Source organism: Ranitomeya variabilis, chromosome 1 (assembly GCF_051348905.1).
Source record: "Ranitomeya variabilis isolate aRanVar5 chromosome 1, aRanVar5.hap1, whole genome shotgun sequence".
Taxonomy (NCBI): domain Eukaryota; kingdom Metazoa; phylum Chordata; class Amphibia; order Anura; family Dendrobatidae; genus Ranitomeya; species Ranitomeya variabilis.
This window is the reverse complement of record NC_135232.1, coordinates 464,879,892-464,951,980: the sequence shown is the minus strand read 5'-3', so window position 1 is coordinate 464,951,980 and position 72,089 is coordinate 464,879,892.

Genomic DNA, 72,089 nt, shown 5'->3' with positions numbered 1-72,089 from the left:
TGAGACTACCTGCACTTTAGACACTTTTCTAATAAGTTAATGTGCAAGGGAGTGAGTTTTACACTTTCACTTTCCCTTTCAGCTTTGAAGGTATTTAACATCTATATGATCCTTGGTGAATCAATTATCTCTATGTGTATCTTTATTTTAACCTCTTAACAACCACCAATACGCCTTTTAACAGCGGTAGTTAAGGGTACCTAAACCACTGCTGTTAATTAACGGCGCTGTGGAAAAAGAGTATAGCGCCCCCAGAGTTAGATTTTCTCCCGTGGTAGCGAAGACCCCAGAGAACATGATTTGGCGACCGAAAAAAAAATCACAATTTGCCATTTAATTTCTTTGTCCTCTTATGTGATTGCACATCAGAAGACAGAAAAATAGGGTCCCCGATCCCCCTGATACTTACCAGTGCCTCCCAGTGTCCCTGGGTCCTCCTGATTCCCTCCACAGCTACTGGCATCTTCTTACGGTAAGAAAATAGTGGGCGCATGCGTAGTGCGCTGGCCGAGATCTGCTGGCTGGCACCCAGCAACAATGAGCCTATTGGCTCATTTTGGTCAATGTGATAGACCCTACCACAGTGATCAAAATAAAAAAAATAGTAAATAATAGTAAATAAACCCCTCCTTTATCACCCCCATAGTTAGGGAAAAATAATAAAATAATGAAAATATTTATTTCCATTTTCCAATTAGGGTTAGAGTTGGGCTAAAGTGAGTTGGGCTAAAGTTAGGGTTAGGGTTGGGGCTAAAGTTAGGGTTAGTATTGTGGCTAAAGGTAGGGTTAGAGTTGGGATTTGGGTTAGGATTGGGACTAGGGTTAGGATTGGGATTATGGTTTGGATTATATATAAATAAAGATTATTATTATTATTATTAAGGTTAGGGTTGAGATTAGAGTTAGGGTTGAGATTAGGGTTAGAGTTGGGATTAGAGTTAGGTTTGTGGTTACGGTTATGGTTAGGGATGGGATAAGGTTTACAGGTGTGTTGGGGTTAGGGTTGTGATTAGGGTTATGATTCGGGTTGGGATTAAGGTTAGGGATGTGTTGGGGTTATGGTTGTGATTAAGGTTATGATTAGAGTTGGGATTAGGGTTAAGGGGAGTTGGGGTTAGGATTGGAGTTAGAATTGGGGGGTTTCCACTCTTTAGGTACATCAGGGGGTCTCCAAACGCGACATGGCTCCACCATTAATTCCAGCCTATTTTGCATTCAAAGAGTCAAATGGTTCTCCCTCCCATCAGAGCTCTGCCAAACAATGACTTACCCCCACATATGGGGCATCAGCATACTCAAGACAAATTAAATAACAATTTTTGGGGTCCAAGTTCTCTGATATCTCATGGGGAAAAAAATTTGGGGCTAAAAATTTATTTTTGTGGAAAATAATGATTTTTTTTACTTTCACGGCTCTGCGTTATAAACTCCTGTGAAGCACTTGGGCATTCAAAGTGCTCACCACACATCTAAATAAGCTCCTTGGGGGTCTGGTTTCCAAAATTGGGTCATGTTTCTACTGTTTAGGCACATCAAGGCACTGCAAACGTAACATGACGCCCACAGACCATTCCATCAAAGTCTGCATTCCAAAACATTACTACTTCCCTTCCGAGCCCCGACGTGTGCTCAAACAGTAGTTTTCTCCCACATATGGGGTATCAGCATACTCAGGACAAATTGGAAAACAACTTTTGGGGTCCAATTTCTCCTGATACCCTTGGGAAAATAAAAAATTACGGGCTAAAATATAAATTTTGTGGAAAAAAATGATTTTTTATTTTCACGGCTCTGCGTTATAAACTTTAGTGAAATACTTGGGGTTTAAAGTTCATGCATCACAACTAGATAAGTTCCTTGGGGGGTCTAGTTTCCAAAATGGGGTCACTTGTGGGGGGTTTCAACTGTTTAGGCACATCAAGGGCTCTGCATACACAACATGACACCCACAGACCATTCTATCAAAGTCTGCATTCCAGAATGGAGGTCCTTCCCTTCTGAGCTATGCCATGTGCCCATTTAGTGCCCCCCACATATGGGGTATTAGCATATCTCCTTTTACCCTTGTTAAAGTAAAAATTTGCAGGTGAAAATATCATTTTTGTGGAAAAAATATGATGTTTTATTTTCACGGCTCTATGTCATAAACTTTTGTGAAGCACTTGGGGTTCATAGTGCTCACCACACATCTAAATATGCTCTTTGGGGGTTTAGTTTCCAAAATAGAGTCACTTGTGGGGGATTTTTACTGTTTAGTTACATCAGGAGCTCTGCAAACGCACCATGGCGCCTGCAGATCATTCCATCAAAGTCTGCATTTTAAAAGGTCACTACTTCCCTTCCGAGCCCCGATGTGTGCCCAAACGGTGGTCCCCCCACATATGGGGTATCCTTGTACTCAGGACAAACTGGACAACAACCTTTGGGGTCAAATTTCTATTGTTACCTGTGCAAATAAAAAAGTTCTGGCTAAAAATCATTTTTGAGGAAAAAAAATATTTTTTTTAATTTCATGGCTCTGCGTTATAAACTTCTGTGAAGCACTTAGGGGTTCAAAGTGCTCATCACACATCTAGATAAGTTCCAAGGGGTCTAGTTTCCAAAATGGTGTCACTTGTAGGGGGTTTCCACTGTTTAGGCACATCAGGGGCTCTCCAAACGCGACATGGCGTCCAATCTCAATTCCAGCCAATTCTGCACTGAAAAAGTCAAACGGCACTCCTTCCATTCCAAGCTCTGCAATGCACCGAAACAGTTGTTTACCTCCACATATGAGGTATCAGCGTATTCAGGAGAAATTGTGAAACAAATTTTATCATTCATTTTCTCTTTTTACATTTGTGAAAATAAAAAAAAATGGTTCTGTTAAACTGTAAAAAAAGTTAAATGTTAATTTTTTTCCTTCCACATTGCTTCAGTTCCTGTGAAGCACATAAAGGGTTAATAAACTTTTTGATTGTGGTTTTGAAAACCATGAAGGGTGCAGATTTTAGATTGGTGTTAATTTTGGGTACTTTCTGTCATGTACACCCCTCAAAGTGACTTCAAATGTGAGATGGTCACTAAAAAAATGTTTTTGTAAATTATGCTGTAAAAATGAGAAATCACTGGTCAAATTTTAACCTTTATAACTTCCTAACAAAAAAAATTGTTTCCTAAATTGTGCTGATGTAAAGTAGACACGTGGGAAATGTTATTTATTAAGTATTTTGTGTGACATATTTGACACTCCAGGTTCCTGGTTGTCACAGTGGCATTGCTTTCCTCATGCGGAGATGTCATGCTTGGAAGCGAAGGAAGATCTCCTCTATCGGGTACACACAAGCATGCAACATGTACACACTCCAGGCCAGAAAGGGGAGCTCTGATCCAGCTTGTGGGTGGCTCCTCTATATATATATTCTGGTCTGGAGGTAAAGTTGTTCAGTCTTTCAGGGAGACAGAGAAGAGAGCAGTCAGAAGGACTGAAGGGGCTGTGTAGCCACGAGGGTGCTGCAGCTCCTTGAGAAAGAGAAAGCTGAACAGATTTGCAGAGAGCGTGTTGGAGAAGTGAAGTGCAGGAGAGTGAGACCTGGGGCGAGTAGCTGCGATTGAGCTACCTCCCTGCAGAGCACAGACAACGGTAGCCGGAAGACCAAGGTTGTGAGGGACTCCAAGACTTAAAGCAGAACCCGGCAGGACAGCTGGACTACACATCACCTGTCTGCCCTAACACCTGGAGACACAGTGGTGCATAGAGCCCGGGTCATGATAGAGACTCTGTAAAAAGGCTTGAGCCACCTGTCATACGGGTTAGTGTCCCACCTTTAAGGAGGACAGAGAGAACAGTGAGGACCTTGACAGAAGCCACAGGCAGCAAGGGACTACACCATAGCGCTAGTAGGAAGGCTTCTAACTCCACCTGGTAAAGGGGATTCTGCCGGCCGGACCCTGCCTGTACCTGTGATCTGTTTTGCCCGGACTGTGGCTGCCTGAAGTCTTCAGTAAACCAGGTAAAGAGACTGCAAACCTGCGTCCTCCGTTTCTTTCTACACTACCCACCATCTCCATCTACCCACTGGGATCCCTGGGGTCCCAGCTTCACTTGTAGGATGTTATACCATCTTAGCTGCTCTAACATCACTCCATTTGACCCCTTTTGAAGTAACATCGGTCACCTCTGACCGAGAACCACAGGAGGCGTCACGAACACAAACTTTATTCCACAAACCCCTTTAAAGACTATTCCCTTAACATGGGTGACCAGGGCCATGAACTGGGTTGCCGCCACCATGACATCCCCCTTTAGGTATCAGACCCAGTACCGAGTACCCCTAGGCCCTGGCGGGCAACTCGCATGTCTCTCTGATTTAAGGGCATAACATTTTGAAAAAAAAGTTTGAAAATTGCAAATTTTAAACATTTTCGCCATATTTCCATTTTTTTTCATAAATAAACGCAAGTAATATCGAATAAATTTTACCACTAAAATGAAGTACAGTGTGTCATGATAAAACATTCTCAGAATCAGCGGGATTCGTTAAAGCTTTCCAGAGTTATAACCTCATAAATTGACAGTGGTCAGAATTAGGGTTGAGCGAAATGGATCGGTCATTTTCATAAGTCGCCGACTTTTGGCAAAGTCGGGTTTCATGAAACCCGACCCGATCCCAGCGTGGGATCGGTCATGCGGTACACGATCTTTGCGCCAAAGTCGCGTTTCCTATGATGCTTAAAGCGCCATTTCTCAGCCAATGAAGGTGCAGGGAGACTGTGGGCAGTGTGATGACATAGGTCCTGGTCCCCACCATCTTAGAGAAGGGCATGGCAGTGATTGGTTTGCTTTCTGCGGCGTCACGGGGGCTATAAAGGGGCGTTTCTGCCGACCGCCATGTTACTGCTGCTGATCTGAGCATAGGGAGAGGTTGCTGCCGCTTCGTCAGAAGCAGGGATAGCGTTAGGCAGGGTAAATTAAGCCCCAAACCGCTTGTGCTGTAGCGATTTCCACTGTCCAACACCACCTTTTCTTTTTGGGACAGTGGAGGCTCGATTTCTGTGCAACAGCTCTGTAGGTTATAAGGCTCCCTGATAGCTACGTTGCTGTGTGTACGCCGCTGTGCAAACCAACTGCTTTTTTCAAAGCACAAATACTGTTGCTCCTTCCTTTCTGCACAGCTATCTTGTTTGTTTGTCCACACTTTTGACTTTTGTGTGCAGTAGTCCTTTTTATTGCTGCCTGACATACTTTTCTGATATAACTGTAGGGAGATATAGTAATTGTAGCACAGTCCCTTTTTTTTTTTTTTGTTATATCTCTTCAAGCCACTTTTTGCCACAGAAAATATACTCTAATACAGTGGCCCAGATTTATTCACACTTCTCCCAGAAAAAAAAAATAAAAGTGGGAGATTAAGATTGGCAAATCTGCATTAGTGCCAGTCCTGTGTGGCATCTGTCTTTGTTTTTCTGCCACAGAAAACCTACTTTTTTAACAGTGGGCCTGATTTCTTCACAATTCTCCCAGAAAAAAAAAATAAAAGTGGGAGATTAAGATTGGCAAATCTGCATTAGTGCCAGTCCTGTGTGTGGCATCTTTTTTTTTTTCTGCCACAGAAAACCTACTGTGTAGCAGTGGGCCTGATTTCTTCACAATTCTCCTAGAAAAAAAATAAAAGTGGGAGATTAAGATTGGCAAATCTGCATTAGTGCCAGTCCTGTGTGTGGCATCTTTTTTTTTTCTGCCACAGAAAACCTACTGTGTAGCAGTGTGTCACGGGCAGACTAAGTGAGCGAGAGCTAATAACCCGGGCCCCTGCAATCTCCCTCAGACTAGGGAAATACTGACTGACCCTCTACCTGAAGTTTACACTGATGGTGTGCATGTCCAGGCCTCGAACCTCACCCTGCCTCCTGTTTCAGCCCTAAGCTGAAAACCTCCACCCTCCACCCAGTGAATGCAATACACCAATACCCACAGTTAGCACAGACAAGGATAAAGGAAAATATACACCACGCCGCAGTCACTCAGGAATTCACTATAAATGTGCAGGGCAAAATAAATACAAATATAGGAAGGAGTAAATAAGACAAAGGAAAATACACCACCAGCAACGACTCTCCAGTAACGAGCTCTCCACTCCAGACCGAGATAACAACACACAAGACAGAAGCTATAATCGGCGACGCCCAATGATCAGGAGAACTATTTAAAGGCAATGGGCATGGCCCAGCCTCCAATCCAAGGATCAGGAAAATTAACCCCGGAACAGCTAGACAAAATCTAGCCGACGCCAATGAGCAAATAGTGGTCAAAAGCGGAACTACCGCTGTCTGTCGGACGACCTGGTCTGAACAGCATCCGACATGACAGTACCCCGCCTTCTACGAGGGACCCCAGGGCCCTCACGGCTTATAGGACCCAGCTTGTCAGGATGGCGACGATGAAAAAACCTGACCAGCCGATCCGCATGAATGTCCGAGGCTAGTACCCAGGACCTCTCCTCAGGCCCATAACCACGCCAGTGTACCAAGTACTGTAAAGTGCGGCACACTACATGAGAGTCAACCACCTTGGAGACTTCAAATTCCAGGTTACCATCCACCAAGACTGGAGGTGGCATAGGCGCCGCATCCACAGAACCCACCACCTTCTTCAGAAGAGACCTGTGGAACACATTGTGTATCTTATACACCGTAGGGAGCTCCAGTCGGTACGCTACTGGGTTAACGACGGCGGTGACCCTAAATGGACCAATAAACCGTGGACCCAATTTAAGGGATGGTATTTTGAGTCTTATGTTTTTTGTGGATAACCACACCCAGTCATCCACACTCAGGTCCGGACCTGGCACACGCCTACTGTCAGCCACACATTTCTACCTAGCACCCACACTCAAGAGGCGCTGTTTAACTCTCCTCCAGACTGACGACAATTGTGCTCCTAACTGGTCCTCCTCCGGAACGCCGGAAGAGCCCCTCTGACTCAAAGCACAAAATTGAGGATGTAGCCCGTAAACACTAAAAAACGGAGACTCCCCAGATGACTCCTGGCAGTGATTATTGATGGCAAACTCAGCCAAAGGAAGAAAGGTAGACCACTCCTCCTGGTTATCAGAGACAAAGCAGCGTAGGTACTGTTCCAAATTTTGGTTCATACGCTCAGTCTGACCATTTGACTGAGGATGAAACGCCGAAGAATGGGACAACTTGATCCCCAGCTGCGAGCAAAATGCTTTCCAAAATTTTGCCACAAACTGAGACCCCCTATCAGACACGATGTCAGATGGAACCCCATGAAGTCTGACCACCTCCTGCACAAATACCTGAGCCAGAGTCTTAGCGTTAGGCAACGAAGGCAAAGACACAAAGTGCGACATTTTTGAAAACCGATCAACAATCACCAAGATGACCGTGTTCCCAGCTGATGAGGGCAAATCAGTGATGAAACCCATGGAGATTTCCGTCCATGGCTTACTAGGTACCTCAAGAGGAAGTAGTGTGCCAACAGGACGGGAGCGGGGCGTCTTAGCCCTAGCGCACGTGGTACAAGCTGACACGTATGAGACCACGTCCTGTCGGATCTTGGGCCACCAAAACCGACGTGACACCAACTCCAAGGTACCTCTAACCCCTGGGTGGCCAGCCAGGACAGCATCATGATGCTCCGCCAAAACCTTTAAGCGGAGATGAAGTGGTACAAAAGATTTGCTGATGGGAAGATCAGATGGTACCTCCTCCTGAGCGTCGGCAATCTCAGCCTCAACCTCGGTAGTGAGAGCCGAAACCACAACACCCTTTTGGAGGATGGGTACTGGATCCTCCCGAGGTTCTCCCCCCGGAAAACACCTGGACAGAGCATCCACCTTAGTGTTTTTAGACCCCGGTCTGTACGTGACAACAAAATTGAACCGCGTGAAAAACAATGCCCAGCGAGCCTGCCTGGGGGACAGACGCTTGGCTGACTCCAAATACAGCAGATTCTTATGATCGGTAATAACCGTAACCTGATGTACCGACCCCTCCAAGAAGTGTCGCCATTCCTCAAAGGCCAACTTAATAGCCAACAACTCCCTGTTGCCGATATCATAGTTACGTTCGGCGGACAACAGTTTCTTGGAGAAATAGGCGCACGGACGCAAACCACTCAAAGATGAGCCTTGAGATAGAACCGCCCCCACACCAACCTCAGACGCATGGACTTCCACAACAAAGGGTTTTGATATGTCTGGCTGCACAAGAATGGGGGCTGAAACAAAACTGTTCTTAAGAAACTCAAATGCACGCACAGCAGCCTCAGGCCAAACGGAGAAATTGGTACCCTTTTTAGTCATGTCAGTTAGCGGTTTAGCAATGATGGAAAAATCCTTGATAAATTACCTATAGTAGTTAGAAAACCCAAGGAACCGCTGAAGTGCTTTCAGGTTATCAGGACGTTCCCAATGCAGCACCGCTTGCATCTTAGCGGCGTCCATTTTAAAACCAGAAGCAGACACAATATAGCCCAAGAACGGCAACTCTTGAACAAAAAATACACATTTCTCAAGTTTAGCAGCTTATACTCTCTGAGAAGCTGTAACACCTGCCTGACATGATCTAAATGAGCATCACAATCGCAAGAATATATGAGAATGTCATCTTTCTTCTTCACGAAGAAGAACCCTGCTGCCACCGGCGAGGATGACGGCCTGATGTGCCCTTTGCTCAAGCTTTCAGCATTATAATCTTTTAATGCTTGTCTCTCCGGACCAGAGATGTTAAACATCCTTGCTTTAGGCAATTTGGCCCCTGGTTTAAACCTGATAGAACAGTCATAGGGACGATGTGGCGGCAACTCTGAACAACCCTTCTCAGAGAACACATCCACAAAATCCAGAAGTGACTCCGGAACGCTTGAAGTCACCGCAGCCACACATGTGGCCAGGCAATTCTCCTGGCAGAACTCACTCCACTGAATTATGTCCTGAGTTTTCCAGTCAATTACTGGGTTGTGCATAGACAACCAAGGAAAACCCAAAACCACCTGTGCAGGAAGATTCCTGAGCACCTTACATGTAACCCGCTCGGAATGTAGAACCCCAATGTGGAGTTTCACCTCAGCCACAAATTCAGTAATCTTCCCCTGATAGAGAGGAGCTGCATTGATGGTGACCACGCGGATAGGATGAGGCAGTTTTTCAATCCTAAAACCTGCTGTGCGCGCAAACTCCTCATCAATGAGATTTGTGGCTGAACCACTATCCACAAAAAGAGTAATTGGCAGCTCACTGCCAGCAATAAAAGCCTTAGCAGGGAGCATGCATTGAGAAACCATCACGGAGGATATACATAAGCTCAGATTGGTCTCCTCCACACCCTCTGAGCTTAGAAGTTTTCCGCCGTTGCGTTTTTCTTAGTCAGCAGAGGACAGATGTTCATACAATGACCAATTTTACCACAGTAAAAACAGGCTCCCTGCTTCCTGAGCTCAGGGGCTCGACGCTTTACATGTGACACCCCTGCGATTTGCATAGGCTCCGTGGGCTCACCTGCAGCAACCTCACATTAACCTACCTCTCCCATAGGCGGTGTCTCATGCTCCCCCTGATGCAAACGGCGATCAATGCGGACAACCAGACTCATAGCGGAATCTAGAGAAGCAGGAGTCTCGTACATCAGAAGGGCTTTTTTAACCCTTCCAGAAACCCCATGAATAAACTGACTCCGCAATGCTGGATCATTCCATTGGGTATCGATCACCCAGCGGCGGAATTCAGAACAGTAATCCTCTGCTACTCGCTCCCCCTGGTGAATAGAGCATCTCTTAGATTCTGCAAGAGCCATTATGTCAGGTTCATCGTAGATTTTCCCAAGAGAAGAAAAAAAAACTCTCCACAGAGTCAAATGCAGCAGAATCAGATGGCAAAGAAAACGCCCATGCTTGGGGATCCCCACTTAACAATGACAACACCAGGCCCACACGCTGAGCCTCATTACCCGAGATCGGGCGCATACGGAAATATAGTTTGCAAGCTTCACGAAAAGAAACAAATTTACTGCGTTCCCCAGCAAATTTTTCAGGCAAAGGAAATTTAGGTTCAGCAACTCCTCCTGTAGCTCTAGCTTGCACATTAGATACTGATAATCCCTGTTGCTGTACTGCCCCCCTCAACTCAGTGACCTGTAGGGACAGCGCCTCCAACTGGCGGGTTATGGAAGTCATGGGAGCCATGACAAAACACACACAAAAAAAGGAACCCCTTTTTTTTGGGGGGGCCGATTATAATGTCACGGGGAGACTAGGTGAGCGAGAGCTAATAACCCAGGCCCCTGCATTTTCCCTCAGACTAGGGAAATACTGACCGACCCTCTACCTGAAGTTTACACTGATGATGTGCATGTCCAGGCCTCGAACCTCACCCTGCCTCCTTTTTCAGCCCTAAGCTGAAAACCTCTGCCCTCCGCCCAGTGAATGCAATACACCAATACCCACAGTTAGCACAGACAAGGATAAAGGAAAATATACACCACGCCGCAGTCACTCAGGAATTCACTATAAATGTGCAGGGCAAAATAAATACAAATATAGGAAGGAGTAAATAAGACAAAGGAAAATACACCACCAGCAATGACTCTCCAGCAACCAGCTCTCCACTCCAGACCGAGATAACAACGCACAAGACAGAAGCTATAATCGGCGACGCCCAATGATCAGGAGAACTATTTAAAGGCAATGGGCATGGCCCAGCCTCCAATCCGAGGATCATGAAAATTAACCCCAGAACAGCTAGACAAAATCTACATGACACAGTCCGACATGAAACAGTGGACCTGATTTCTTCACAATTCTCCCAGAAAAAAAATAAAAGTGGGAGGTTAAGATTGGCAAATCTGCATTAGTGCCAGTCCTGTGTGTGGCATCTGTCTTTGTTTTTCTGCCACAGAAAACCTACTGTGTAACAGTGTGCCTGATTTCTTCACAATTCTCCCAGAAAAAAAAAATAAAAGTGGGAGATTAAGATTGGCAAATCTGCATTAGTGCCAGTCCTGTGTGTGGCATCTTTTTTATTTCTGCCACAGAAAACCTACTGTGTAGCAGTGGGCCTGATTTCTTCACAATTCTCCCAGAAAAAAAAAATAAAAGTGGGAGATTAAGATTGGCAAATCTGCATTAGTGCCAGTCCTGTGTGTGGCATCTTATTTTTTTCTGCCACAGAAAACCTACTGTGTAGCAGTGGGCCTGATTTCTTCACAATTCTCCCAGAAAAAAAAAATAAAAGTGGGAGATTAAGATTGGCAAATCTGCATTAGTGCCAGTCCTGTGTGTGGCATTTTTTTTTCTGCCACAGAAAACCTACTGTATAACAGTGGGCCAGATTAAATCACTTGTCTCACATATCCCCAAAAAAAATTAAAATAAAGGGAGAATAATCTTGCCAAACCTGTGCATCTGTGCGAGTGCTGTCTGTGGTATCTGTCAGTCATTTTGTGCCACAGGAACTATACCGTGATATAGTGGGCCTGATTCAATCCCTTGTCTCCCATATAAAAAAAAAGAGGGACATTTCTATTGCCAGTGTGTGCATCTGCGTCAGTCCGGCTAGTGCCATAACTGCCAGCCTCTTTCTGCTAATCAAACTGTGTTGTTGTGTAATACAGTGGGCCTGATTTTTCCCTGGATTCTCCCACACATAAAGAGGGACATTTCTATTGCCAGTGTGTGCATCTGCGTCACTCCTGTTAGTGCCATATCTGCCAGCCCCTTTCTGCCAATCAAACTGTGTTGTTATGTACTACAGTGGGCCTGATTTTTCCCTGGATTCTCCCACACATAAAGAGGGACATTTCTATTGCCAGTGTTTTTATCTGCGTCACTCCTGTTAGTGCCATATCTGCCAGCCTCTTTCTGCCAATGAAACTGTGTTGTTGTGTAATACAGTGGGCCTGAGTTTTCACTGCATTCTCCCACACATAAAGAGGGACATTTCTATTGCCAGTGTGTGCATCTACGTCACTCCTGTTAGTGCCATATCTGCCAGCCTCTTTCTGCCAATCAAACTGTGTTGTTGTGTAATACAGTGGGCCTGATTTTTCCCTGGATTCTCCCACAAATAAAGAGGGACATTTCTATTGCCAGTGTTTTTATCTGCGTCACCCCTGTTAGTGCCATATCTGCCAACCTCTTTCTGATAATCAAACTGTATTGTTGTGCAATACAGTGGGCCTGATTTTTCCCTGGATTCTCCCACAAATAAAGAGGGACATTTCTATTGCCAGTGTGTGCTTCTGCGTCACTCCTGTTAGTGCCATATCTGCCAGCCTCTTTCTGCCAATCAAACTGTCTACTGTAATATAGTGGGCCTGATTTTTCACTGCATTCTCCCACACACAAAGAGGGACATTTCTATTGCCAGTGTTTTTATCTGCATCACTCCTGTTAGTGCCATATCTGCCAGCCTCTTTCTGCCAATCAAACTGTCTAGTGTAATACAGTGGGCCTCATTTTTCACTGCATTCTCCCACACATAAAAAAGGGAGATTTACATTCCCAACAAGTTCACGCACACCTTGTACCTGGTTTTACAGGACCACATAACGGTTGTTAGTTTGGTAACATTTTTCCAAGAATGAGGAAGTCTGGTGGAAGAGGTCATGGCCGTGGGCGGTCATTGGCAGCTGGTAATGATGGTAGTGGTGGTGGTCGTGGAGCATCAGGTTGTCATGGGAAAAGCAATATAGCCCCTAAGTCTCGAGTTGTTGAGCCAGCGTCCTCGTCTGGCTGCACAAGGCCTCGAAGGCTCCCTTTTCTGGGAGTAGGAAAACCGCTTTTGAAGCCGGAGCAGTAGGAACAAGTATTGGCTTTCATTGCTGACTCTGCCTCTAGCTCTTTTGCCTCCTCCTCGGAAAGTGCCAAATGTCAGAGCAGTGCGTCGTCAGTGGATGCTCCCAGTCAGGAACAAGTCGCTTCCTTGTGTCCTTCACCCAGAACAACAGTGAAGGATGTGTCAGGTGACACAACTGGTTACTCCATGGAGCTCTTTACACATACCGTGCCTGGGTTAGAAAGGGAAATTGTTAACAGGCCATGCCCATTACAAGATGAATCGGACATGGAGTGCACAGATGCACAGCCACAGCCAGATTATTATGCTGTTCCTTTGACTCAGATCAGAACATTGCCCTCGCAGTGTACTGATCCAGAATCTGACCCCGATGAGACTATGGAGCCCTGTCACGAACGCTATAGCACCGGCTTACACGGTGACCCAGAGGAAGGTGCACAGAACATAGAAGAGGAGGTCATAGATGACCCAGTTGTTGACCCCGATTGGCAGCCATTGGGGGAACAGAGTGCAGGCGGCAGTAGCTCTGAAGCGGAGGAGGAGGAGCCGCAGCAGGCATCAACATCGCAACAGGTTCCATCTGGCAGGCCCGTATCTGGCCAAAAACGTGTGGCAAAACCAAAACCATTTGTAGGACAGCTTGGCCATCTGGTTAAAGTGCAGTCTGGCATTTTTTTAACCAAGATCCCAATGATCAGTGCAAAGTCATCTGTAAGATATGCTCAAGAACCTTCAGCAGAGGTCAGAATGTTAAAAATCTAAATACAAGTTGCATGCGTAGACATTTAACCACCATGCACTTGCAAGCCTGGACAAACGTCCCGTAACGATATAGCACCCTCTCACAATGAAGCTAGTCAGCAACGTGACATCCCTTCCCTCACTGTAAGCCCACGGTTTACCACACCACCTGCAGGTAATGTTGCGGTTTCGTCACAAGGCCAAAGCAGTCAGGGAATCACCAGGTTCGTGGTCAGAAAAACTGTATGTAGGGCACCATCAAGAATACCATCACCAACCCTCTCTCAGTCACCCATGTCCGCCGGCACCCCCGCTAGTTCCACCGTATGCAGCTCTCCAGTCCAGCTCACCCTACATGAGACTACATGAGACTCTTGTTAGGAAAAGGAAGTACTCATCGTCGCATCCGCGTACACAGGGTTTGAACGCCCACATTGCTAGACTAATCTCGTTAGAGATGATGCCCTACCGGTTAGTTGAAACCGAAGCTTTCAAAGCCCTGATGGACTACGCTGTACCATGCTACGAGCTACCCAGTCGACACTTCTTTTCGAGAAAAGCCATCCCAGCCCTCCACCAGCATGTAAAAGACTGCATTGTCCATGCGCTCAGGCAATCTGGGAGTAGAAAGGTGCACCTGACAACAGATGCATGGACCAGTAGGCATGGCCAGGGGCGTTACATCTCCATCACGGCACACTGTCTTAATGTGGTGGATGCAGGGTCCACAGGGGACAGTAATATTGGGACAGTTCTGCCTAGCCCACGGTCTAGGAAACAGTTGGCTGTAGGCATTCGCCCCCCTCCTGCTCCTCGTCCTCCAGCAGAAGCGAGAGCTCATCCACAGACCGCAGTTGCACGACCACTCCATCCGCAGCTGCCAGGTGTCCAATTATGGAACAGCTAGTGGCAAGCGTCAGCAGGCTGTATTGGCAATGAAGTGTTTGGGCGACAACAGACACACAGCGGAAGTTCTGTCCGAGTTCTTGCAGCAGGAAACTCGGTCATGGCTGGGCACTGTACATCTTGAGGCAGGCAAGGTAGTGAGTGATAACGGAAGGAATTTTATGGCTGCCATAGCCCATTCACAACTGAAACACATTCCTTGCCTGGCTCACACCTTAAACCTGGTGGTGCAGTGCTTCCTGAAAAGTTATCCGGGGTTACCCGACCTGCTGCTGAAAGTGCGCAGACTTTGCTCTCACATCCGCCCGTACACTCCAGCCGTATGCAGAACCATCAGCGGTCTTTGAACCTTCCCCAGCATTGCCTAATCATCGACGTTGCAACAAGGTGGAACTCCACACTGCACATGCTTCATAGACTGTGCGAACAGAGGCGTGCTGTTATGCATTTGTGGGAGGATACACATACACGGGCAGGCAGTTGGATGGCAGACATGGAGTTGTCAGCTGTGCAGTGGTCGAAGCTCCAAGACCTGTGTCAATTCCTTCAGTGTTTTGAGGAATGCACACGGCTGGTTAGTGCAGACAACGCCATAATAAGCATGATCATTCCCCTAATGCGTCTGCTGATGCAAAGTTTGACGCACATAAAGGAACAGGCGTCTGCAGCCGAGGACGAGGGAAGCCTTGATGACAGTGAGCCATTGTCTGCTCAGGGAAGTCTACAGGACGAGGTGGCGGGCGAAGAGGAGGAGGAGGACGAGAAGGATGATGGGGATGACTATTTTTTGGATGAGGAAGCTTCTCAGGGGGCAATAGAAACTGCTGGCAGTGCAAGGCCGGGTTCATGGTTTATGAGGGAGACAAGTGATGTTGAATTGCCAGAAAGTGCTCCTCAACCCAGCATATGCACTGACTTGACAACTGGAACATTGGCCCACATGGCGGATTATGCCTTGCGTATCCTCAAAAGGGACCCACGCATTATAAAAATGATGACAGATGACGATTACTGGTTGGCCTGCCTCCTTGATCCTCGCTATAAAGGCAAATTGCTAAATATCATGCCACATGAGAACCTCGAACAGATATTGGCAACCAAACAAGCTACTCTTGTAGACCATTTGATTCAGGCATTCCCAGCACACAGCGCCGGTGTTGGTTCTCACACGAGCTGCAGGGGGCAACAGGGCAGAGGTGTTAGAGGTGCACAGATCAGAAGTGGCGTAGGACAGAGGGGTTTTCTGACCAGGTTGTGGAGTGATTTCGCAATGACCGCAGACACGACAGGTACAGCAGCATCCATTCAAAGTGACAGGAGACAACATTTGTCCAGTATGGTTACTAACTATTTTTCCTCCATTACCAATGTTCTCCCTCAACCGTCATTCCCCTTTGATTACTGGGCATCCAAAATAGACACCTGGCCTGAATTGGCTGAATATGCATTGCAGGAGCTTGCTTGCCCAGCAGCTAGTGTGCTATCAGAAAGAGTATTCAGTGCTGCTGGTTCAATACTGACCGAAAAAAGGGCTCGTCTGGCTACCCAAAATGTTGATGATCTAACCTTCATTAAAATGAACCACTCATGGATTTCAAATTATTTTGCCCCACCTTTCCCGGCTGACACCTAGCTTTCCTATAAAAAGGTCTTGCTTTGGGACTGGTGTTACTGACTGTTCCAATCTCTTAATTTGCAGCTGCTGTTTGTCCAGCATACGACATGTTTACACCTCCCTAAATGGCCTAACTCCCCCCACGGGGCCGTGGTCTCGCCACTTGTCGCTAGCACCCGTCAGAGTGCCGTTTGTCTGAAGAGGTGGGTGTGCCCACTTTTGGTCGACGGCACTGGCACTGGGTCCCTCATAGTACAATGAAGTGTCTCTGGCGATGGTAGTGCGCACCCAACGTCAGACACACCGTTGTAACATGAGGAGCCCTGGGCTTGTACAGCCGGCCAGGAAAGAGTGTCCCCCCCAAGGTCAAACAGTGCTCTACCACTTGCAAAATTATCTGTCGCTGCTCCACCACTGTTTAGTCTATGCGCTGAAATCCTTCCATGCCTGGCACAGACAATAACAATTTGTTGACATGTATGATGCTAGTTAAAATAGTCAGGGGCCCTGTCCTACATTTACACCAGTAAATACTTTGAGCCAAATTACAATGTCTGAAAGTCAGCATAGGAGCACACCCCTGTACATAAGTATGCCACCCTTTTTTTTTTTTAGTTTTGGTTTTGTTTGGGATACATTAACATCAATTTAGGTTTTGGGACTCGGAGTACTTACTGTGTCAGACACTCCTTCCAATTGTCCTCTGCTGACCACACCAATGCTGCCTGTGTACCCCTGCCACCTAATGAAAGCTGCATAGAGCCTATTTTATTATTTTAGGCCTAGGAATTCTGTCTGCGGTCCCTCCTTCCAATTGTCCTCCGCTGACCACACCAATGCTGCCTGTGTACCCCTGCCACCTAATGGAAGCTGCATAGAGCCTATTTTATTATTTTAGGCCTAGGAAGTCTTTGTGCAGTCCCTCCTTCCAATTGTCCTCCACTGACCACACCAATGCTGCCTGTGTACCCCTGCCACCTAATGGAAGCTGCATAGAGCCTATTTTATTATTTTAGGCCTAGGAATTCTGTCTGCGGTCCCTCCTTCCAATTGTCCTCCGCTGACCACACCAATGCTGCCTGTGTACCCCTGCCACCTAATGGAAGCTGCATAGAGCCTATTTTATTATTTTAGGCCTAGGAATTCTGTCTGAGGTCCCTCCTTCCAATTGTCCTCCGCTGACCACACCAATGCTGCCTGTGTACCCCTGCCACCTAATGGAAGCTGCATAGAGCCTATTTTATTATTTTAGGCCTAGGAATTCTGTTTGCGGTCCCTCCTTCCAATTGTCCTACGTTGACCACACCAATGCTGCCTGTGTACCCCTGCCACCTAATGGAAGCTGCATAGAGCCTATTTTATTATTTTAGGCCTAGGAAGTCTGTGTGCGGTCCCTCCTTCCAATTGTCCTCCACTGACCACACCAATGCTGCCTGTGTACCCCTGCCACCTAATGGAAGCTGAATAGAGCCTATTTTATTATTTTAGGCCTAGGAATTCTGTCTGCGGTCCCTCCTTCCAATTGTCCTACGTTGACCACACCAATGCTGCCTGTGTACCCCTGCCACCTAATGGAAGCTGCATAGAGCCTATTTTATTATTTTAGGCCTAGGAATTCTGTCTGCGGTCCCTCCTTCCAATTGTCCTATGTTGACCACACCAATGTTGCCTGTGTTCCCCTGCCACCTAATGGAAGCTGCATAGAGCCTATTTTATTATTTTAGGCCTAGGAAGTCTGTGTGCGGTCCCTCCTTCCAATTGTCCTCCACTGACCACACCAATGCTGCCTGTGTACCCCTGCCACCTAATGGAAGCTGCATAGAGCCTATTTTATTATTTTAGGCCTAGGAATTCTGTCTGCGGTCCCTCCTTCCAATTGTCCTACGTTGACCACACCAATGCTGCCTGTGTACCCCTGCCACCTAATGGAAGCTGCATAGAGCCTATTTTATTATTTTAGGCCTAGGAATTCTGTCTGCGGTCCCTCCTTCCAATTGTCCTACGTTGACCACACCAATGCTGCCTGTGTACCCCTGCCACCTAATGGAAGCTGCATAGAGCCTATTTTATTATTTTAGGCCTAGGAAGTCTGTGTGCGGTCCCTCCTTCCAATTGTCCTCCACTGACCACACCAATGCTGCCTGTGTACCCCTGCCACCTAATGGAAGCTGCATAGAGCCTATTTTATTATTTTAGGCCTAGGAATTCTGTCTGCGGTCCCTCCTTCCAATTGTCCTATGTTGACCACACCAATGTTGCCTGTGTTCCCCTGCCACCTAATGGAAGCTGCATAGAGCCTATTTTATTATTTTAGGCCTAGGAAGTCTGTGTGCGGTCCCTCCTTCCAATTGTCCTCCACTGACCACACCAATGCTGCCTGTGTACCCCTGCCACCTAATGGAAGCTGAATAGAGCCTATTTTATTATTTTAGGCCTAGGAATTCTGTCTGCGGTCCCTCCTTCCAATTGTCCTACGTTGACCACACCAATGCTGCCTGTGTACCCCTGCCACCTAATGGAAGCTGCATAGAGCCTATTTTATTATTTTAGGCCTAGGAATTCTGTCTGCGGTCCCTCCTTCCAATTGTCCTATGTTGACCACACCAATGTTGCCTGTGTTCCCCTGCCACCTAATGGAAGCTGCATAGAGCCTATTTTATTTTTTTAGGCCTAGGAAGTCTGTGTGCGGTCCCTCCTTCCAATTGTCCTCCACTGACCACACCAATGCTGCCTGTGTACCCCTGCCACCTAATGGAAGCTGCATAGAGCCTATTTTATTATTTTAGGCCTAGGAATTCTGTCTGCGGTCCCTCCTTCCAATTGTCCTACGTTGACCACACCAATGCTGCCTGTGTACCCCTGCCACCAAATGGAAGCTGCATAGAGCCTATTTTATTATTTTAGGCCTAGGAATTCTGTCTGCGGTCCCTCCTTCCAATTGTCCTACGTTGACCACACCAATGCTGCCTGTGTACCCCTGCCACCTAATGGAAGCTGCATAGAGCCTATTTTATTATTTTAGGCCTAGGAAGTCTGTGTGCGGTCCCTCCTTCCAATTGTCCTCCACTGACCACACCAATGCTGCCTGTGTACCCCTGCCACCTAATGGAAGCTGCATAGAGCCTATTTTATTATTTTAGGCCTAGGAATTCTGTATGCGGTCCCTCCTTCCAATTGTCCTATGTTGACCACACCAATGTTGCCTGTGTTCCCCTGCCACCTAATGGAAGCTGCATAGAGCCTATTTTATTATTTTAGGCCTAGGAAGTCTGTGTGCGGTCCCTCCTTCCAATTGTCCTCCACTGACCACACCAATGCTGCCTGTGTACCCCTGCCACCTAATGGAAGCTGCATAGAGCCTATTTTATTATTTTAGGCCTAGGAATTCTGTCTGCGGTCCCTCCTTCCAATTGTCCTACGTTGACCACACCAATGCTGCCTGTGTACCCCTGCCACCTAATGGAAGCTGCATAGAGCCTATTTTATTATTTTAGGCCTAGGAATTCTGTCTGCGGTCCCTCCTTCCAATTGTCCTACGTTGACCACACCAATGCTGCCTGTGTACCCCTGCCACCTAATGGAAGCTGCATAGAGCCTATTTTATTATTTTAGGCCTAGGAAGTCTGTGTGCGGTCCCTCCTTCCAATTGTCCTCCACTGACCACACCAATGCTGCCTGTGTACCCCTGAAACTAATTTAAAAATGCATAGAGCCAACTTTTTAAGTTACCACATACTACCTTTGTCTGTCTACGGCGCCACTCAATCACGCTGTCCTCCACTGAAAAAGCTGAACTTCAACCTTCAGGCTCTCATTAAGTATTTTTTAATGTCACACTGCAGTTGGCCTACTACTTTGCTTGGATCCTAGTAACGGTGTCTGCCGCTCCTTGGTGTTCTCCTCCTCCTTGGTGTTCTCCTCCAGGTTTCCTTGTCTGAGCTTCAACCTTCAGGCTCTCATTAAGTATTTTTTAATGTCACACTGCAGTTGGCCTACTACTTTGGTTGGGGCCTAGTAACAGTGTCTGCCGCTCCTTGGTGTTCTCCTCCTCCTTGGTGTTCTCCTCCAGGTTTCCTTGTCTGAGCTTCAACCTTCAGGCTCTCATTAAGTATTTTTTAATGTCACACTGCAGTTGGCCTACTACTTTGGTTAGGGCCTAGTAACGGTGTCTGCCGCTCCTTGGTGTTCTCCTCCTCCTTGGTTTTCTCCTCCAGGTTTCCTTGTCTGAGCTTCAACCTTCAGGCTCTCATTAAGTATTTTTTAATGTCACACTGCAGTTGGCCTACTACTTTGGTTGGGGCCTAGTAACAGTGTCTGCCGCTCCTTGGTGTTCTCCTCCTCCTTGGTGTTCTCCTCCAGGTTTCCTTGTCTGAGCTTCAACCTTCAGGCTCTCATTAAGTATTTTTTAATGTCACACTGCAGTTGGCCTACTACTTTGGTTAGGGCCTAGTAACGGTGTCTGCCGCTCCTTGGTGTTCTCCTCCTCCTTGGTTTTCTCCTCCAGGTTTCCTTGTCTGAGCTTCAACCTTCAGGCTCTCATTAAGTATTTTTTAATGTCACACTGCAGTTGGCCTACTACATTGGTTGGGGCCTACTAACGGTGTGTGCCACTCCCTGGTGTTGTCCTCCACTGTATAAAGCTGAGCTTCAGTCTTTAGGCTTTCGGCCTATAGTAGCAGATATTAAACTGCATTTGGCCTTCAACTTTGGTTGGGCCCTACTAACGGTGTGTGCCGCTCCCTGGTGTTGTCCTCCACTGTATAAAGCTGAGCTTCAGTCTTTACGCTTTCAGCCTATAGTAGCAGATATTTAACTGAATTTGGCCTTCAACTTTGGTTGGGCCCTACTAACGGTGTGTGCCGCTCCCTGGTGTTGTCCTCCACTGTATAAAGCTGAGCTTCAGTCTTTAGGCTTTCGGCGTATAGTAGCAGATATTAAACTGCATTTGGCCTTCAACTTTGGTTGGGCCCTACTAACGGTGTGTGCCGCTCCCTGGTGTTGTCCTCCACTGTATAAAGCTGAGCTTCAGTCTTTACGCTTTCGGCCTATAGTAGCAGATATTTAACTGCATTTGGCCTTCAACTTTGGTTGGGCCCTACTAACGGTGTGTGCCGCTCCCTGGTGTTGTCCTCCACTGTATAAAGCTGAGCTTCAGTCTTTAGGCTTTCGGCCTATAGTAGCAGATATTAAACTGCATTTGGCCTACTAGTGTGGTTGGGCCCTTAAAACGGTGTCTGCTGCTCCTGGGTTTGCTCCTCCACTGAACAAAACAATGCCGCCTGTTTAGTCCTTTTACCAATTTTGAACTGCATTTAGCCTACTTTATTCTTTGGCCCTATATCTGTGCTTCCTCCTCATCCTGCCCATTGCCCAGCCACTGCTAGATGAGTCTGCTGGTACATTGACCCAGACCACTACATTCCCCTTGCACTCTACACAGCCAGAATCTGACCCTGCTGATTGTAAGGTTCCCCTTCCCGCATGCTATACCACCTTACACAGGGACAAAGAGGAAGGTGCAGATAAAAGTGCAGGTTCCTTCATCAGGTGGGGGGGCATACTCGTTGGCGATGTCACTGGCACAGGGCCCCTCAGAGTACGCAAAAGTGTAGCTGCCGGTGGGAGGCGCCCCCACCGTGCAAACACACCGCTGTACTTTGAGGGGCCCTGTGCCAGTGCCAATGCCAACGAGTGGGCCCCCCCTGCTTGCTCAGGATCACAGCACTTGCAAACTTGACATACTTACCTCTCACTGCAACACCGCCGTGATGTAGTCCACGTTTCCTGGGCCCACTAAAAACTTGAACCAGCCCTACCCCCCACAACTTTAGCCAAATGACCCCCAATTTCCAATGCCTATCTATTATTATAAAGTAAATTAAGATTGACAAGCTTCAGTAACAAGAATGGATGTTTTTGCCATTAAAATGGGCACTGTAGGTGTTTTCCTGGCCTCCACTCACTGCCGACTATGCTTCCCCATTGACTTGCATTAGGTTTCATGTTTCGGTCGATCCCCGACTTTTCGCGATAATCGGCCGACTTCACTCGACTCAACTTTTGACAAAGTCGGGTTTCGCAAAACCCGACTCGACCCCAAAAAAGTAAAAGTTGCTCAACCCTAGTCAGAATTGTAAAAATTGACCTGACCATTAAGCTGCAAATTGGCTCTTTCACTAAGAGGTTAAACTTGTAGAAATAAAAGCTTTGTTTTATGAGTTTTTCTTATAACCGCCATTTTTAGCTATAGCTAGTAGTCGAGTGGATGGCAAGTGCAGCTTCAAGCGGCCTCTTCTCCTCTTTGTCCACCACAACATCACACCGAGTGCAGTCCACAGATGTGGCACCCAAATTATCCTTGCTTCCCCCTGCGTCACAACTATCCAACCCTTCAACTGACTGTATGGAACCACAGATGGGTGAGTCTGAAGAGCTGTTCACACATTCTATGCCAAGTTCGTCAGAAGTGTATTCAAAAGCTTCGCAGAGTCAAGAGGAGGAAATCTGCACCAATGCCCAAATTTTTCTTAGCTTGGGTCCGGGACAGGAAGAAGTACTGTCCGAACAGTATCCTCACCCTCATCATCAGACATTAACCCCTGCAGGGGAGATGACCCGATGAGACTCAGATATTTGAGGTTCACGCAGACCGTACTGTGCTGTCAGGGCAATAAGAGGAGGCGGGAGACTCCAATGACGAGGAATGTGATAACTATTGCAAAACAATGGGGAGACAAAGAGCGCAATAGGGTCTTATCCACGTTACACAGAGGAGAATATACACCAAATTTGCTCACCTGGTTAGATTGAGATTAGAGCATGTAGATAGCGGCTGCTGCAGATCCACAGGTCTTCACCGACAGGAGAAAATAATGTCTTCAAAGGGAGAACGCGTTTCAGGGATCTCATGCCCCCTTCATCAGGAAATACCACCAGGTGGTATTTCCTGATGAAGGGGGCATGAGACCCCTAAAAAGCGTTGAATAAAACCACTGTGAATCAACTATACTCTCCTGAAATTCATCTCAGCGGCAGTGCAGAATTTTAACTACGAATCTCCCTTTGAGGAATGTGATAACACAGAGGATGATGATGAATTGTTAGATCCCAGTTGGAGTGAATATAGAGGCACACAGCTGAGCAGATCATCTGAGGAGGAAGACAAGGAGGTTACATTGCGCCATCCATCGCAAACATGTAGTGATGCAGCCACGATATGCGACTCATCCTCAGTCACATCTGTGCCTCTGAACAGCAGCGTTTGTGAGTCTGCAGCTCGCAGGGGTGGCAAGGGTTGCCTAGCCTTCGGCTTATTTTGACACTGCAAAGGATGAGCCACCTGACGTAATTTTCCAACTGTGCAAAAAAAACTGAGTAGAGGTAAAAAGTGCAATAATTTGACTACTGCATGTATGGACCTTCACATGTGCAAGCAACATGCTTTACTGTGGGAATCCACATGTGCTAAATGTGGACTAGCAGACCACAACAACCATCAGCAACCCCATTATCTGCTGTTTCTTCCTCCTCCTCTGTTACTGTGCCAACTACTGAGATGCAGGTCTTGGACCGCAGATCCTCAGATTATTTACCCGTTCTTGTCATGCTGAGAGGCTGCCATCAACTGTAACGGAAGCAGACATGCCTGCTGTTTTTGACCGATCTCAAAGAACAATCACACCACAAGTTACTCAATCCACAGTAACATCTTCGCCTGCACCACTTTCACTGTCCAGCTGTTAGTCCAGTTCATTGTACTCCGCACTCTCACAGCCCTGCAGTGAGCCCACAGTTCCGCAGTTGTGGTCACGGAAAAATTTGTTTCCTTCTATGCATGACAATGCTAAGAGGTTGAATGCCACCATCTTCAATTTGTTGGCCACGGAAATGCTGCCTTTCTGCCTGGTGGATACAGACGGTTTCCGAAAGCTGATGGCCGTCGCAGTCCCCCAGCACCAATTACCCTGTCGCCATTACTTTTCTAAGGAAGCCGTGCCTGCGTTACAACAGCATGTCGTAGACAACATCACCCATTCCTTGACTAAATGTCTGTCTGCCAGTATGCATTTCACCACAGACATTTAGACGAGTAAGGATGGACTGGGCACTCGGTGACTCTGGTGGCTGTGGGGACAGGCGGTGCTCCACAAGTCTTGGAGTGTCCAAGGTTTGCAGTACAAACCTTTACATTTAACACTTCATCTGCCTCCTCTATATTCTCTAGGGCCTTTACCTTCACCTTCAACCTCTGCCTTGACAAGACACATGTTCCACTAGTGAATAGCGAACCCCCACCACCTCCGTACTGTGCAGACAGTGCTCAGCGCAATCTGGTAGTAATAAAATTGACATGCCTTGGAGATCATAGTCATACAGTTGAAGAGTTGTGGACAGCTATCCAGGCTGAATTTGATCAATGGCTGTCTCCGCTGAAGCAGCATCCATGGAAGGCCATGTCTGATAATGGTGCAAACCTGGTGGCAGCCCTATTGCGAGACAAGATCGCACACGTGCCTTGCATGGCTCACATCCTCAACCTTGTGCACAGCATTTTCTCTGCCACTATCCTGGCCAGGGTGAGCTGCTCCCAAAAGCACATAAGCTTTGTGCTCATTTCTGCCATTCGCACCCCTCTGGTCATATACTTGCGCCGATACAGAGGTCTTTGTCCTTGCCAGTTAATAGGTTGATCTGCAATGTGCCGACACAGTGGAATTCCACTTTGCACATGTTGCAGTGACTGTGGCAGCTGCAACGAGCCCTGACACAGTATGTCATGTTCTATAGCCTGTTCCAGTGCAGTATGGACGTGTGCATTTACAGAGTGGTCACATATTAGGGACCTCTGCACCCTTCTACACAGTTTTGAAATGGCTACTAAGATGGTTAGCGCTGATACCGCTGTCATCAGCATCATTATTCTAGTCATCTATATGCTGGAGCAGATTTTGAATAGCCTGCGGGAGGAGATGGTGGTCCCAGAAGAGGAGGAAGCAGAGGAGGCTGCGGAAGGGATAACATTGTCTCTAAGTTCAAGACCATCGTCACACAGGCAGGTGCCAAGGGAGAGTGGATTACTGCGATCAAGGGGGGCTGGTGATAACAGACAAACAGATATCGAAGGTGCAAGATCCAAGGAATAAATGGAGGAGGAAGAGATGATGGGCGAGCAACTGTCAAATGAAGAGGATAATCCTCTCCTCTCTCTTGTTTGTTGTTGGTGGGAGGGGATGGAGGAAACAAGCCTCATTGTTACCCAGCCACCACGACAGCATGGGCTCAGACCTCATGGTAGAGCCCGATATATGAGTGCCTTCTTTCTGCACTTTCTGAAACATGATCCCCATATAGTTATGATTAGGAATAATGCTGACTACTTGGTTTCCATTTTATTAGATCCACATTATAAAACAAACTTTTTCCAGATGATTCCCATCCTAGAAAGGGACCCAAGAATGCTGTAGTATCAAAACACACTTTTATGCAACCTTTTTATTATTACTATTATTATTATTATTATTTTTTTATATAGCACCATTAATTCCATGGTGCTGTACATCAGAAGGGGTTACATCAAAATACAAATATCACTTACAGTAAACAAAACTAACAACGACAAACTGGTACAAAGGGGAGAGGACCCTGCCCTTGCAGGCTTACATTCTACAGGATTATGGGGAAGGAGACAGTAGGTCGAGGGTTGCAGTAGCTCCAATAGTGTTGAGGTGGCCGTGTGGTCTTTACAGGCTGTAAGCTTCTTTGAAGAGATGGGTTTTCAGGTTTCTTTTGAAGGATCCAAAAGTAGTGGATAACCGGATGTGTTGGGGCACTGAATTCCAGAGGATGGGTGATATTGGGTGAGGAGCGAATAAGCGTGGAGGAGAGGTGGAGGTCTTGGGAGGACCGGAGATTACGTGAGGGAAGATATTGAGAGATTAGTGTGGAAATATATGGAGGAGAAAGATTGTGGATGGCTTTGTAGGTCAGTGTTAGTAATTTAAACTGGATACGCGGAGAAATTGGGAGCCAGTGAAGGGATTTGCAAAGAGGGGAAGCAGGAGTGTAGCGAGGAGAGAGATTAATTAGTTGGGCAGCAGAGTTAAGGATGGACTGGAGGGGTGCGAGAGTTTTGGAAGGTAGGCCACAGAGGAGTATGTTGCAGTAGTCGAGGCGGGAGATGACTAGGGCATGCACGAGCATTTTGGTAGAGTGTGGGTTGAGGAAAGGACGGATTCTGGAAATATTTTTGAGCTGGAGGCGACAGGAGGTGGCGAGAGCTTGGATGTGCGATTTGAAGGACAGGGCAGAGTCAAGGGTTACTCTGAGGCAGCGGATTTTGGGGACAGGGGAAAGTGTGATTTCATTTATTTTGATAGATAGATCAAGTAGGGAAGATATGCGAGATGGAGGAAAGATAATTAGTTCAGATTTGTCCACATTGAGCTTGAGGAAGTGAGAGGAGAAGAAGGAGGATATGGCTGATAGACACTCTGGGATTCTGGAGATCAGAGAGGTGACATCTGGGCCAGAGAGGTAGATCTGAGTGTCATCGGCATATAGATGGTACTGGAAGCCATAGGACCTTAAGAGAGCTTTTCCCCTAGACAGCAGTGAAGCACACAGTTCGCATAGCAGCTGTCAATTTACAACATCCGGCCCATCAATACGTGAATGCCAAATCATTAGCAGTAGCAGCTGTGCTGGAAGTGGAGGAAGCAATTTCTGTGTGTCCTTTGACACTTTTTTTAGACCAACTCGTGCACCAGTCCAAGTCTTACACGTGGTGGACGAATAGAGAGGATGGTGCAGGAATATCTAGAACTAAATATCAATACCATTAGAGAGGGTTTGGACCCTTTCACATTTTGGTCTTCCAAAAGGGAGGAGTGGCCTAAGCTCATCTCACATGCCTTGGAGGTTTTATTGTGCCTGACAGCCAGCGTTCTCTCAGAACTTGCCTTCAGTGCTGCTGGTGGTGTCCTGTCAGATAAGTGCATTCGGCTGTCCCCTGAAAGTGTAGATTGCCTAAATTTGATCATGATGAACAAGTCATGAATCTCCAAGGACTTTTAAAAGACCTGTCAGGCCCTATTATACTATTTCTACTGTGGTGAAATTGATGCCACTTTGGTGTTGTCAGCCAAAATTTTTTGGGAATGCGAGCACTCCTGGTTGGGTGCCCATCTGCTGGATTGGGTGCAGTGGAATAACTGTCGGTCCCTATTAGACTACTTCTACTATTGTGAAATTGTTGCCACTTCTGTGGTGTAGGTCCCTCATTTCTTTAAATGTGAACACGTCTTGTAGGGTGTCCATCTGCTGGATTGGGTGTAGTGAGAGATCTGTCCGTCTCCATTAGACTATTTCTACTATGAACAAAAAACCGAAAGATAGTCAGCTCACCTGAATATCGGCTATTCCACACCTGTTCCTGCATGGAAAAGTTGAGCACTCAGTCCACAGAAAAATTGATGAATCCAGCAGGAATGTAGTAAAATCACAGTAAATTTATTTCTTCATTTTTTTTTAAAAAAAGGAAAGGGTTGTATCCTATGGTACACCACTTGTAAATAAGTTATAATTTCTTACAGCATTATGCACACATGGCAGCATTCTTCCGACGCGTTTCGACTAATGTCTTAATCATGGTGACATGACATGGTGTAGGGTGTCATTTAGTGATTTTACTACATTCCTGCTGGATTCATCGATTTTTCTATTTCTACTATGGTGATATTGATGCCAGTTCTGTGATGTAAGTCCCTCATTTCTTTAAATGTGAACACTCCTTGTTGGGTGTCGATCTGCTGCATTGGATGTAGTGGAAGAACTGTCGGTCCCTATTATACTATTTATACTGTGGTGACATTGATGCCTCTTTTGTTGTCTGCCAATAATGTTTGGAAATGTGAACACTCTTGGTTGGGTCTCCTTCATGCATGTTGCCTGTAGCAGTAGGCCTCCGAGACCGTCAGGCCTCCACTTCTTTGGACTCAATTACCAGTGTTAATATCCTTAATTTTTTCTGACAATGATGGTCTACAAAACTGATATTTGTGCCACGTGAGTGTGGCTCAGTATGAAAGCATGTAGAGGTGTTGCATGTGGTATCAGGGCTCAAAGCAAAGGGACCCTACAGGGATCCCTCACCCACCTCGCCTTACTGTGATGTTCAATTGAAAGCTGTAAATTCGGTCCCAGACCCCAATACCTCATGCTGAATGCTGCAGTTCCATGCTGATATTTGTGCTGTGAGTGAATTGAGGACACTTTCCTGGTGTTTGTCCCTCATTTGATGTGTTTTGGCTGCATTTGGGGCCATTGTAAGGTGTTGTGCATGTGTTTGTTTTTGCCTCCCATTGAGGTGAATGGCGTTCGGTTATGTTTGGCGAATATTCGATGAATTAATCGGCGAATATTGCAAATTCGGCTAACGTAACCCTAACCTAGCATTGAAATATTCGCTCATCTCTAGTGCCGATAATGAAAATGACAGTGAGTATAATATTAGGGGCAGGGAACTTAGACTAGTAACACCACTGAAGGGGTAAAACAAAAAAATGCTGGAGTGGTGCTTTAAAAAAATGTGCCACTATGACAGGTCTAGTAAAATCATGAAAAATAATAAGAAATAAAAATATGACATAAATCAGTATCATTTCTTGGAAAAGTTACTAGTGGTTACAATCACACCCATTAAAAAACCCATAACGGTGTCAAACATGGTGCTGAAATGAATTTACCTTCTGGTTCTGTGGAATGACAACAGGTATATTAGCTCTGTCAGTGCTTCTGATAGATTAAGATAGTCAGGCGTGTGACTTCGATGCTTCTTTGAAATAACCGCGCTCATAAATCTTCCAATACTGTGAACTGTTTATGTGTGTAACCAAATTGTAGTGAAGCAATAGATAAATGACTGCAACAATAGATCATCATTATAGTGGCTACAAGCTGTCATTTAGTCACCAGGTGATCTCCAGAGCATGCATGTGTATAGCTATATGCACACAATTTGCTTTTGCCTCCCTCTCCTTTGTACTTGTCAATCTGCTAATTCCTTCAATGGTCACAAGTCTCTCTTTTTTCATTTTGCAAACATATAACTTGATTTGCCTGCTGATATCATTCAACAAGTTAGAACAATAGTCCTTCATTGAAAGACTTATTTTCTTTTGAATAGTAGCAGTAGTTTCTGCAGCAAGAAAAAAATATTTAGATCACACCTTTCATTTCAAGTGATTTTTTTTAGGAATAAACTTACTTGTATGTATACATGAGGAATAACACTTTATCTGGCCATTATATTTTCCTCTCTGAAGGCTCTATCTCCAAATGTTAGTTGTATCTAAGTTAGTCGGTATAAACCAGCTGCATCTTTAGGTAGAATGGCGTCGGGTCCATTCAGAACACTTTCCTTAGAAGACGAAGTGGTACCACCGTTGGGAGGTGTGCCAAAAAAGGAACCCAATACATTCAGACTAAACAACCATTTGTCATATCCAAGGGGCAGGTCAGTAAATGACAACATCGACGCGGAACCAAGTAAAGTACTATGTACTGCACCTCCTTTGATGAGGTAATCAGGCGGGTCAAGAAGTTAGGAAGGGGCACCCTAATGGCCAAAACAGACATTGAGGGGGCGTTCCGGTTACCACCTGTGCCTACGAATAGTGTCCTCCCATTGGGCTGCTTCTGTGAAGGAGAATACTACATAGATCGCTGTTTGCCCATGGGGTGCTCCATATCCTGCTCACTATTTGAGGCATTTAGTTGCTTCCTCGAATGGGTCGTCATGGACGTTTCTAAGGCGGCACATATTATCCATTACCTCGACGATTTCTTATGCCTGGGCATAAAAGATTTGTCCACCTGTGAGAAGGAGAGAGCTGGAGGGAGAGTGGACACCCCAGAGCCGAGGGGTTAGATTGAAAAAGGAAGAAGGCGGTGTAGCTTGCTTCATGGGTGGGGTACTCTGCTGAGTAGCAGAAATTGCTACGGGGCCCAAAGTATTGCCTGGGCTAGATGCAGTTAAAAAATAGTACTTGGGTAAACAGGCAGTGTAGCTTGCTTCATGGGTGGGGTACTCTGCTGAGTAGCAGAAATTGCTACTAGGCCCAAAAGGATTTTCTGGGCCAGATGCTGTTAAAAAATAGTACTTAGGTTAACAGGTAGTGTAGCTTGCTTCATGGGTGGGGTACTCTGCTGTGTAGCAGAAATTGCTACTAGGCCCAAAAGGATTTTCTGGGCCAGATGCCGTTAAAAATTAGTAATAAGATAAACAGGCAGTGTAGCTTGCTTCATGGGTGGGGTTCTCTGCTGAGTAGCAGAAATTGCTACTAGGCCCAAAAGGATTTCCTGGGCTAGATGCAGTTAAAAGATAGTACATAGGTAAACAGGTGGTGCAGCTTGCTTCATGGGTGGGGTACTCTGCTAAGTAGCAGAAATTGCTACTAGGCCTAAAAGGATTTCCTGGGCTAGATGCCGTTAAAAAATAGTACTTAGGTTAACAGGCTGTGTAGCTTGCTTCATGGGTGGGGTACTCTGCTGAGTAGCATAAAATTTTACTAGGCCCAAAAGGATTTCCTGGGCTAAATGCAGTTAAAAAATAGTACTTAGGTAAACAGGCGGTGTAGCTTGCTTCATGGGTGGGGTACTCTGCTGAGTAGCAGAAATTGCTACTAGGCCCAAAAGGATTTCCTGGGCTAGATGCAGTTAAAAGATAGTACTTAGGTAAACAGGCGGTGCAGCTTGCTTCATGGGTGGGGTACTCTGCTGAGTAGCACAAAATTCTACTAGGCCCAAAAGGATTTCCTGGGCTAGATGCAGTTAAAAATAGTACTTAGGTAAACAGGCGGTGTAGCTTGCTTCATAGTTGGGGTACTCTGCTGAGTAGCAGAAATTGCTACTAGGCCCAAAAGGATTTCCTGGGCCAGATGCCGTTAAAAAATAGTACTTAGGTTAACAGGCTGTGTAGCTTGCTTCATGGGTGGGATACTCTGCTAAGTAGCAGAAATTGCTACTAGGCCAAAAGGATTTCCTGTGCCAGATGCCGTTAAAAATATGTAATTAGATAAACAGGCGGTGTAGCTTGCTTCGTGGGTGGGGTTCTCTGCTGAGTAGCAGAAATTGCTACTAGGCCCAAAAGGATTTCCAGGGCTAGATGCAGCTAAAAGATAGTACTTAGGTAAACAGGTGGTGCAGCTTGCTTCATTGGTGGGGTACTCTGATGAGTAGCACAAAATTCTACTAGGCCCAAAAGGATTTCCTGGGCTAGATGCAGTTAAAAAATAGTACTTAGGTAAACAGGCGTTGTAGCTTGCTTCATGGGTGGGGTACTGTGCTCAGTAGCAGAAATTGCTACTAGGCCCAAAAGGATTTCCTGGGCTAGATGCCGTTAAAAAATAGTAATTAGGTAAACAGGCTCTGTAGCTTGCTTCATGGGTGGGGTACTCTTCTGAGTAGCAGAAATTGCTACTAGGCCCAATAGAATTTCCTGAGCTAGATGCAGTTAAAAATTTTAACTTAGATAAACAGGCGGTGGGTGGGTGGGCTACTCTGCTGACTAGCAGACACTGAAGATTTGGAGCAGACCTCTGAATCCCAGGCCATAGTATGAGTAAACAACTCTGCAGACGACTCCACCCACCTGGAATTGACGATGGCAACGTCATGTAAAACACAGCAAGGGGACTCAATAAAGAGTCTTAATTTTTTCCCAAAATTCGGCCACAGACACCACTTAAGTGGCGTCAATTTTGCCAGAGTTTTTTAGAACGGATGGTGAGTAGTGTTGAGCATTCCGATACTGCAAGTATCGGGTATCGGCCGATATTTGCTGTATCGGAATTCCGATACCGAGATCCGATACTTTTGTGGTATCGGGTATCGGTATCGAAACAACATTAATGTGTAAAAGAAAGAATTAAAATAAAAAATATTGCTATACTCACCTCTCCGACGCAGCCTGGACCTCACCGAGGGAACCGGCAGCGTTCTTTGCTTAAAATGCGTGCGTTTCCTTCCTTCCATGACGTCACGGCTTGTGATTGGTCGCGTGCCGCCCATGTGGCCGCGACGCGACCAATCACAGCAAGCCGTGATGTAATTTTCAGGTCCTTCTAGGCATTCAGTATTTTAAAATTACGTTCCGGCTTTGTGATTGGTCGCGTCGCGGTCACATGGGCGACGCGACCAATCACAAGCCGTGACGTCACAGGAGGCAGGAAACGCGCGCATTTTTAAAATTACGTCACGGCTTGTGATTGGTCGCGTCGCCCATGTGGCCGCGACGCAACCAATCACAGCATGCCGTGACGTAATTTCAGGTCCTTCAGGATTTTAAAATTACGTTATGGCTTGTGATTGTTCGCGTCGCGGTCACATGGGCGACGCGACCAATCACAAGCCGGGACGTCACGGGAGGCAGGACACGCGCGCATTTTAAAATGCGCGCGTGTCCAGCCTCCCGTGACTTCACGGCTTGTGATTGGTCGTGTCGCCCATGTGACCGCAACGCGACCAATCACAAGCCAGAACGTAATTTTAAAATCCTGAAGGACCTGAAATTACGTCACGGCTTGCTGTGATTGGTCGCGTCGCGGCCACATGGGCGGCACGCGACCAATCACAAGCCGGGACTTCACGTAAGGAAGTAAACGCGCAAATTTTAAGCAAAGAACGCTGCCGGTTCCCTCGGTGAGGTGAGTATAGCAATATTTTTTATTTTAATTCTTTCTTTTACACATTAATATGGATCCCAGGGCCTAAAGGAGAGTTTCCTCTCCTTCAGACCCTGGGAACCATCAGGGATACCGTCCGATACTTGAGTCCTATTGACTTGTATTGGTATCGGGTATCGATATCGGATTGGATCCGATACTTTGCCGGTATCGGCCGATACTTTCCGATACCGATACTTTCAAGTATCGGACGGTATCGCTCAACACTAATGGTGAGGTGATTTTCAAAAATCATCAAGCTTTTAGTCTCTTCAGGATGACACAGAGATAGAAAAGTCCTTGTGAATCCAGGATTTGTTCATCTTGATGAACGTTAGTCTGTCAACATTGTCACTGGACATCTGCGTGCGCTTATCTGTCAGCACACCACCAGCAGCGCTGAACACACGTTCAGAGAGAACGCTGGCTGCGGGGCATGACAAGATCTCCAAGGCGTGAGTGGTGAGCTCAGGCCATTTTTCAAGATTGGAAGCCCAAAATGAGCAAGGGTCCAGTTCCACCGTCATGGCATTGATGTTAACTTGGAGATACTCTTGTACCATCCTCTCTAGGCGTTGGCTGTGCGTCAGACTTCTTGTCTCCTGTGGCCTTGCAAAGGATGGTCTAAAAAAATCTTGAAATGATTGGAAAAAATTGCTGTTACCACCAGAAATGATGTTACTGTTATGGTTTGAGTGATGACTCGATAGTCCCACGTTTGGCAAGTTAGAACTCAGAGATTCACTAAGTGCACCACTGGTGTTTTGTGGAAAAGCAGATGTAAGATTCTGTAACAGTCTCTGCTGATAATCCTGCATGCGTGAATCCCTTTCTATGGCAGGAATTATTTTGCCAAATTTACTTTTGTACCAGGGATCTAAGAGTGTGGCAACCCAGTAGTCGGCATTATTTCGGATTCTGACAATCTGAGGGTCATGTTGCAGGTAGTGCAGCAAGAAGGCACTCATGTGTCTTGTGCATCCAGGAGGACCAAGCCCTTGTTGTCTTGGTGGCGGCGAGGTGAGAATCATGCTTCCTTCTTCTGCCCTCTCCCCCCAACATCACACAACAGAAATTTGATCAAGGTCTCCCTCATCTGATGAGTGTTCCATGCCCAGCGCCAGTTCATCCTCCACTTCTTTCTTGCCTCCTGCACCTTCCTAAACAGTTTGGCTGCTACCATGCGCCCTCAGTAATCCCTCTCCCCCAGCCTCCAATGCCAGCTGCCTTGGTGCTGCCGACCGTCTGGACCTTGGAGATATTATCCCTTCTGCATATGACTCCTCCTGTTCCTCCTCCTTCTCCTCCTCTTGTTCCACCACCTGACTCTGAATACTGTTTAAGGTATGCTCCAGCATGTAAATCACCAGAATAGTCATGCTGATAATGGCATCGTCAGCACTAAACATCTTTGTCGCTATTTCAAAACTGTGCAGAAGGGTGCATAGGTCCCTGATCTGAGATCACTCCTGCAGTGTGATATCTCGTTGGCCCAGGCTATACGTCATAATATATTGCACCAGGGCTCGTCGGTGCTGCCACAGTCGCTGCAACATGTGCAGAGTTGAATTCCCCCATGTGGGCACATCACATTTCAGCTGGTGAACTGGCAGGCATAACGACTTCAGTAGAGATGTAAGTCGTTGAGCTGTGGGATGCGAATGGCGGAAGTGAGCACACAGCGACTGTGCAGTCAATGAAGCCCATATAGTCTGGGATAGTTGGGTAAAAATTGCTGGACAACCAGGTTCAAAACGTGAGCCATACAAGGCACGTGTGTGACATTGGCCCAGTGAAGGGCCGCACCCAGGTTTGCAGCATTGTCACACACGGCCTTCCCTGGCTGCAGGTTGAGTGGAGACAACCATTGATGGAACTCCATCTCCATAGCTGACCACAACTCCTCAGCTGTCTGACTCACATTTCCCAGACATTTCAATGTAAACACCACCTGATGCCGTTGAGCCCTGGTGACAGCATAGTAAGGAGGTGTGCAGGATTCCTTCTGTGCAGTTGGAACGCGGGTGGCTTTACCAGACAGGCTTTGGGTGCAGGTGGAGGACCGAGAGGAGGTTGAGGAGGCAGAAGCAGTGGAGGAAGTTCTAGATACAGAGGATCGATGAGCAACTCGTGGGGACGGCAAGACTTGGACAGCAGCCCCTTCTCCCGATGTCACCATAGTTACCCAGTGCCCAGTCGCCGACATGTAACGCCCCTGTCCATGTCTACTCATCCAAGTGTCTGTGGTGAAATGCACCCTGTCACACACAGAGTTTCTCAAGGAAGCAGTGATGTTGTGTGCATCATGCTGGTGTAGAGCAGGCACAGCTTTCTTTGAGAAGTAGTGGCGACTGGGCATCTGGTACTGGGGCACTGCAATGGACATAAGGTCTCGAAAATCTTCTGTGTCCACCAGGCGGAAAGGCAGCATTTCTGTAGCCAACATCTTGCAGATGGTGAAATTCAACCTCTTAGCTTTGTCATGGCTAGGAGGAAATGGTCTTTTGCTTGTCCAGATCTGAGGGACTGAGGGCTGGCTGCCGTGCTTAGACGGAGTTGAGTAGGGTGTCCCCGGCAAACTGCTGGTCTGTGAGGAAGGTGCAGGCGGAGATGTTATGTTGCCTCGATCAAAATGTGGTCTCGATGTCGGAGAGCGCTCAACACCAGCAGGTGTTTCCACTTGCAAATGTCCTGATGACGTGCCAATCACACTGGCTGTTGTGGGTAAAGAGGTGGAAGGTCTGCATCCAAAACCATGTGCGACTGCTGTCTTCACAGTCACAGAGGATGAAGAGGATGCAGATGCACTTGATAGGGCAGACGGTGGTTGACTCGGCCCACTAGGCCACATTGTAGCACAGTGAGCTTCCCACTGCAACTTATGCCTCATATCCATGTGATGGTTCATGCATGAATTAGTCAAGCTAGTCATTTTTTGGCCTTTACTGAGATTTTGGTGACAAATCTTACAGACAACATGAGTTGGGTCATCCTTTGCGATGTCAAAAAATGCCCAGGCTATGAAAGGCTTAGAGCCCATGCAACCTGAAGAGCCACCACGACTTCTGCTCAGAGGCACAGTTGGGGTTGAGGATGCAGTTGTTGACGTGCTTCCAGTACTCCGTCTCTGTCCAGGAAGGCGCAACCTAACCTCGTCGTCAGACTCGTCACTAGCATCCTCCTCCACCTTCTCTGCTGACCTCATGGACTGGCGGACTGTGGGTTGACAGTAAATGGGGTCTCCAACCTCGTCATCATCATCCTGTGTGCTCTCACACCTGTCGTCCTCAGAGCCAACCTCTTCCTGCCCTGACTGAAAAGTCAAGTTTTCGTTCCAATCAGGTATCTCAGTCTCATCATCATCTTCCTCATTGTCTCCACCAACAGGAGTTACAGTTTGGGAACGAGGGTCTGCATTATGCTCAGAACCTTCTTCATCTTGGCCTGGATCCGACTCACAAAGATTCTGGGCATCAGTGCAGATAATTTCCTCATCTGGATTCACAGAAGCTCTGGAGCAGACCTCTGATTCCCAGGCTATAGTATGAGTAAACAGCTCTGCAGACCTAACCATCTGTGTTACCCCATGCTCAGATGGGCGGCTGGAGACTTGGGAGCTGTGAGGAAGCAAGTGCAATTGGGGTGACAACTCTGAGGACTGGAGTGGTTGTGATGTTGAAGTTGACATGGAGGAGAGCCCACTTGAACGAGCACTTGATATCCGTTCAAGCACCTACTGTTTTAGTGCCTCATCTGGAATTTTTGGCGATGCTCGTAGCGATGGTGGTAAGAAAGGGATCACATCAGATTGTCCATGAAAAGAAGTAGACATCTTACTTTAGCTGGAAGATGGTCTTTCTTCTGCAGATGTTACTGTTGCTTTTCCACCTACCCCACGGACACAACCTTTTTTTCCCTTTCCAACATGCCTATTCCACTTTCCACCAGCATCAGGCCTTTTGCCACTCATTTTGGTGCTTAACTAATTGGCAACTCTGTATCTGTCGTTGTTGGCACAAAAACCGATGGATGAAAACCGAGCAGAACTGAGTGGCCAAACTGTGGTACTAGGCCCAAAAGGATTTACTGGGTTAGATGCAGTAAAAATTTAGATACACAAGCGGTGTAGTTAGCTTCACAGGCGGGCTACTCCGCTGACATGCAGACGCGGCTCCTAGGCACAAAACTATTTACTGTGTCAGATGCAGGAAAAATTTAGATACACAGGTGGTGTAGTTAGCTTCACAGGTGGGCTACTCCGCTGATGTGCAGACACTGCTCCTAGTCCCAAAACTATTTCCTGGGTTAGATGCAGTAAAAATTTAGATACACAGGCAGTGTAGTTAGCTTCACAGGCGGGCTACTGCGCTGACATGTAGAGTCAGACACTGCTTCTGGGCCCAAAACAATTTACTGGGTTATATGCAGTAAAAATTTAGATACACAGGCGGTGTAGTTAGCTTCACAGGTGGGCTACTCTGCTGACGTGCAGACACTGCTCCTAGGCCCAAAACTATTTCCTGGGTTAGATGCAGTAAAAATTTAGATACACAGGCAGTGTAGTTAGCTTCACAGGCGGGCTACTCCGTTGACATGTAGAGTCAGACACTGCTTCTGGGCCCAAAACAATTTACTGGGTTATATGCAGTAAAAATTTAGATACACAGGTGATGTAGTTAGCTTCACAGGCGGGCTACTCTGCTGACGTGCAGACACTGCTCCTAGGCGCAAAACTATTTCCTGGGTTAGATGCAGTAAAAATTTAGATACACAGGCAGTGTAGTTAGCTTCACAGGCGGGCTACTCCACTGACGTGCAGACACTGCTACTAAACCCACAAAGATTTACTGGGTTAGATGCAGTAAAAATTTAGATACACAGGTGGTGTAGCTAGCTTCACAGGCGGGCTACTCCGCTGACGTGCAGACACTGCTACTAAGCCCAAAAGGATTGGCTGAGTTAGATTACACCAAATGCTGTGACAAACACTTACACAGCACTGGCACAGACCAGCCTGGAAAAAAGTGCTAGGAACTGCTGTAACCTACCCTGAAAAGGGCTGATATTACAAATAGTCCCAACTTCTGACTCCCTAAACCTATCTCTCTGAAAATTCGCTCCCAAAAAAGACTCTTAATCTGTTTAGCGCCCACAGCAGTAGCGGTGCCATCTAACACTAAGCTGCAGCAGTGAGGAAATGGTGACGATGGGGAAAATGTCTGGTTCTTATAGGGCAAGGACATGTGACATATACAGCCAATGACACATGCCCTTGCTTGTGTGCATCACATTGCTGTGTGTCTGTGCGCACTGCTGATAGGCTGAGAGACTACACCGCCCCACTGCAAATGCAGGAAAGTAAAAAAAAATGGAGATCGGCATTATTTCAGCACAGATTTATGCCCCGCCCACTATACACTGAAACAGTCTATTAACATTGATAAACAGTTTTAATGTGCAAATAAATCAAGTTAGGCTTTTGCTGAACGAACAGTTATCGAACAGAAACTCGAACAGACGAATTTTAAGCAAATTGACGAACGACTCGAACACCGCCCAAAACAGCTCAAAATTTGAAATTGGCGAACAGTTCGACTTGAACACCGCTCATCAATAGTGCTCACCAGTCTATATGAATGTTTGCAGAAATATGGTGCAGCAGCAGAAGACCTACCCATCTCCATTTGTTATTTTCAATTATGCAGAATAAGCAAGAAATTCGACCAGTAATACTTTTTATAACTACCCAGTTTTCTTTCATTTACTTAAATACATATCATTTAACATTGTTGTGCAGGTTTTTATTATTATTTATTTATTTATTTTTTATTTAGAAAATTGTTGCACCATGTATTTAACTTGGGTAAAAGGTATAGTTCCCTTGGCACTATGCAGGCACAGACTTTCTGAGGTTGGCATGGCTTTAGTTATAGTACAGTGTATTTTATGTACCTTCAGACCACCTGTGCTTTGTCTGGTTTATTACCCATGAAAGAGCTCTACAGATGTCGTCTACCATTGTGCAAAGCCCCTAAACTTCGCTTTACAAACTATAATTCCTAAACATGAAAGGCCTCTGCTTTTTCCCAAAATGCAGGAGAAGTGCACGAGTGCAATAAAGCCATCTATAAACTGGATGATTACATGCTCAATTTTTTTTTTTTTATCTAAATCACATGTTATAGAAATATGAATTCTACGTAAATAAAACCTAAAATAATGTCCAGATTTCATACATTAAAAAGAGGCCTGGGCATACTGTGACCCACAGTCCACATTCTGCCCTTTGACTGACTCAGTTCGCCCCAAGGTAAGGGACAGCAAAGGAATTGAAATTTTATGTACCGTATTTTCCGGCATATAAGATGACTTTTTAACCCCTAAAAATTGTCCCAAAAGTCGGGGGTCGTCTTATACGCCGGGTACGGTGTGTGCAGGGAGTGATCCTGGATGTTCCCAGGGTCTGAAGGAGAGGAGACTCTCCTTCAGGCCCTGGGATCCATATTCATGTTAAAAATAAAGAATAAAAATAAAAAATATGTATATACTCACCCCTCCGAGAAGCCTGGCTGTCACCGCTGCAAGCGTCTGCCTCCGTTCCTAAGAATTGCAGAGCGTGAAGGACCTTCGATGACGTCACGGTCAGGTGACTGGTCACATGAGCGGTCACGGACCAATCACAGGCCAGTCACCTGGGGCAGTATTATAGCAGTTATATTCTTGTACATAGGGGCAGTATTATAGTAGTTATATTCTTGTACATGGGGCAGTATTATAGTAGTTATATTCTTGTACATAGGGAGCAGTATTATAGTAGTTATATTCTTGTACCTAGGGGGCAGTATTATAGTAGTTATATTCTTGTACATTGGGGCAGTATTATAGTAGTTATATTCTTGTACATAAGGGCAGTATTATAGTAGTTATATTCTTGTACCTAGGGGGCAGTATTATAGTAGTTATATTCTTGTACATTGGGGCAGTATTATAGTAGTTATATTCTTGTACATAGGTGCAGTATTATAGTAGTTATATTCTTGTACATAAGGGCAGTATTATAGTAGTTATACTCACTAATTACCTGTAGGTGTTGCCCTGTTTCTGCTGTCTGCAAGATCAGGGGGTGTAACCTAATGGGCCTAGTCCTATATGGCAGCCCTCTTTCATTTTATTTTTATCACAATGAGTAAGGCGGCAAGACCGTTGAAACGCGTTTGATTTTAATGCACTTTAAGCCTGTGACTGTCACTGGTATGAATCACCCGTTTTTGTGTCTATGGATATGAAGATGGACTTTGGATTTATGTGCTTTTAACAAAAATGGAATAAAAGGTATTTTTTATGGACATCACCCACGCTGGACTTCTGCTTTTCCTTCATACTACTTGCAGCACTGCATGATCCGTGCGCTGGGACTGAGAGGAGGTGAGCTGATCTTCGTTGCTTTTTCTTTCCAGTATTATAGTAGTTATATTCTTGTACATAGGGGCAGTATTATAGTAGTCATATTCATGCACATTGGAGCAGTATTATAGTAGTTATATTCTTGTACATAGGAGCAGCATTATAGTAGTTATATTCTTGTACATAGTTGCAGTATTATAGTAGTTATGATCGTGTACATTTTTGTTGACTATTATTACCATATTGATTTTTTTTTTACATTTATACAGCACTATTAGGTTACTTTGTAGGGTTCAGCTGTACTTATGTACCAGGAAAGAAATTTTAACAAATTATTAAACAGCATGTATGTAAGTACTTGGATAAGAATACAGTAATTAACCAGAGCCAGCATGAGTTTGCCAGACTAATCTAATTTCCTTCTGTGATGAAATCATGAAAAGACGCAAGAAAGACCAAACACATAGATTGGTGTGCTCACCTAATTCAATAATATACGGTAAATAGATAATATAAAATGTATGATTTTATTGGAACACCGGAACATACAAAACCACAAACACACAAAACAATTAAACACATGTACAACATGGTTAACGATCGAGACATGGCATCCCTTATCAAAATACACATATGAAGCTTGAACCAACAGTAAATAATTAACAATCAGTAATAATTGCAAACAGTCAGGGACTGATATGTGAAGTTAGTCCTGAGTATGAAAAATAACCTCCCTACAAAAAACATCCCAAACAATATATCTATAACGGTACATATAGTGCCCCACAAATCTGAAAGATTGGACCATATAAATCCCTGTATACAGGTTATATATAAGATTGCATGGTATGGAGGTCACGGAGCAATAAAGAGATTATACTCAAAATGATGATCACAAGAATTTGTGTGTATGCATCAAGAGGATGGTAAAAGACCTTGGTAGGAATAAAAACAGTGAGCTAGGTAGAAGTATCAGCAGGCATATCTACCTTGGAGCATTTGGAGGACATCGAGACACTGCCATAATGGGCAGTCAAATGAAAATAAAGGGTACATGGGAGAGCCTACGAGTATTGCTAAACAAGATAGCTTCATCAGGGAAAGTATTTTTCTATGATGGAATTACTGACTGGGTGGATCAAAGAAATGCGGTAGATATAGTATATCTCAACTTCAGCAAAGCATTTCATAAAGTATTTCATACTATCCTAATTGAAAAAATGACAAAGTATGGGATTGACAATTCTACGGTTAGGTGGATTCATAACGGGCTCAATGATCATACTCAAAGAGTGGTAACAAATGTTTGCACATCTAATTAGAAAAGTGTTTCAAGTGGGGTACTGCAGGGCTCTGTTCTGTCTGCAGTGTTGCTCAACATTTTTATAAATGATCTAAGGGAACTGAAGGTTAACTAATCAATTTTAAGGGCAATGCAAAGCTAGGAGGGATAGCTGGCACTAGAGAAGACAGATATTCTAGATAAGCTTGAACAATGGGGAGCTAGTAATAAAATCGAGTTTAGCAGGGAGAAATGCAAGATTCTATGTCTGGGCAATAAAAACAAAAGTTATGTCTATAGAATGGTAGGAATAGAACAAAGCAACAGCACATGTGAAAAAGACTTGGGTATACCAATTGATCACAGACGGCACATGAGTCAACAGTGTTATGCAGCATCAAAAAAAGGAAACACATTACTGGGATGTATTAGCAGAAGCATAGTCTAGATCCCATGAAGCAATTTTCCTCCTCCTTGGTCAGGCATCATCTGGAATACTGTGTCCAGTTCTGGGCAACACATTTTAAAAAATACATTGAAAAACTGGAGCAAGTTCAGTGAAGAGAAACCAGGATGGTGAGCGGACAGCAAAATATGTATTACGAGGAACAGTTAAAAGATCTCGAAATGTTTAGCTTGCAAAAGAAGGGTTAAAGACTTAATAGCTGTCTACAAATATCTGAAGGGATGTCAAAGTGTAGAGGGATCATCAGTATTCTCATTTGCACATGGAAACACGAGAAGCAATGGAATTAAATTGAAATGAGGAAGATACAAATTAGATATTAGAAAAAACTTTTTGTCAGTGAAGGTGATCAATGAGTGGAACAGGCTACCACAAGAGGAGGTGAATTCTCTTTCAATGAAAATCTTTAAACAGAGACTGGACAGACATCTGCCTGAGATGGTTTAGTGAATCCTGCATTGAGAAAGGGGTTGGACATGATGACCCTTGAAGACCCTTCCATCTCAAGCATTCTATGATTCTATGAATAAATTGATTCTCATCACATGAAATTCATTTAGAAATTACCAAAATTCATGCATTTAAACAAGTATAAATTTTGAGAAATTCACTTTGTGTGGTTCCAACAAAATAGTGACCAGTAGGCCAACATTTTTCTGAAGTAATATTGGCCAGGTAGGAATTTAAATACATATATATATATATATATATATATATATATATATATATATACAGTGGAGCAAAAAAATATTTAGTCAGACAGCAATAGTGCAAGTTCCACCACTTAAAAAGATGAGAGGCGTCTGTAATTTACATCATAGGTAGACCTCAACTATGGGAGACAAACTGAGAAAAAAAAATCCAGAAAATCACATTGTCTGTTTTTTTAGCATTTTATTTGCATATTATGGTGGAAAATAAGTATTTGGTCAGAAACAAACAATCAAGATTTCTGGCTCTCACAGACCTGTAACTTCTTCTTTAAGAGTCTCCTCTTTCCTCCACTCATTACCTGTAGTAATGGCACCTGTTTAAACTTGTTATCAGTATAAAAAGACACCTGTGCACACCCTCAAACAGTCTGACTCCAAACTCCACTATGGTGAAGACCAAAGAGCTGTCAAAGGACACCAGAAAGAAAATTGTAGCCCTGCACCAGGCTGGGAAGACTGAATCTGCAATAGCCAACCAGCTTGGAGTGAAGAAATCAATAGTGGGAGCAATAATTAGAAAATGGAAGACATTCAAGACCACTGATAATCTCCCTCGATCTGGGGCTCCACGCAAAATCCCACCCCGTGGGGTCAGAATGATCACAAGAACGGTGAGCAAAAATCCCAGAACCAGGCGGGGGGACCTAGTGAATGAACTGCAGAGAGCTGGGACCAATGTAACAAGGCCTACCATAAGTAACACACTACGCCACCATGGACTCAGATCCTGCAGTGCCAGACGTGTCCCACTGCTTAAGCCAGTACATGTCCGGGCCCGTCTGAAGTTTGCTAGAGAGCATTTGGATGATCCAGAGGAGTTTTGGGAGAATGTCCTATGGTCTGATGAAACCAAACTGGAACTGTTTGGTAGAAACACAACTTGTCGTGTTTGGAGGAAAAAGAATACTGAGTTGCATCCATTAAACACCATACCTACTGTAAAGCATGGTGGTGGAAACATCATGCTTTGGGGCTGTTTCTCTGCAAAGGGGCCAGGACGACTGATCCGGGTACATGAAAGAATGAATGGGGCCATGTATCGTGAGATTTTGAGTGCAAACCTCCTTCCATCAGCAAGGGCATTGAAGATGAAACGTGGCTGGGTCTTTCAACATGACAATGATCCAAAGCACACCGCCAGGGTAACGAAGGAGTGGCTTCGTAAGAAGCATTTCAAGGTCCTGGAGTGGCCTAGCCAGTCTCCAGATCTCAACCCTATAGCAAACCTTTGGAGGGAGTTGAAAGTCCGTGTTGCCTAGCGAAAAGCCAAAAACATCACTGCTCTAGAGGAGATCTGCATGGAGGAATGGGCCAACATACCAACAACAGTGTGTGGCAACCTTGTGAAGACTTACAGAAAACGTTTGACCTCTGTCATTGCCAACAAAGGATATATTACAAAGTATTGAGATGAAATTTTGTTTCTGACCAAATACTTATTTTCCACCAGAATATGCAAATAAAATGATAAAAAAACAGACAATGTGATTTTCTGGATTTTTTTTTCTCAGTTTGTCTCCCATAGTTGAGGTCTACCTATGATGTAAATTACAGACGCCTCTCATCTTTTTAAGTGGTGGAACTTGCACTATTGCTTACTGACTAAATACTTTTTTGCCCCACTGTATATATATATATATATATATATATATATATATATATATATATATATATATACTGTATATATAGACATCTCTGTCCTTCCTTGCTAAGGAATATATATAGGTCCACACTTCATTGGTGATGTCATAACATGTATTACTTCATGAACTCATGTAGTGCAACATTGCCATGAGGAAAAGCACATCATGATGTTATACCCAATACCTAGCTGGTGCCACAAGACGACTGGAGCCAAAATCATGATATAGGCAAAAAATGGAGAATTGGCAGGGAGGTGCAGAGGACGGAAGAGTTGGGAAGAGTAACACATAATATTTTATAGTACAGGGTGGGCCATTTATATGGATACACCTGGGTGGGTCATGTATATGGATACACCAAAATATAATGGGAATGGTTGGTGAACTTGGTGATATCAATTTCCTGTTTGTGGCACATTAGTATATGGGAGGGGGAAAACTTTTCAAGATGGGTGGTGACCATGGCGGCCATTTTGAAGTCAGACATTTTTTTATGCAATTTTATTAATGGCCCACCCAGGTGTATCCATGTAAATGACCCACCCTGTACATTAACATCTTCCAAATCCATTTGTTTACTACTCTTTGTGTAAAGGAGACTTCGAAAGTATAATAAACTGATTTTTAATGGCAATCAATGCACTTTTGACTTGCATTTCAACTCTAACAAATATGACACAAATTCAATTTCTGAGCAACTTTAAAGGGAACCTGTAACGTACAAAAATGCAATTAACCTGCAGATATGGGCTTAATCTGCAAATCAATGCAGTAGCATTCTGAATGAGCTAGGCTCCTGCACTTAGAGTCCTACCACTTGAGAATGTAAAAAGTTTAATCCTCCCAGCAGCATTTGGGTTCCAGGCACATGGGTGGCGCTGACACGGGTTCTGTCATCCCTTAGTGTATGGAAAGTGGTGGCTGTGACCACACCCCATGCACTGAAGGACAGCCAGTCTTAATGCTAAGCAAACTGTCTGTTAGTGCAAGACGAGCAGATACAGCCACTGCTCTCTATACAGTGATCCTGCGCTGGTACCACCCGCATTACTGAAACTCGTACACTTCCGGGAGGAATAAATTTAATTTCCTCCCAGCATCAGGGCTGTCAGTGTGGGCACCGGGCAGGTTCAGAATGTTGTTAACCTGCAGATTAACTACATATCTGCAAATTAAGACTTTTTTTCACATGACAGGCTCCCTTTACCAAATTTGGATTTTGGAAGAGTTACTTATCTATATTTACAGTAGCTGAAAAAAGGGTTTAACCCATTAAAAAGTATGAGTTTTGAGGTTAATATTTCAAATTATATCTCTGACATGTTTATCTCATTTATGGATGTGAAGTCCATTTTTGGGGGATTTACAGGTGCTTCTCACAAAATTAGAATATCATCAAAAAGTTAATTTCAGTTCTTCAATACAAAAAGTGAAACTTATATATTATATAGAGTCATTACAAACAGAGGGATCTATTTCTAGTGTTCATTTATGTTAATTTTGATGAATATGGCTTACAGCCAATGAAATCTCAAAAGTCATTATCTCAGTAAATTAGAATAATTAACAAAAACACCTGCAAAGATTTCTAAGCATCTAAAAAGGTCAATTAGTCTGTTTCAATAGGCTCCACAATCATGGGGAAGACTGCTGACTTGACAGATGTCCAGAAGGCAATCATTGACACACTTCACAAGGGTAAGCCACAAAAGGCCATTGCAAAAGAAGCTGTCTGTTCACAGAGTGCTGTATGCAAGCATATTAATGGAAAGTTGAATGGAAATAAAAAGTGTGGTACAAAAAGGTGCACAAGCAACCTGGTTAACAGCAACTTTGAAAGGATTGTTAAGAAAAGGCCAGTCAAAAATTTGGGAGAGATTCACAAGGAGTGGACTGATGCTGCTGCTTCAAGAGCCACCACACACAGATGTATCCAGGACATGGGCCAGAAGTGCCGCATTCCTTGCGTCTTACCTGGGCCAAGGAGAAAAAGAACTGGACTGTTGCTCAGTGGTCCAATAAGTTGTTTTCAGATGAAAGTAAATTTTACATTTAATTTGGAAATCAAGGTTCCAGACTCTGGGGGAAGAGTGGAGAGGCACACAATCCAAGCTGCTTTAGGTCTGTGAAGTTTCTTAAATCAGTGATGGTTTGGGGAGCTATATCATCTGCTGGTGTAGGTCCACAGTGTTTTATCAAGACTAAAGTCAGTGCAGCCATCTACCAGGAAATTTTAGAGCACTTCATGCTTCCCTTTGCCAACATGCATTTTTGACATGGAAATTTCACTCTCCAGCAGGATTTGGCATCTGTCCACACTGCCAAAATTACCAATACCTCGTTTATAAACAACAGTATCACTGTGCTTGATTGGCCAGAAAACTTGCCTGACCTTAACACCATAAAGAATCTATGGGGTATTGTCAAGAGGAAGATGAGTGACATCAGACCCAACAATGCAGAGCAGCTAAAAGCTGCAATCAAAGCAACTTGGGCTTCCATAACACCTAAGCAGTGTCAAAGGCTGATCACCTCCATGCCACGCCACATTGATGTAGTAATTGCTGCAAAAGGATCCCCGACCAAGTATTGAGTGCATTTACTGAAAAGACAATTCAGTAGTCTAACATTTCGGATTTTAAAATCATTTTTAAGCTGGTGTTAAAAAGTATTCTAATTTGCTGATTTAATGACTTTTGGGTTTCATTGGCTGTAAGCCATAATCATCAACTTTAACAGAAATAAACACTTGAAATAGATCCCTCTGTCTGTAATGACTCTATATAATATATGAGATTCACTTTTTGTATTGAAGAACTGAAGTAAATTAACTTTTTGATGATATTCTAATTTTGTGAGAAGTACCTGTATTTGATCCATGTTTGGAGTCACATCAGTATGTGGAATATTTGACATTATATAGCAATACATATCAATAATATTTGATAATGTCTGTAAAGTGCTTTGGAACTAATGACGCTATATAAATGAGTAAAAAAAAAATAATAATAATGGTAATAATAAACCAATCAATGCAGCTGTAAATATTACTTTGAGGGAGATAAACACTTAAAAAAAGCTAATTCCACAGGCAGCGGACGTTATTTCCTTCTTATAAACAGATGTAATTGCATGTCCAGACCACAGGTGATTTCCATCAATTTACCACATTCGAGTTTACTGATACGTCTGACTGGCAGCACGGGTATTTTACCATATGCATCAGGAGCTGGCTGTTGCACAAGGACAAGCTTATGCTGCATATGCTGAGACCATACGTAGTGCCAATCCCAATTCTTTAACCCCTCAGAGGCTGCTGTCAATAGTGACAGCGACATGTGAGCAGTTTGATAAAGGCAGATTGCTGCATTAATCAGCCCACTGAGATCCCCACAGCATTGCAGGGATTCCAAAGGTAGATTTGGCAACAGGACATCTGACAATGGCTTCTGTGTATGACATATCTCTTTGCAAATCAAATTGTGGGTCCTGATAAGCTGACTGTGAGTCAAACACTGACATGTTAAATAATACACAATGCAATATAGGTTGCGGTTTATTATCAATGTGATAAAACAAATGCATGTCTCCGTTCCTTTATGGGACCAATGAACATCTACTATATGTCATGTCGGACGCTGTTCAGACCAGGTCGTCCGACAGACAGCGGTAATTCCGCTTTTGACCACTATTTGCTCATTGGCGTCAGCTAGATTTTATCTAGCTGTTCCCGGGTTAATTTACCTAATCCTTGGATTGGAAGCTGGGCCATGCCCACTGCCTTTAAATAGTTCTCCTGATCTTTGGGCGTCGCCGATTATAGCTTCTGTCTTGTGCGTTGTTATCTCGGTCTGGAGTGGAGATCTGGTGGTTGGAGATTCGTTGCTGGTGGTGTATTTTCCTTTGTTTTATTTACTCCTTCCTATATTTGTATTTATTTTGCCCTGCAAATTTATAGTGTATTCCTGAGTGACTGCGGCGTGGTGTATATTTTCCTTTATCCTTGTCTGTGCTAACTGTGGGTATTGGGGAATAACATCTTCACTGGGTGGTGGGCGGAGGTTTCAGCCTAGCGCTGAGCTCAGGAGACAGGGTGAGGTTCGAGGCCTGGACATGCACACCTTCAGAGTAAACTCCAGGTAGAGGGTCAGTCAGGATTTCTCTAGTCTGAGGGAAACTGCAGGGGCCCGGTTTATTAGCTCTCGCTCACCTAGTCTCTCCCTGACATTATAATCGGCCCAACAACAAAAAAAAAAAAAGGGGGTTCTTTTTTGTGTGTTTTGTCATGGATCCCATGACTTCCATAACCCGCCAGTTGGAGGCGCTGTCCCTACAGGTCACGGAGTTAAGGGGGGCAGTACAGCAACAGGGACTAGCAGTGTCTAATGTGCAAGCTGGAGCGACAGGAAGAGTTGCTGAGCCTAAATTTCCTTTGCCTGAAAAATTTGCTGGGGAACGCAGTAAATTTGCTTCTTTTCGTGAAGCTTGCAAACTATATTTCCGTATGCGCCCAATATCTTCAGGTAATGAGGATCAGCGTGTGGGCCTGGTGTTGTCATTGTTGAGTGGGGATCCCCAAGCATGGGCGTTTTCTTTGCCATCTGATCCTGCTGCATTTGACTCTGGGGAGAGTTTTTTTTCCTGTCTTGGGAAAATCTACGATGACCAACTGAGATAGTGAAGTCACAAACATGATCCAAATTATATAAAATATGATTCTTTATTTATACAAACAGGAATATTCCATATATATCAATACACATATCATATTATTACAAATATCCATAAATATAGTATATAGCAGTGGTAACCCACTACTGCACATGGACTAAATTAGAATAGGGCAACAGAAACAAAACATAGAAAGTGACCTATCCCCATGCCATAATAACATCCAAAATACATATATTATCAGCAATAGTTAATATATTAATATAGCCCTTTCTCAAAAGTTGAACTAATAGAGCATGCCAATATAATATTTAAATAGATTTATACATTTGATTAACCCATATAGATAGGGGTAAATTTGCAGCTAATTTAGCATAATAGCTAAACCCTATCTATCAGATAGATCTATAATAATGACATGTATCTATTATCTGTGGTCTCAGCACTATAAGTAGTGTTGCCCTATTCTAATTTAGTCCATGTGCAGTAGTGGGTTACCACTGCTATATACTATATTTACGGATATTTGTAATAATATGATATGTGTATTGATATATATGGAATATTCCTGTTTGTATAAATAAAGAATCATATTTTATATAATTTGGATCGTGTTTGTTACTTCACTATCTCAGTTGGTTGTATGTTGTCTCATGTGAATAGGATCATAGTTAGTTGTTATAGAGGTACTATTTTGGTGGAAAATCTACGATGAACCTGACAAAATGGCTTTAGCAGAATCTAAGATACGCTCTATTCGCCAGGGTAAGCGAGTTGCAGAGGATTACTGTTCTGAATTTCGTCGCTGGGCGATCGATACACAATGGAATGATCCAGCATTGCGGAGTCAGTTTATACATGGGATTTCTGGAAGGGTTAAAAAAGCCCTTCTGATGTACGAGACTCCTGCTTCTCAAGATTCTGCCATGAGTCTGGTTGTCCGCATTGATCGCCGTTTGCATCAGGGGGAGCATGTCACACTGCCTATGGGAGAGGGTATAGGTTCACGTGATGTTGCTGCAGGTGAGCCCACGGAGCCTATGCAAATCGCAGGGATGTCACATGTGAAGCGTCCAGTCCCTGAGCTCAGGAAGCAGTGAGCCTGTTTTTACTGTGGTAAAATGGGTCATTTTATTAACATCTGTCCTCTGCTGCCTAAGAAAAATGCAACGGCGGAAAACTTCTAAGCTCAGAGGGTGTGGAGGAGACCAGTATGAGCTTATGTATATCCTCCATGGTGGTTTCTCAATGCATGCTCCCTGCTAAGGTTTTTGTTGCTGGCAGTGAGCTGCCAATTACTGTTTTTGTGGATAGTGGTTCAGCCACAAATCTCATTGATGAGGAGTTTGCGCGCACAGCAGGTTTTAGGATTGAAAAACGGTCTCATCCTATCCACGTGGTCACCATCAATGCTGCTCCTCTCTCTCAGGGGGAGATTACTGAATTTGTAGCTGAGGTGAAACTCCACATTGGAGTTCTACATTCCGAGCGGGTTACATGTAATGTGCTCAGGAATCTTCCTGCTCAGGTGGTTTTGGGTTTTCCTTGGTTGTCTATGCACAACCCGGTAATTGACTGGAAAACTCAGGACATAATTCGGTGGAGCAAGTTCTGCCAGGAGAATTGCCTGGCCACATATGTGGCTGCAGTGACTTCAAGCGTTCTGGAGTCACTTCAGGATTTTGTGGATGTGTTCTCTGAGAAGGGTTGTTCAGAGTTGCCGCCACATCGTCCTTATGACTGTTCTATCAGGTTTAAACCAGGGGCCAAATTGCCTAAAGCAAGGATGTTTAACATCTCCAGTCCGGAGAGACAAGCGTTAAAAGATTACATTGCTGAAAGCTTGAGCAAAGGGCACATCAGGCCGTCATCCTCGCCGGTGGCAGCAGGGTTCTTCTTCGTGAAGAAGAAAGATGGCGGATTATGCCCGTGTTTGGATTTCAGGGAGTTGAACCAGATTACGGTTCGTGATCCATACCCTATGCCTCTGATACCAGATTTGTTCAACCAGGTGGCAGGTGCTAAGTGGTTTACCAAGCTTGACCTCAGGGGGCGTACAACCTCATAAGAGTCCGTCAAGGTGATGAGTGGAAGACGGCTTTTAATACCCCTGAGGGTCATTTTGAAAATGTGGTGATGCCGTTTGGGTTGACTAACGCACCTGCAGTGTTCCAACATTTCATCAATTATGTGTTCTCGCATGTTTTGGGGAAATTCATTATCGTGTACCTAGATGACATTCTCATATATTCTTGCGACCGTGATACTCATTTAGATCATGTCAGGCAGGTGTTACAGCTTCTCAGAGAGAATAAGCTGTATGCTAAACTTGAAAAATGTGTATTTTCTGTTCAAGAGTTGCCTTTCTTGGGTTATATTGTGCCTGCTTCTGGTTTTAAAATGGACGCCGCTAAGGTGCAGGCGGTGCTGCGTTGGAAACGTCCTGATAACCTGAAAGCACTTCAGCGGTTCCTTGGGTTTTCTAACTACTATAGGAAATTTATCAAGGATTTTTCCATCATTGCTAAACCGCTAACTGACATGACTAAAAAGGGTACCAATTTCTCCGTTTGGCCTGAGGCTGCTGTGCGCGCATTTGAATTTCTTAAGAAGAGTTTTGTTTCAGCCCCAATTCTTGTGCAGCCAGACGTATCAAAACCTTTTGTTGTGGAAGTCGATGCGTCTGAGGTAGGTGTGGGGGCGGTACTATCTCAAGGCTCATCTTTGAGTGGTTTACGTCCGTGCGCCTATTTCTCCAAGAAACTGTCGTCCGCTGAACGTAACTACGATATCGGCAACAGGGAGTTGTTGGCAATTAAGTTGGCCTTTGAGGAATGGCGACACTTCTTGGAGGGGTCGGTACATCAGGTAACTGTTATTATCGATCATAAGAATCTGCTGTATTTGGAGTCTGCCAAGCGTCTGTCCCCCAGGCAGGCTCGCTGGGCATTGTTTCACGCGGTTCAATTTTGTGGTCACTTACAGACCGGGGTCTAAAAACACTAAGGCGGATGCTCTGTCCAGGTGTTTTCCGGAAGGAGAACCTCGGGAAGATCCAGTACCCATCCTCCAAAAGGGTGTTGTGGTTTCGGCTCTCACTACCGAGGTTGAGGCTGAGATTGCCGAGGCTCAGGAGGAGGTACCATCTGAGCTTCCCGTCAACAAATCTTTTGTACCGCTTCATCTCCGCCTAAAGGTTTTGGCGGAGCATCATGATGCTGTCCTGGCTGGTCACCCAGGGGTTAGAGGTACCTTGGAGTTGGTGTCACGTCGGTTTTGGTGGCCCAAGATCCGACAGGACGTGGTCTCATACGTGTCAGCTTGTACCACGTGAGCTAGGGCTAAGACGCCTCACTCCCGTCCTGTTCGCACACTACTTCCTCTTGAGGTACCTAGTAAGCCATGGACGGAAATCTCCATGGATTTCATCACTGATTTGCCCTCATCAGCTGGAAACACGGTCATCTTGGTGATTGTTGATCGGTTTTCTAAAATGTCGCACTTTGTGTCTTTGATTGCGTTGCCTAACGCTAAGAATCTGGCCCAAGTATTTGTGCAGGAGGTGGTCAGACTTCATGGGGTTCCGTCTGACATCGTGTCTGATAGGGGGTCTCAGTTTGTGGCAAAATTTTGGAGAGCGTTTTGCTCACGGCTGGGAATCAAGTTATCTCATTCTTCGGCGTTTCATCCTCAGTCAAATGGTCAGACTGAGCGTATGAACCAAAATTTGGAACAGTACTTACGCTGCTTTGTCTCTGATAACCAGGAGGAGTGGTCTACCTTTCTTCCTTTGGCTGAGTTTGCCATCAATAATCACCGCCAGGAGTCGTCTGGGGAGTCTCCTTTTTTTTGTGTTTACGGGCTACATCCTCAATTTTGTACCTTGAGTCAGAGGGGCTCTTCCGGCGTTCCGGAGGAGGACCAGTTAGGAACCCAATTGTCATCAGTCTGGAGGAGAGTTAAACAGCGCCTGTTGAGTGTGGGTGCTAGGTACAAACGTGTGGCTGACAGTAGGCGTGTGCCAGGTCCGGACCTGAGTGTGGATGACTGGGTGTGGTTATCCATAAAAAACATAAGACTCAAAATACCATCCCTTAAATTGGGTCCACGGTTTATTGGTCAATTTAGGGTCACCGCCGTCATTAACCCAGTAGCGTACCGATTGGAGCTCCCTATGGTGTATGTTATGACCTGGTGGTTAGGAGCACCTGGAATGACCTGATGGTTAAACTAGAAAACAGGACAAGCTCTGGGGAGTGGGATCTCTGCTGACCGCAAACTCTAATCCTATCGCACACACTAGAAATAGCCGTGGAGCGTACCTAACTCTCGCTAGACGCCTCTTCACAGCCTAAGAGCTAACTACCCCTAAAGATAGAAAAATAAGCCTTACCTTGCCTCAGAGAAATTCCCCAAAGGAAAAGGCAGCCCCCCACAAATATTGACTGTGAGTTAAGAGGAAAGTCACAAACACAGGAATGAAACAGGTTTTCAGCAAAGGAGGCCAGACTTACTAAATAGACTGAGGATAGGAAAGGAATCTATGCGGTCAGCACAAAAACCTACAAAAAGCCACGCAGAGTGTGCAAAAAGACCCCCGCACCGACTCACGGTGCGGAGGTGCCACTCTGCACCCCAGAGCTACCAGCTAGCAAGGAAATATCATGTTAGCAAGCTGGACTAGAACTTAGCAAATACTAAAAAATATATTCAGTACACAATGAACAACAAATGAAGTAGCAGGGACTTAGCTTCTGCTGGAGTAGACAGGTCATCAGAAAGATCCGAGAGAGATCTGAACCAGTACCGATACATTGACAGCTGGCATGAAGTAACGATCTGAGTGTAGTTAAATAGAAAAGCCAGCCTAGCCGCAAACGAGGGCAGCTGAGGAAACAACCTCAGAACCAGCAGTTCCACTCACAGCCACCAGAGGGAGTCCACGGACAGAACTCGCCGAAGTACCATTCATGACCACAGGAGGGAGTTCGAGAACGGAATTCACAACAGGTGTATAAGATACACAACGTGTTCCACAGGTCTCTTCTAAAGAAGGTGGTGGGTTATGTGGACGCAGCGCCTATGCCACCTCCAGTCTTGGTGGATGGTAATTTGGAGTTTGAAGTCTCCAAGGTGGTTGACTCTCATGTAGTGCATCGCACTTTACAGTACTTGGTACATTGGCGTGGTTATGGGCCTGAGGAGAGGTCCTGGGTACCAGCCTCGGACGTTCATGCTGACCGGCTGGTCAGGTTGTTTCACCGCCGTCATCCGGACAAGCCGGGTCCTATTAGCCATGAGGGCCCTGGGGTCCCTCGTAGAAGGCGGGGTACTGTCATGTCGGACGCTGTTCAGACCAGGTCGTCCGACAGACAGCGGTAATTCCGCTTTTGACCACTATTTGCTCATTGGCGTCTGCTAGATTTTATTTAGCTGTTCCAGGGTTAATTTACCTAATCCTTGGATTGGAAGCTGGGCCATGCCCACTGCCTTTAAATAGTTCTCCTGATCTTTGGGTGTCGCCGATTATAGCTTCTGTCTTGTGCGTTGTTATCTCGGTCTGGTGAGGAGAGCTGGTGGTTGGAGATTCGTTGCTGGTGGTGTATTTTCCTTTGTCTTATTTACTCCTTCTTATATTTGTATTTATTTTGCCCTGTGTTATGGTTCTCAATGGCAAGAGAACATAGCCCAGCATACATAGGAACTAGCTCTTGGAAGGATGGAAACTTAAACTGACCATGAACTAAACCTGCCGCACAACTAACAGTAGCCGGGTAGCGTAGCCTGCGTTTTATCCCTAGACGCCCAGCGCCGGCCGGAGGACTAACTAATCCTGAGGAAAATATAGTCCTGGCTCACCTCTAGAGAAATTTCCCCGAAAGGCAGACAGAGGCCCCCACATATATTGGCGGTGATTTTAGATGAAAATGACAAACGTAGTATGAAAATAGGTTTAGCAAAATCGAGGTCCGCTTACTAGATAGCAGGAAGACAGAAAGGGTACTTTCATGGTCAGCTGAAAACCCTATCAATACACCATCCTGAAATTACTTTAAGACTCTAGTATTTAAACCAATAAATTTTTATTAGAATTATACCGACAACATGCATATAGCATAAGAAAGATCAAATCAAATGTCAATAACAGCAATCATGAACATAGATCATGAAGGTAACAAGTAAAGTGATCAAAGTAAACAGGGAGAGAGGGAGAAGGGAGGAGAGCAGCATCACCATTTACTAAATATGTATAGTATAAAGTAAGAGAACCATAAAATAAAACATTCACAGCGTAGTCTAGTGAAAATAAAAGAAGTGGGACCAAAGAGAGTCAGGGAGGAACCTTAACTGTGTTATGAACAGATGATAACCAGGGGTCCCACCAATTCAGAACTTTAGTTTTTTGGTCTAAATCGTGTGCAAGCATAATTTCATAATCACAGTGAGAATTTAAACGTGAAATCGTTTCAGATAGCGTAGGGAGAGCTGATGATCTCCAATGCGCTGCTATAGTTTGACGCGACGCAATTAGGGTATTTGTTATAATGGGCCTAAGTATACAAGGAAAAGCTTCCAAGTTTAAACCCAATAAAGCTAGGGAGGGAGTTAGAACTATGGGAAGACCTGTGAGGGAACAGAGGAGGTCACCCACAGAAGTCCAGAAACGGTTCACCTCGGGACAGAACCACCACATGTGAACATCCGAACCTAATTCAGAACAACCCTTCCAACATGAAGGGGAGAGGGAAGGGGTCGGACCACGAAATTTGGCAATTCGAGCTGGGGTTAAATACCAATTAAACATAAGTTTTTTCGATTGCTCCAGATGATTAATGCAGCGAGTAAAATGAGCAGCATGGCCTGAAGCAGACAACCATTGTTCTAAGGGGGCAGAAAAGCCAAGCTTGGACTCCCACCTAACCATATAGGGGAGTTTAGTCACGTAACGTGAGGCAAGGAGGGCTTTATATATAATAGAGACTCCGCGGCAGGATCGATTATTTTGACCAAAAAGGGCTTGAAGCGATAGGTTAATTTCAAACGGGTCATACACTGGAATAGATACCGCATTTAAAAAATGTCGGAGTCGAAGGTAGGAGAACAAGGCTGTGGGAGGAAGGGATAGTTTAGCAGAGATGACATTAAAAGGGGAGATACTGCCCCGCTCCAGAAGGTCAGACAAGAGAGTTATGGGAGTGAGATCATTCACCCAAGAGGCAAAGGACATCCCTCCCATAAGGGCACTCACCGCCTGCAGTGAAATATGCTTAAAAAGAAAAGGAAAGTGTGAGTTCTTAAATTTTTGCCAGGGCGCGAGGGTACTTTGAATAGAACTAAGGGTGAAAGGAGGAGAGACTCGACGAAGAAGGCTCATTTCCAAGAGAAGTCTAATCGAACCCCGCGGAGAATAAAATGATTCAATTTGTAGCCATTGTGAGGGGGGGGATTCTAACCACCAAATTCTAGCTATATCTAAGACGATTGCCGAATAATACGCTGAAATATCAGGCATTCCAAATCCGCCTTTAGAGAATGGGAGGGTCAGAGTGGACATCGCAACTCTGGGAGTTTTGTTATTCCAAATGAAACGACTCAGGACTGATTGGAAGAGGTTTAAGTATTTTTTAGGGAAAGGAAGGGGGATGCATCGGAGTAGATAAAGAATTTTAGGGAGAAGCATCATTTTAACAATTTGAATTCGAGCTACCCAAGATAAATTATGGCCAGCATAGTCCGCGCATAATAAACGGATAGAGGAGAGCAAGGAGTCACAATTAACTCTAATAATATGTTTGATGGGGGAGATGTGAATTCCCAAGTAGCGGAATCCGCCATGAGTCCAACTGAAGGAAAATTGTTCGGAAAGAATTTGTTGAGAGGAAGAGGAGAGGTTAATTGGAAAGATCGAGGATTTAGAAAGGTTGAGCTTATAGAAAGAAGCATTAGAAAAATCCGAGAGAACAGACATGATAGAAGGAAGAGAAATAGCAGGATTCGTGCAAGTGAGAAGGACATCGTCTGCATAGAGACTAATTCTATGATCTATCGGACCCACAGATATGCCTGAGATAGCAGGGTGAGTACGGATAATAGCAGCTAAAGGCTCCATAATAAGAGCAAAAATTAGAGGGGAAAGGGGGCAGCCTTGGCGTGTCCCATTTGAAATTGAAAAGGTGGAGGAGGAAAAGCCACCAGCTTTAACAAAAGCGCCAGGAGACGAGTATAAGGCCATAATGGCTGACTTAAATATACCACTAAAAGCAAACTTATCCAGGACCGCTTCTAGGTACCCCCAGTGTACACGGTCAAAAGCTTTTTCAGCATCCAGGGAGACGAGTACACCGGGGGAACCTCTCTTCTCAAGAAGCTCCAGGAGATTTATAGTCCTTCTTGTGGCGTCTCTGGCTTGACGTTCAGGGATGAATCCCACTTGGTCCAGCCCCACCAGAGACGGAAGTACTATTTTGAGACGGTCCGCTAATAGTTTAGAATAAATTTTTAAATCACAGTTAAGTAAAGCTATCGGACGGTAGCTGCTCGGGTCTGTGGGGGGTTTCCCCGGTTTTGGTATTGTAGAAATGGACGCTCTTAGTCCTTCAGGTTTAATGCGACCTTCACATTGCCAGAATTGGAAAAGAGATAACAGATGAGGAGCTAAAAGGGAGGAGAAAGAAGAGTAGTATTGATAGGGGAAACCGTCTGGGCCTGGAGCCGAGCGTTTTTTAGAAGACCGAATTACATCTAGAATTTCGGAAAGGGAAAAAGGTTTGTTAAGAAAATCTAAGTGCTCTGTGGACAAAGAGGGGAGATTAGCTTTTGAGAGGAAATCAGAAATAACCACAGGTGAGGGTTGCGGGGTAGAGGGGGAGGAAGACAAGTTGTAAAGATCGTTATAGTAAGATCGGAATTGTTCGGCAATTAGAATAGGATTGCGAATTGTATCTCCCTGAGGAGAGATGACGTGGGAGATTCTAGTACGGATCTCCGTTTTTTTAATTCGACGGGCAAGGAGGGCACCAGCTCTATCTCCCATACTGTAATAATTGGATTTGATCTTTTTCAACTGGAGTTCAACACGCGAGAGAAGAAGGGAACGAAGTTCATTCCGGGTTCTCATTAAATCCGTAAGAGTTTTAGTATCTTGTGAAGACAGCAGAGAAGTTTCAAGATCTTTGATCTTGGATAGGAGGGAGTCCAAACTCGCATTATATTGCTTTTTAGCATAAGCTGCCAATTTAAGCAAATGACCACGCATTACGGCTTTATGAGAGAACCACAAAATATCTGGAGCAATATCCTCAGTTTTGTTGAAAAGAAAGAATTCTTTTAGGTGAGAGGTAAGAGTGTCAAGATTAGTCATTGAGGTTAGGAGGTGTTCATTCATTTTCCAGGAAGTTAGGGGTGAGTGGGGAGTGGAGTCAGAGAGAGTTAAAGTAATAGGCGCATGGTCTGACCAAGAGATAGTATCAATGCTAGCCGCAACACATAAGGGGAGAAGAGAGTCATTTACTAAGAAGTAATCTATACGACTAAAGGATTTATGTCTCGGGGAAAAGAAGGTATAGTCACGTTCGTTACTATGGAGGTAGCGCCAGATGTCGTGTAAATGAAAAGAGGCGGTAGTGGGGGCCAGGTCAGATCTAAACGAAAGGGGATTCGAACAGTCGAGAGCTTTGTTAAGGGGGGCATTAAGATCGCCCGCAATTAACTTGTGTCCCACCATAGAAGGAGATAGATCATCTAATAATGATTTAAGAAAAGTGTTTTGCTTGGAGTTCGGGGCATAAATCGCTAGTAACGAGAACAGAGCTTCATTTAAACGGCAAATCACGAGTAGATATCTTCCCTCAGGGTCCGGTAAAACTTTAATTAGCTCAAATGACAGATTAGCGCTAATAAAAATCGCCACCCCAGCTTTTTTATGCTGTGAATTGGAAAAAAAACGGTGCGGATAAAAACGTGAGACTATTCGGTGGTTATCTGCACTTAAAAGATGGGTCTCTTGTAAAAACACTACATCTGCGCGCGCTTTTTTAAGTTGACCATATAGGAGCGAACGTTTTTGAGGAGAGTTGAGACCATTAACATTCAAGGCTAATACCGATGTAGGCATAATGAAAAACTGGTTGAACTCCTGTGACTCCCATTGGTTCAAAAACTAATGCTATCAGTGTGCTGCTTAAAAGGAGGGACAGGTGAGGGAAAAAAAGGAAAGGGAACATAACTACAAAAACATAACACAATAAAACAGTCGCAGACAAGCGACAATGAGAGCATAGGAGATAAAACCTACAACAAAATCTCAGAAGTGGACAGAGAAATGCAGGGTCTCGTGCCCTATGACAGGGGAGATCCATTTCTCTTAGACATTTAACGGACTTAATTACAAGAAGTAGTTTAAGTAAAAAAAAGAAAAGGAGAATCAAAAACAATTTGGAGCGAAAAAAAAACGCTCTGCGGGGCATTGTTTCCAGGTGTAGGTGTTAAGGAGAGGAACGGTGAAGGGGGGAGACAGGAAAGGGAGAGATAGAGGGAGAGAGGGGGTTGAAAGGGAGAGAAGGGGGAGGGGGGGGAGAGAACAATATTACAACCTAGAAAGCGAGAGAGAAAATTAACAAATAAAAAAAAGACAATCAAATCAAGAATTAAACAGGAGACCAGGAAGACGGTCCCCTGGGCAAGGTAATCATAAAGAGAATAAAGACCAGATCAGCCAGGGATTACTTAAGCGATCCTCCACTCTGCATCAATCCTTCTTCCACTAGAGCCAGATTTGTCAGAAGAATCGTTTCCCGGGCGGTGAGAAGCTTTAGAAGGGGAGGCTGTGAGAAAGTTCCAAGATTTCAAAAGTTGCGCTGCTTGAGCCGGAGTAAGGCAGATATGAGTAGAATTGTCTCTCCGAATAATAAGGCGTGTCGGGTGACCCCATCTGTATGGCACGTTTTTGTCGCGAAGCAATGCTGTATAGGGCTTAAACGTGCGGCGTATGGCAAGGGTGCCTGGTGAGAGATCCGGATAAACCTCCAGCTTTGCGAAACGCTCAGAGAGGGAGGACTTTGCCCTTAAAGCTTTTAAAAATGATTCCTTGGCTTCAAAGAAATGAATCCTTGCGAGGACGTCACGAGGGAGATCCGCACGGATGCTAGAGGGTTTCTGGACTCTGTGAATTCGGTCTATTTTTAGGTCTCTGGGATCCAGATCAGGCAGTACTTCCACCATAAAATCCTGCAGAAAGGGTCTCAGTTCCTCAGGAGAGATCAGTTCCGGAATGCCTCTAAGGCGGACATTATTCCGCCTGTGCCTGTCTTCCAGGTCACAGTTCTTTGCTTGCAGAGCTTCCACCGCGAGCTGAAGGTGATCATGCTCGTCCAAGAGGGTGTTATGAGACTGGACTAGTTCGCCCATTTTACTTTCCAAATGGTCTGTGCGATTGCCCAGATCTGCCACTTCTCCTTTAAGTTCCGTAACAATGGTCTGTATATCATCGTGGATGGAGGAGCGCAGCTCCGATAGCAGCCCTTTCATCAGGGAGAGTGTGACCGGCGTATCTGATGCAGGATCAGGCAAGGCTGTGTCCTGTGCTTGGGAGTCTCGGCGCGAAGCTCGGACAGAGCGGGGAGAAGGGGGCGCCATGTTGGAGTGAGGCACCGCGTCTGAGCGGCCTGGCGGGAAGTAGTCTGAAACCCGCTTAGGAACCGCAGAATGCAGGTTTTTTAGTTTCCCCATAAGGTGGAGGGAAGAAGAGGTGATTCCCTTGATGAAATGAGAATAATAAAGCTGACCTGGGTGCTTTAAAAGATGCTTTAGTGCCCAGGGGAACAGGAGCTCCTGGATTAAGCAGCCTCCACCATGAGCAGTCAGGCCACGCCCCCTAAGACTCTAGTATTAACTCATAACATCAGAGTGGCAATTTCAGATCACAAGAGCTTTCCAGACACAGAAACGAAACTGCAGCTGTGAACTGGAACAAAATGCAAAAAACAAACAAGGACAAAAGTCCGACTTAGCTGGAAGTTGTCTGGTAGCAGGAACATGCACAGAAAGGCTTCTGATTACAATGTTGACCGGCATGGAAGTGACAGAGGAGCAAGGTTAAATAGCGACTCCCACATCCTGATGGGAACAGGTGAACAGAGGGGATGATGCACACAAGTTCAATTCCACCAGTGGCCACCGGGGGAGCCCAAAATCCAATTTCACAACAGTACCCCCCCCTCAAGGAGGGGGCACCGAACCCTCACCAGAACCACCAGGGCGATCAGGATGAGCCCTATGAAAGGCACGGACCAGATCGGAGGCATGAACATCAGAGGCAGTCACCCAAGAATTATCCTCCTGACCGTATCCCTTCCATTTGACCAGATACTGGAGTTTCCGTCTGGAAACACGGGAGTCCAAGATTTTTTCCACAACGTACTCCAACTCGCCCTCAACCAACACCGGAGCAGGAGGCTCAACGGAAGGCACAACCGGTACCTCATACCTGCGCAACAATGACCGATGAAAAACATTATGAATAGAAAAAGATGCAGGGAGGTCCAAACGGAAGGACACAGGGTTAAGAATCTCCAATATCTTGTACGGGCCGATGAACCGAGGCTTAAACTTAGGAGAAGAAACCCTCATAGGGACAAAACGAGAAGACAACCACACCAAGTCCCCGACACAAAGCCGAGGACCAACCCGACGCCGGCGGTTGGCAAAAAGCTGAGTCTTCTCCTGGGACAACTTCAAATTGTCCACCACCTGCCCCCAAATCTGATGCAACCTCTCCACCACAGCATCCACTCCAGGACAATCCGAAGATTCCACCTGACCGGAGGAAAATCGAGGATGAAACCCCGAATTACAGAAAAAAGGAGACACCAAGGTGGCAGAGCTGGCCCGATTATTGAGGGCAAACTCCGCTAAAGGCAAAAAAGCAACCCAATCATCCTGATCTGCAGACACAAAACACCTCAAATATGTCTCCAAAGTCTGATTCGTCCGCTCGGTCTGGCCATTAGTCTGAGGATGGAAAGCAGACGAGAAAGACAAATCTATGCCCATCCTAGCACAGAATGCCCGCCAAAATCTAGACACGAATTGGGTTCCTCTGTCAGAAACGATATTCTCCGGAATACCATGCAAACGAACCACATTTTGAAAAAACAGAGGAACCAACTCGGAAGAAGAAGGCAACTTAGGCAGGGGAACCAAATGGACCATCTTAGAGAAACGGTCACACACCACCCAGATGACAGACATCTTCTGAGAAACAGGAAGATCCGAAATAAAATCCATCGAGATGTGCGTCCAAGGCCTCTTCGGGATAGGCAAGGGCAACAACAATCCACTAGCCCGAGAACAACAAGGCTTGGCCCGAGCACAAACGTCACAAGACTGCACAAAGCCTCGTACATCTCGTGACAGGGAAGGCCACCAGAAGGACCTTGCCACCAAATCCCTGGTACCAAAGATTCCAGGATGACCTGCCAACGCAGAAGAATGAACCTCAGAAATGACTTTACTGGTCCAATCATCAGGAACAAACAGTCTACCAGGTGGGCAACGATCAGGTCTATCCGCCTGAAAATCCTGCAAGGCCCGCCACAGGTCTGGAGAAACGGCAGACAATATCACTCCATCCTTAAGGATACCTGTAGGTTCAGAATTACCAGGGGAGTCAGGCTCAAAACTCCTAGAAAGGGCATCCGCCTTAACATTCTTAGAACCCGGTAGGTATGACACCACAAAATTAAACCGAGAGAAAAACAACGACCAGCGCGCCTGTCTAGGATTCAGGCGTCTGGCGGACTCAAGATAAATTAAATTTTTGTGGTCGGTCAATACCACCACCTGATGTCTAGCCCCCTCAAGCCAATGACGCCACTCCTCAAAAGCCCACTTCATGGCCAAAAGCTCCCGATTCCCAATATCATAATTCCGCTCGGCGGGCGAAAATTTACGAGAAAAAAAAGCACAAGGTTTCATCACGGAGCAGTCGGAACTTCTTTGCGACAAAACCGCCCCAGCTCCGATTTCAGAAGCGTCGACCTCAACCTGAAAAGGAAGAGCAACATCAGGCTGACGCAACACAGGGGCGGAAGAAAAGCGGCGCTTAAGCTCCCGAAAGGCCTCCACAGCAGCAGGGGACCAATCAGCAACATCAGCACCCTTCTTAGTCAAATCAGTCAATGGTTTAACAACATCAGAAAAACCAGCAATAAATCGACGATAAAAGTTAGCAAAGCCCAAAAATTTCTGAAGACTCTTAAGAGAAGAGGGTTGCGTCCAATCACAAATAGCCCGAACCTTGACAGGATCCATCTCGATGGAAGAGGGGGAAAAAATGTATCCCAAGAAGGAAATCTTTTGAACCCCAAAAACGCACTTAGAACCCTTCACACACAAGGAATTAGACCGCAAAACCTGAAAAACCCTCCTGACCTGCTGGACATGAGAGTCCCAGTCATCCGAAAAAATCAGAATATCATCCAGATACACGATCATAAATTTATCCAAATAATCACGGAAAATGTCATGCATAAAGGACTGAAAGACTGAAGGGGCATTTGAAAGGCCAAAAGGCATCACCAAATACTCAAAGTGGCCCTCGGGCGTATTAAATGCGGTTTTCCACTCATCCCCCTGCTTAATTCGCACCAAATTATACGCCCCACGGAGATCTATCTTAGAGAACCACTTGGCCCCCTTTATGCGAGCAAACAAATCAGTCAGCAGTGGCAACGGATATTGATATTTAACCGTGATTTTATTCAAAAGCCGATAATCAATACACGGCCTCAAAGAGCCATCTTTCTTAGACACAAAGAAAAAACCGGCTCCTAAGGGAGATGACGAAGGACGAATATGTCCCTTTTCCAAGGACTCCTTTATATATTCTCGCATAGCAGCATGTTCAGGCACAGACAGATTAAATAAACGACCCTTAGGGTATTTACTACCCGGAATCAAATCTATGGCACAATCGCACTCCCGGTGCGGAGGTAATGAACCAAGCTTAGGTTCTTCAAAAACGTCACGATAGTCAGACAAGAATTCAGTAATCTCAGAGGGAATAGATGACGAAATGGAAACCAAAGGTACGTCCCCATGCATCCCCTTACATCCCCAGCTTAACACAGACATAGCGTTCCAGTCGAGGACTGGGTTATGAGATTGCAGCCATGGCAATCCAAGCACCAACACATCATGTAGATTATACAGCACAAGAAAGCGAATAATCTCCTGATGATCCGGATTAATTCGCATAGTTACTTGTGTCCAGTATTGTGGTTTATTACTAGCCAATGGGGTGGAGTCAATCCCCTTCAGAGGTATAGGAGTTTCAAGAGGCTCTAAATCATACCCACAGCGTTTGGCAAAGGACCAATCCATAAGACTCAAAGCGGCGCCAGAGTCGACATAGGCATCCGCGGTAATAGATGATAAAGAACAAATCAGGGTCACAGATAGAATAAACTTAGACTGAAAAGTGCCAATTGAAACTGACTTATCAAGCTTCTTAGTACGCTTAGAGCATGCTGATATAACATGAGTTGAATCACCACAATAAAAGCACAACCCATTTTTTCGTCTAAAATTCTGCCGTTCGCTTCTGGACAGAATTCTATCACATTGCATATTCTCTGGCGTCTTCTCAGTAGACACCGCCAAATGGTGCACAGGTTTGCGCTCCCGCAGACGTCTATCGATCTGGATAGCCATTGTCATGGACTCATTCAGACCCGCAGGCACAGGGAACCCCACCATAACATCCTTAACGGCATCAGAGAGACCCTCTCTGAAATTCGCCGCCAGGGCGCACTCATTCCACTGAGTAAGCACAGACCATTTACGGAATTTTTGGCAGTATATTTCAACTTCATCTTGCCCCTGAGATAGGGACATCAAGGCTTTTTCCGCCTGAAGCTCTAAATGAGGTTCCTCATAAAGCAACCCCAAGGCCAGAAAAAACGCATCCACATTGAGCAACGCAGGATCCCCTGGAGCCAATGCAAAAGCCCAATCTTGAGGGTCGCCCCGGAGCAAGGAAATCACAATCCTGACCTGCTGAGCAGGATCTCCAGCAGAGCGAGATTTCAGGGACAAAAACAACTTGCAATTATTTTTGAAATTTTGAAAGCAAGATCTATTCCCCGAGAAAAATTCAGGCAAAGGAACTCTAGGTTCAGATATAGGAACATGAACAACAAAATCTTGTAAATTTTGAACTTTCGTGGTGAGATTATTCAAACCTGCAGCTAAATTCTGAATATCCATTTTAAACAGGTGAACACAGAGCCATTCCAGGATTAGAAGGAGAGAGAGAGAGGAAGGCTGCAATATAGGCAGACTTGCAAGTGATTCAATTGAAAGCACACTCAGAACTGAAGGAAAAAAAAAAAAAAAATTTTCAGCAGACTTCTTTTTTCTCTCCTTTCTCTGCCAATTAATTTAACCCTTTGTGGGCCGGTCAAACTGTTATGGTTCTCAATGGCAAGAGAACATAGCCCAGCATACATAGGAACTAGCTCTTGGAAGGATGGAAACTTAAACTGACCATGAACTAAACCTGCAGCACAACTAACAGTAGCCGGGTAGCGTAGCCTGCGTTTTATCCCTAGACGCCCAGCGCCGGCCGGAGGACTAACTAATCCTGGCAGAGGAAAATATAGTCCTGGCTCACCTCTAGAGAAATTTCCCCGAAAGGCAGACAGAGGCCCCCACATATATTGGCGGTGATTTAAGATGAAAATGACAAACGTAGTATGAAAATAGGTTTAGCAAAATCGAGGTCCGCTTACTAGATAGCAGGAAGACAGAAAGGGTACTTTCATGGTCAGCTGAAAACCCTATCAATACACCATCCTGAAATTACTTTAAGACTCTAGTATTAACTCATAACATCAGAGTGGCAATTTCAGATCACAAGAGCTTTCCAGACACAGAAACGAAACTGCAGCTGTGAACTGGAACAAAATGCAAAAAACAAACAAGGACAAAAGTCCGACTTAGCTGGAAGTTGTCTGGTAGCAGGAACATGCACAGAAAGGCTTCTGATTACAATGTTGACCGGCATGGAAGTGACAGAGGAGCAAGGTTAAATAGCGACTCCCACATCCTGATGGGAACAGGTGAACAGAGGGGATGATGCACACAAGTTCAATTCCACCAGTGGCCACCGGGGGAGCCCAAAATCCAATTTCACAACAGCCCTGCACATTTATAGTGTATTCCTGAGTGACTGCGGTGTGGTGTATATTTTCCTTTATCCTTGTCTGTGCTAACTGTGGGTATTGGGGAATAACATCTTCACTGGGTGGTGGGCGGAGGTTTCAGCCTAGGGCTGAGCTCAGGAGACAGGGTGAGGTTCAAAGCCTGGACATGCACACCTTCAGTGTAAACTCCAGGTAGAGGGTCAGTGAGGATTTCCCTAGTCTGAGGGAAACTGCAGGGGCCCGGGTTATTAGCTCTCGCTCACCTAGTCTCTCCCTGACACTATATAATTGTCTAAGGGTCACTTCCATCTTTCTGTCTGTCTGTCTGTCCTTCTGTCTGTCACGGAAATCCCAAGTCGCTGATTGGTCGTGGCAAAACAGCCATGACCAATCAGCGACGGGCACAGTGCGGCGGCAAAATGGCTGCTCTTTCCTCCCTGCAGTCAGTGCCCGCTCCATACTCCCCTCCAGTCAGTGCTCACACAGGGTTAATGGCAGGGTTAACGGACCGCGTTATGCCGTGGTGTAACACTCTCCGTTACCGCTGCTATTAACCCTGGGTAGCCAACTTTTTTGCCTTTTTTGCCTATGCAGCATCAGTAGTAAAAAGATCCAATGTTAAAAATAATAAAAAATCATTATATACTCACCTTCTGTCGGCCCCCGGATGCAGCCCAGGCCTTTCTTGCCCCTCGCGACGCTCGGGTCCATGCATTTGCGGTCTCGCGAGATGATGACGTGGGGTCTCGCGAGACCGCTACGTCATCATTTCGCGAGACCACAATGCACTCTTGGGAGCGACCGGCAAAGTCCGGCCGCTCCCTACTCCCTGCAGTCAGTGCCTCTTCCATACTCCCCCCCTCAGTCAGCAGCTCGTGATATTCCGGTTCCACCGCTTCCCTGATTGGTCGCGCCCAGCCGGCACGACCAATCAGCGACATTGGCACAGGATTTAAATCCCGCTTCCCTGATTGGTTGCGCCCAATTGGTCGTGCGATTTAAATCCCGCGGCAATGTCGCTGATTGGTCGCGCCGGCTGGGCGCGAGCAATCAGGAAAAAATAAATAAATAAATAAATCATTACATTCTCACCTTCCGTCGCCTCCGCAGCAGCTTTTCCTGCAGCTCGCGATTCTCCGGTCCCACCGCTTCGCTGATTGGTCGCGACATTGGCGTGGGATTTAAATCCGGCTTCCCTGTTTGGTCGCGCCCAATCAGCGACATTGGTGCGGGATTTAAATCATGAAGCGTGATTTAAATCTCGCGGCAATGTCGCTGATTGGCCACGCCGGCTGGGCGCGACCAATCAGGGAAGCAAATCCCGCGGCAATGTCGCTGATTGGTCATGCCGGCTGGGCGCAAGCAGTCAGGGAAGCGGGATTTAACTCCCATGGCAATGTCGCTGATTGGCTGCGCCAGCTGCATGCAACCAATCAGGGAAGCGGGATTTAAATCGCGCGGCAATGTCGCTGCGACAGGCGTAGTCCGGCAGCGAATAGGAGCGGGATTTGAACCATGCTTCAGACCGGACTGCGCCTGTCTCTGATTGGTCACGGCACGCCAGAGGCGACCAATCAGCGAAGCGTGATTCAAATCACACGCCAATTCGCGGCTGGGGGCGGGACAGGCCCCGTCCGGCAGCGAATTGGTGCGGGATTTGAAACAGCGTTATTGGCACGCAATTTAACCCCCACTCACAGTGAGACGTAGTTCACTGAAGTTTACTGAATAAGTTCTGTCAGGTCAGTCACGGTGCCACATAGTTCAGTCAAATTTAATGAACATTTTCTGTCACTGACAGAAAATGTTAATTAAACGTGACTGAACTACATGGCACTATAACTGACAGAAAGTGTACATGTAGCTCAGTCACGTTTAATGAACACTTTCATTCAGTCATAGTGCCACGTAGTTCAGTCACGTTTAATGAGCATTTTCTGTCAGTCATAGTGCCACGTATTTCAGTCACATCTAATGAGCATTTTATGCCCGTCATAGTGCCACGTAGTTCAGTCACGTTTAATGAACACTTTGTCTGTCATAGTGCCACGTATTTCAGTCATGTTTAATGACCATTTTCTATCAGTCATAGTGCCACGTATTTCAGTCACATTTAATGAACACTTTATGTCAGTCATAGTGCCACGTAGTTCAGTCACGTTTAATTAACATTTTCTGTCAGTCATAGTGCCACGTATTTCAGTCACATTTAATGACCATTTTCTGTCAGTCATAGTGCCATGTAGTTCAGTCACATTTAATGAACATTTTCTGTCAGTCATATTGCCATGTAGTTCAGTCACATTTAATGAACACTTTCTGTCAGTCATAGTGCAACATATTTCAGTCACGTTTAATGAACACTTTATGTCAGTCATATTTAATGAACATTTTCTGTCAGTCATAGTGCAACATAGTTCAGTCACGTTTAATGAACACTTTATGTCAGTCATAGTGCCACGTATTTCAGTCACATCTAATGAGCATTTTATGTCAGTCATAGTGCCACGTAGTTCAGTCACATTTAATGAACACTTTGTCTGTCATAGTGCCACGTATTTCAGTAACGTTTAATGACCATTTTCTGTCAGTCATAGTGCCACGTATTTCATTCACGTTTAATGAACACTTTATGTCAGTCATAGTGCCACGTAATTCAGTCACGTTTAATAAACATTTTCTGTCAGTCATAGTGCCACGTAGTTCAGTCAGATTTAATGAACATTTTCTGTCAGTCATAGTGCCACGTATTTCAGTCACGTTTAATGAACACTTTCTATCAGGTCAGTCATAGTGCCACATAGTTCAGTCACGTTTAATGAACATTTTCTGTCAGTCATAGTGCCACGTAGTTCAGTCACATTTAATGAACATTTTCTGTCAGTCATAGTGCCACGTAGTTCAGTCACGTTTATTGAACATTTTCTGTCAGTCATAGTGCCACATAGTTCAGTCCTGTTTAATGAACACTTTCTGTCAGTCACAGTGAGTCATAGTTCTGTCACGATTAATGAATATTTTCTGTCAGTCACAATGCCACGTAGATCACCGACATTGGCGCGGGATTTAAACACAGCACGCGACCAATCACCGAAGTGTCGTTCAAATCCCGCGCCAATTCGTGGCCAGAGGTGGGACAGGCCCAGTCCAACCGATAATTGGCACGGGATTTGAATCATGCTTCATTGATTGGTTGTGCCTGCCGGCCGCAACCAATCAGCGATATTGGCGCGCAATTTAACCCCCACTCACAGCGAGACATAGTTCACTCACATTTACTGAATAAGTTCTGTCAGAATAGTCACAGTGCCATGTAGTTCAGTCAAATTAAATGAACACTTTCTGTCAGTCACAATGTGACATAGTTCAGTCACATTTAATGAACATTTTCTGTCCGTCACAGTGCCATGTAGTTCAGTCACATTTAATTATGATTTTCTGCAGTTACAGTGCCACGTAGTTCAGTCACATTTAACCCCTTCCCGACCTTTGACGCCACGTAGGCGTCATGAAAGTCGGTGCCAATCCGACCCATGACGCCTATGTGGCGTCATGGAATGATCGTATCCCTGCAGATCGGGTGAAAGGGTTAACTCCTGTTTTACCCGATCTGCAGCGAGAGGGGGAGTTGTACTTCAGCCCAGGGGGGGTGGCTTTGCCCCCACGTGGCTACGATCGCTCTGATTGGCTGTTGAAAGTGCAACAGCCAATCAGAGCAATTTGCAATATTTCACCTATGAAAATGGTGAAATATTGCAATCCAGCCATGGCCGATGCTGCAATAGCATCTGCCATGGCTGGAAATCATGTTCTGCCCCCCCCACCGCCCCCGATCTCCTCCCCAGTCCTCCGTTCTCTCCAGTACCCCCCTCCATCCCCCTGTCCGCTCCCCCGTGCTCCTGTCCGCTCCCCCGTGCTCCTGTCCGCTCCCCCGGTCCTCCGATCCCCCCCCCTGTGCTCCGATCCACCCCCTCATACTTACCGAGCCTCCCGAAGTCGGTCCGTCTTCTCCCTGGGCGCCGCCATCTTCCAAAATGGCGGGCGCATGCGCAGTGCGCCCGCCGCATCTGCCGGCCGGCAAAGTACATTTTGATCGCTGTGGTAGGTTCTATCACAGCGATCAAAATAAAAAAAATAATAAATAACCCCCCCCCCTTTATCACCCCCATAGGTAGGGACAATAATAAAATAAAGAAAATATATATATATTTTTTTCCCACTAGGGTTAGGGTTAGAACTAGGGTTAGAACTAGAACTAGGGGTAGGGTTAGGGTTAGGGGTAGGGTTAGGGTTATGGCATGTGCACACAGTGCGGATTTGGCCGCGGATCCGCAGCGGATCGGCCGCGGATCGGCAGCGGATACACAGCGGATCCGCAGCGGATCGGCCGCGGATCGGCAGCGGATACACAGCGGATCCGCAGCGGATCGGCCGCGGATCGGCAGCGGATACACAGCGGATCGGCAGCGGATCGGCAGCGGATCGGCCGCGGATCGGCAGCGGATCGGCCGCGGATCCGCAGCGGATCCGCAGCGGATTGGCCGCGGATCCGCAGCGGATTGGCCGCGGATCCGCAGCGGATCGGCAGCGGATCCGCAGCGGATCGGTAGCGGATTGGCCGCGGATCCGCAGCGGATTGGCCGCGGATCCGCAGCGGATTGGCCGCTGCGAATTCGAAGCAGTTTTCCATCAGGTTTACAGTACCATGTACACCTAAGGAAAACCAAATCCGCTGTGCCCATGGTGCGGAAAATTCCGTGCAGAAACGCTGCGTTGTATTTTCCGCAGCATGTCAATTCTTTGTGCGGATTCCGCAGCGTTTTACACCTGTTCCTCAATAGGAATCCGCAGGTGAAATCCGCACAAAAAAACACTGGAAATCTGCTGTAAATCCGCAGGTAAAACGCAGTGCCTTTTACCTGCAGATTTTTCAAAAATCGTGCGGAAAAATCTCACACGAATCCGCAACGTGGGCACATAGCCTTAGGGTTAGGGTTGGAATTAGAGTTAGGGTTGGAATTAGGGCTAGGGTTGGAAATAGGGTTAAGATTAGGCTTGTGGTTAGGGTTACGGATAGGGTTAGGGGTGTGTTGGGGTTACAGTTGTGGTTAGGGTTGGGATTAGGGTTACGGTTGGGATTAGGGTTAGGATTAGGGTTGGAATTAGGGTTACGGGTGTGTTGCGGTTAGGGTTGTGGTTAGGGGTGTGTTGGGGTTAGGGTTGTGATTAGGGTTATGGCTACAGTTGGGATTAGGATTAGGGGTGTGTTGGGGTTAGTGTTGAAGTTAGAATTGAGGGGTTTCCACTGTTTAGGCACATCAGGGGTCTCCAAACGCAACATGGCGCCACCATTGATTCCAGCCAATCTTGCGTTCAAAAAGTCAAATGGTGCTCCCGCCCTTCCAAGCCCCGACGTGCGCCCAAACAGTGGTTTACCCCCACATTTGGGGTACCAGCGTACTCAGGACAAACTGGGCAACAACTGTTGTGGTCCAATTTCTCCTGTTACCCTTGCAAAAATAAAAAATTACTTGCTAAAACATAATTTTTGAGGAAAGAACAATTATTTTTTATTTTCACGGCTCTGCGTTATAAACTTCTGTGAAGCACTTGGGGGTTGAAAGTGCTCACCACACATCTAGATAAGTTCCTTCGGGGGTCTAGTTTCCAAAATGGGGTCACTTGTGGGGTGTTTCTACTGTTTAGGCACATCAGGGGCTCTGCAAATGCAATGGGACGCCCGCAGACCATTCCATCAAAGTCTGCATTTCAAATGTCACTACTTCCCTTCCGAGCCCTGACGTGCGCCCAAATAGTGGTTTACCCCCACATATGGGGTATCAGCGTACTCACAACAAACTGGGCAACAAATATTGGGGTCCAAATTCTCCTGTTACCCTTGTGAAAATAAAAAATTGCTTGCTAA